We start from the raw sequence: 62,500 nt of genomic DNA, 5'->3' as shown, positions 1-62,500 counted from the left end.
TCTTAGTTATATTGATAACTGCAAGTCCTTGAACTTGACATGACTTTTGACCTTTTGTATCGAAAATGACTGGACCATGCTTTACAATAGGCAGGGTATAAATAACAAGCAGCAACCACGTGCTTCACATGCACACTAATTCATACAAACACAGTCTTCTACTATTGATTTGGGACCTGCCCAGTGCAACAGTATTCTTCTACTGGATACGGGTCTCTTATAACCACAGTGTTCTACTGCTAGTTTGTGAACCGCTCTACTGGAGCAGTTGGGGTTTAAGTGCCTTGCCTAAAGGCCACTTTGACTGAGAGGAGAATACTTTTGGTTCACTTTCCCAGCCCACCTGGTCTGGGGATTTGAACCAGGCACCCTCTGGTCACAAGTACACTTCTCAAGCCTCTAGATTAGTGGAATACCTGATCAGCCTGTAGGAGGAGCTGTTTGTTGATCTTGAATCTGATCTGAGTATGATCACCTGTATGTGGCATTGCACAACTCAAAAAAGACTGAACACTTTTTGTATTTATGCACTTATTTATTCCTATTTAATGTTGAATGCCAAAGGTTAACAAATCCTGTGTACAATCTTTATTTTAATTGGCTGGGTTGCACCAACAAGGATTAAATTAAACACAGTTTAGAGCTAATCTAAGATTAGTTAATCAGAGTTAAATGTTTTAACTGTAGCACAATTTCTTCTTAAACACTGATTAAAACATTTTAGATTAGTACTATGTTTGGTCACCCTATTTAATGATATAGGCTTTAGGAAGATGATCGAGGATAAGTGATAAAACATTGTTTAATTATTTATCAGTTGAGCACGATCACAATCAGACAGAAAGACTGAATACAAGCCGATACCATGTCAATGTCAAGAGAGAGGTTAAAATCTTACCTAACCACTTGAAGCCTAGCGTCCCTATACATCACTCGCTTGTAGATCGACTATTCAAATAGCCTCTGTATATAAGGGTTAAAGTGATTGAACTGAACTGAATTTTATAATGTTTTTTTTAACTTATTTTGCTGGGGATCTCTTGGAACCCCCTCAAGGGCCCCTGGGGGTCCCCGGACCCCACTTTGAGAACCACTGGCATAAATATCAGGGCTTATTGGTGGAACAGTAACATTTATCTGATGCTTGATCCTAACTTCAGTTCTTCTTTTTATCATTGTAACTGTTTCCTTGGTAAAACAATACTATTGAAGAAAAGTATTGATTGATCTTAGTAAAACTTAAGTGGGTTGAGTCTATCCCTTATTTTCCTGCAAGAAATTTGCCTCAAATGCTCTTTTTTACCTTACATAGGTAAACTGCCAACTTAATTTAGCTAAATCACCCCAATTCATAGTTTATAATGAACTGTGAGACTAACTTTGATGCAGCCTGTTTAAAATATATCCCATTTAAAGTGAATATATATGAAAGATATATGAATACATCTAGATTAAACTCCTGTTTAAATTAAATGGTTACATTTACGCCATCCTTAAAATTTTGAGCAACTGGTTTAGGACTAATCCTTGTTTTTGCAACCCACCCTTACAGGCACTATATTTACTCCTTAATTTTATACAACTTTTTTGGAAACGTCAGTATTGTATGTGTATTTTATGTGTTGTTTTCATTGTTAATTGGATCACTCAGTACATACACTGATAATAAATTCTTGATGAAGTCAATACTCTTATCTTAATCTGATTTTCTTATTTACTCTGACCTTCATGTCTTATTACACGACCCTCAACATGTGAGTCAAATTTGGGGTTGATTGGACCTTTTTTGCACACAAAAAAAACTACTGTCACTTTGGGAGCCGATTCAAAATATTAAAAAATTCAAAATTAAGCCTAAATATTTTTATTCTACCAATCTTTGTGATTTTTTTAACACAATTTGTATGAGGAGGAGCAAAAAGTCTGTTTTGAAAAATACAATAAAAAACATGATCCAAGGAATCCCGGGAAGAAATTTAGATTCTACGCGACCTACGGTTCAAGCGTTAAAGGCCGACAGCGCCACCATGAGGCTGACTGGTGTAATTATTTTTTCCAGCGTAGTGTGAACCTCTAGCTGGTGAAAAAAATACTTGAATAGGAGTTTTCACATTCTCACATTCAAGTCAAAGGAAAACATTAATTGAAGAGGGGTCCCTTCAAATGGGCAAACTTCAAGCACACTCGAGCCAGGACTTATTTAAAAAGCCTCTAGACGAAAGGGCTACATATTAAATCGTCAAATTAAAGGCTTTTTAACTAATTCCTTGCTAGAGTATGATTGAAGTAGTTAACCCATTTCACGGGCGGAACCCCTCTTCAATTGCAGCTGATTAAAAAGGATCAGGATGGTGAAGGGCAGTGGTTCTCAAACTTTTTCATGTCAAGGACCCTGACACTCATTAGCCCGCGGACCCCCATTCGAAAAGGGACCCCCATAAGAGAAGATTTTTACGGCTCTAGCAGTGATTTTCAACCATTTTAATTTCAAGGACCCCCAGCTTGACATGTGCATTAGGCTACGGACCCCCATTTTATAGCATTTCTATCTCTGGGACCCCAATTTATATAGTAAAATCAATGTTAATTTATGGACCCTAACGGGTCCATTTGGTTCCATTTGTACACTCTCAGAGTTACAGACCCATAAGGGTCAATTTGGTTCCTAACTATCATTTAGCTGGGGACCCCCTGGAACTCTCTCAAGGACCCCACTTTGAGAACCAATGAGCTATATGATATCATGTTTACTCTCAAGACAAAGCTCCAACAACGACAAATTGATTCCTTCTTTGGAATGGAGGCCAGTGCTGAGCTCCTCCAACATGGGTGAACTGTATGATGAGTACTGTGTGACTCTGCCACGCCAGCAGGGAATTGTGGAGAGAAAGAGCTCCTCTTCTGGAGAAGTCTTGCTTAAAGGCACAAAAACACGAAATCTGACTGCTGTTGCATCCTTCCTCTTCAGCATCCCCATCACCAATGCTCCAGTAGAGAGAGTTTTGTTTTCCCTCATTGTTGTGTGCCTAACTTACTCCTTATAGTTAGTGCAACCTGAATTGAATCATAGATATACAAAGAAAGCTTCGTGTCTTTTAGTTCGTTTATTAATGACCGCTCCTCAAACACCGGTCCCAATCATAACAACAGGTTACGTCATATAGTGTGTCCTATACATTTCAGTTACCTGTTTCCTGGTCATGTGACCTGGCTAACCAATACATGACATCTCCCTTTTCCTTGGAAATAAACTTGTACCTTGAACAACCTCTGTACTGACCCTTAGAACAAAATACTTTTTTTTTTTCAAACAATGCATAATAGCTTTTCAAACAATGCACAATACTTTTTTCAAACAATGCACAATACCCTTTTTTTCTTTTTTTTTTTCTTTTTACAGTGCAATTCAGCTCAGGTCAGCACAAAGTCACTGAGCCTTTCAGGTGGTTTTGTCACCCTTTGAGGTCTGGCCTTTGGCACCTCTGACATCTGAGTGTGTTGTGGTGTGTGAGTGACATTAGTCTGTGCATGTGTGTCCACGTCAAGTGCACTGTCCTCAGTCCACTGTGTCTCCTCCGGTGTGTCGTGTGCCCCCGTAGGCCTGTTGGTCACATATCTTTTCACATGTGTGGTGTTTCTCTGGTATCTTGCTCCTGTTGGTGATTCAACCACAACCTGATTTCCTGTCTTGCTCACAACTTTGTGTGGTGTTGCGTTGAATGGTGTGGTGAACTTGTCCACCTTGTCCTGCTGTATGAGCACGGTGTCTCCAATGTCCACCTTCGAGTAGCTCCCCGTCGTTCATCAGCATATAGCTTTGCTTTTCCCTTTTGCTCTGCATCTCTATCACGTACTTCCAGTGATGCTGTGTATGATCCACAGAGATCTGGCAACTTTCCCCTCATCTTCCTGTTAAAGAGTAGCTCAGCAGGGCTCTTTCCAGTAGTAGCATGTTCTATGCTCCGGTACACAGTCACATACTTTCTCAGTTCACGTTTCCAGTCCAGTCCTTCTGCTTGAGCAATCCTTATTCTTTTCATCAGTGATGAATTCTGACGCTCAACTTCTCCATTTGCTTGAGCCCATTTCGGTGTTGTCTTCACGTGTGTGATTCCATTTGTTTCACAGTACTCCTTGAATAATTCAGACTTGAACTGGGGTCCCTGGTCCGATCTGCAGGAAACCGGAAGCCCATGCCTGCTAAAAATAGACTCCAGACTGTCAATGACCTTCTCTGCAGTTGTGGAAGTTATAATGTCATACTCATAGTAGCGACTGTAGTAATCTACCACCACAAGTATGGAGTGATTAGTTGGCAGTGGTCCTAGCAGATCTATGGCAACATCTTGCCAGGGACCATCTGGCAGGCTTGTAGATCTCAACGGTTCTGGTGGGTCATGTCTGGCTACAATTTGACATCCATGACATGCCTTACAGTATTTCTCGGCTGCCTTCTCCATGCCAGGCCACCAAACCTTGGTTCTGAGATGCTGTTTGGTTCCCACTATTCCCAACTGTCCTTCATGGGCTATGAAGAGTCTTCATGTTCCTGTTTTAACTTCGTGAGCAAGTCTTCACCCATTGAACTGCAGTGGCGGAAGAAGTACTCACATTTTGTCTTCACCCATTGAACTGAAGCACTCTTTGTTCTTTGGGGGGAAATCACTAATGAATTAATATATTGATTAAAACATGCACGCGGTCATTACTCATAACTAATGTCCATTTTACCCCACTTTAATGAATGTATGTCCAGAGCTTTATGGCTCTGAGTCAGACCAACTGTCATTACATTTCCCTTTGCTATAGTTTGTTTGGTGCCATTTTACCAAATACATAGCTATTTTTGTGGTGTTTCAATTTAAAACCGATACTAACTGATTGTTTTATATAATTAAATCAACATGTAGCATTTAATTTTATTGCTTCTTGAACTAAACAAGCCAGTCACAATTAAGCGCAGCCGCAACCCCGAGCTATGGGATCTAGCCGCTCTCTCGGGCAGCGTTGCCATGTCTGCTTATTATAAGCGACTTTTTCTTGTCCAGGACCCCCCAACCCAAGTTGTAGGCCACAGATCTGAAAATATTTCGTGCCAGGGACTCCCATTCAAAATGTGTGTAGGCCTACGTAAAATGTTTAAAAAACATTTATTGTTCAAGATTTTTCATTGATAATAGCAGGGTTGTGAGTGAGCTTGTAGATCGGCTCAGTAAAGGGTTGTTCGACAATCGACATGATGGAATAACCTTCTATTTGGCCATAAAAGATTGTCCTACTTGCTACGTCCTTTCATCCTTTAAGTACAATCTAAAAATAAATGGTTACTTAACCAAACTTAGCATACAAATATATAGGCTATTGTATTGCCCTCTAAAATGCTGCTAATCTCCCAGTGCAATACTACACAAGCCAAGTGGAACTTGATTTAGTCTTAGCTTTAAATAGATATACGTTGGCACCTTTGTTCTTGTATTTACCTTTTATGCTCTGTCTCCTTGTGTAATGTATGTCGGCCTGTTTTTGTTTTTTAATGTTTTCTGTGAGGACTGCGGATGTAAATTAGCATCTTTGCCAAATCTAGAGTGTTATTAATTAATATGCGGTGTGCCGGTGTCCCGTCTAAATAAATAAAGTTCATGTGGCCATTGGCCAATAGTCGCTTCTTTTGGGCTTGTTTTCATAGACCTGGCAACGGTGCTCTCGGGGCTATGGGATGTAGCCTCCCAGCAGCCTGCCTGACCTCTGACCTGTCTCCTCTCTGGTTGTGGGAAGTGGCGCTAGAGAGTGTCCAGTTTGGCTCCAGCTGCAGCAGCATTAGCTGAACAACAACATGGCTACAGTCCTGCCCATCAGACCTCCTCCTCCCTGCGACACTAGTAACCCCGCAACCCCAGGAGCACAATCCGTAAAGGTAACACACTGTAAGCCACACTGTGTGTTTGTGATGAAGCCGTGTACATTCTGTACGGTGCTGTAAATGAGGCGTTAGCTAACAGCTAGCTCGTTGATGAATGGCTGTTAGGTGCAGCGTTAGTAGTGTTGCCAGGTCTGCTTGTTGTAAGCGACTTTGGGCTTTGTTTTTCTGGTAAGTTGCTTGTAAATATTGATAGTTGCGGGTTTGTGTTTTTTTGGGCTTGTTTCTAAAGTGTAGTTGCTTGTTTGGGCTTGTTTCCTAATGTTGCTTAAACCAGTGGTTCTCAAACATTTTCAAATAAAAAAGGGCCCCCCAAAATAATATGTATTTGTCCACGGATATGAATTCTTTTTTTTTAATAGCAGATCTACAAGCTCACAACGCGCCGCGTTGTGAACTCTGCTCATTTCAAATAGCCGATGTGTATCTGTATAGGTTTAAAGTGCTCATGTGGCTTCGTTTGGGCTTGTTTTCATAGACATGTTTGCTTGTTTCCCTCGCAAAAGCTGGCAACGCTGAGCGTTAGCATCATCTCCCTCTTTGTTCTCCTAATGCTGATGAGTGGATTGATTGATTAAAGTGAACAAACTGCCACCCGCTTCGTTAATAAACACTACTCCGTTTTGCATGTATGAACTTGTTTTGCAAGTGATACTATACGTGCTAAATAAGACTGTTCATCTTCTCCATGCCTATGGCTGCAGCTACTGTAGCTCATAGTGGTGGGAAAAGTACTTGCATGTTTTACTTGAGTAAAAGTATTAATACTGCATTGTAGAAATAAGTAAAAGTCTAGAATTAAAAATTGACTTGAGTAAAAGTACAAAAGTATTGGTATCAAATGTACTTTAAGTACCAAAAGTAGAAAGTATTCATTATGCAGAATGTCCCATTTCAAGTTTTCAAATGTATACAAATATTTTGAAAATAGCAGATCTACAAGCTCACAATGGCTTTGTGAGCTTGTAGATCGGCTATTTTCAAATGGCTTAAATGTATATAGGGCTGAAGTGGTTAGTGTGTTTTTTTGTAATGATAATCAAAATCTAGTAATTAAAGTTTCCTTCAAAACCGCCATCTATCTGCAATGTGTAACTGGTCCCTGTATAAAGTCTATGAATGTCCCCCCCCCCCCCCCCCCCTTCATCTTTAATGTCATGATGAATTGAATACACGGGAGGACCACAATGGAAACAAGCCCTTAGGGCTTTTTGTGTTATCCTTTAGCACCATTGTATAATCGTACCACTGTACTATTTGCAAACTGTTAATAAATAAAGTATTATTCAATCAATCAATTTTCATAGCTTCTTGTTGCTATGCTGTTTTGTCATAATGTTTTTTTTATGTCTTCTACAGGAAGATGTGATAGAGGAGGTGTCCAACGATGGAAGCCAGCTTCCTAAGAGGAGGAGGATGGGTTCTGGGGACAGCTCCAGGAGTTGTGACAACAGCTCCAGGAGTTGTGACAACAGCTCCAGGAGTTGTGACACGTCCATCCAGGATCCTAGGTGGGTCAGCTTAATTACTTATCACAGGTCATGGCAATACATTTGCTTTAAAAAATGAATAATTTAGAACTTAATGAATGGTTTGGACAGTTGCTCAGTTTTTTATGTTATGAAGAGAGGTGTGCTCCTTGTACTTTAACTTTTGTATACAGCAGTGATTCTCAGACTTTGAATTTCAAGGACCCCCAGCTTGGTATGCATTTGGCCACGCCCCCCAATAACTCTGAGAGTTAAAGTGCAGCACCATTACACTAGAGGCTAGGTTTACTGAAGATTTTGCTACGTAATGTTGTACAGCAAGATGTTGCAGACTTGATTGATTGAATACATTATTAGTCAAACAAATAAAAACAGCCCGACGGTACTGTAAAACATCTAGGCTAAAACGATAACACCAAAAAGTCTGGGGGTCTTGTTTCATTGTGGTCCTTTTGTATTCAATTAATCAACAGAGCATAGAATATTAACGCATTAATGTATGTCATTAACAAATACATATAGCTATATTTAGGGTACAGTTGAGAAAAAGCTAAAACGACGGCAGTGTATCCCCCTCATTTCAATGGGCATGAATTAATATCTAACTGGACTTGTAGTTTTCTGATAGATGCTTATTCTGTCCAGTTTTTCCTCCTGTTTTTTCCAGTCCACAAATAATTGCCTCTTTTCGCTCACTGGTTGTAGCCCTCATTAACCCATTTATGCCAGTTTAACATAATTTTCAATCCAATTAGTGGAAATAAAGTTTTTATAAAGGCGGCTGGTTTATTTTTGCAATCCTTGTTGCCTGTCTCTACTCTTTACCTTTTCCCAGTCATTTTCCAGCTGAGAATCTGACAGAGTACAAATGGCCTGCAGACGACACAGGAGAGTACTACATGCTGCAGGAACAGGTCAGCGAGTACCTTGGAGTCACCTCTTTCAAGAGGAAATATCCTGGTAAGGCTTGAGTTAAAATATATCCCTTAAAGTGCTGTTTCTCAACGTCTGGTCTGGGACGCACCAGGGGTCCAAGAGGACCTTTACGGGTCTGTAACTATTGAGAAAGTCCATCCATCCAATCCATCTTCAGCCGCTTATCTGGAGTCGGGTCGCGGGGGCAACAGTTTCTTTCCCGAGCAACATTAGCCACTTCCTCCTGGGGAATCCTGAGGCCTTCCAAGGCCAGTGTGGAGATATTGAGAAAGTACAAATAATTTTACGCATACAGGTCCATTTGGTTCCAATTTGTACTCTCTCACGATTTACACACCCATAAGGGTCCATTTGCACCCCCTGGTGGTCCCCGAACCTGATGTTGAGAACCAGTGCTTTAAAGTGCTAAAGAGGGAAAGATGCCACTTTTTCAATTCCTTACATATTCTGAAGTGCTTTAACTTAATATATTTATGGCTCCAATGAGGCAATCCAAACAATTAGTACCAAAAGAATGTGCCTAGGACCATTAGTTTAACCCATTTTGTTTTGGGCGGGAACCCCTTTTTATAACTATACCTTTCAGGACGGGAACCCCTTTTGGGGTTCCTATGTACAGTATATAGCAACATACATTTTTTGTAATTTTTGAATAAATATTTGAAGTTTTTCAGAAAACTTAGGTCAGGATTTAAGAAGGCGTTTTTAGAATCGGCCTCAGGTCTAAATGGGTTAAACTATTGTGTCCCATTTAGACTCCAGTCATTAGCTGTTTTTTTAATATTTTCTTTTGGGTTTTTTTCTTTACGTTTTTTTGACACACACATCACAAACATAGAAGACCAAACAAATAAAAATATCAGTCCCCAACAATCTCTATAAATTGACACAAACTTGATAATTATACACACACACACACACACACACACACACACACACACACACACACACACACACACACACACACACACACACAGTATACTGACACGCACACTATATACACACATACATGTTGTACACCTACATGCTTATACAGACTCCATTCATTAGTAATAATGTTCTATTTCACCCTTTGTAGACCTGGAGAGGAGAGATCTGTGCCACAAGGAAAAGCTGCATCTACGAGAACAAAATGTCATCACTGAGACGCAATGCACTTTGGGTAGGAAGCATCGTAACACTGTCATACCATTTTGATAATGTAGAATGAGGAATCGTGAGACTCTATTACTTAAAGTCAAGCCTATATCTAAAACCATAAAACTTACAGACAATTTGTATATGTGAGGAACTTGGTGAATAAAAATGGACACTTGACATTTTGTTTGTTACCTTGATGTAACAAATATGTGGGTGAATGTGCATTTCCAGGTCTGACAGCCCTGCGGAGTGACGAAGTGATCGATTTGATGATAAGGGAGTATCCCCCCAAACATTCTGAGTACTCTGTCATACTGCAGGAAAGAGAGAGACAGAGGATAGCCAAAGAGTATTCTGTAAGTATATATGCACCCAGACACTTGAATACACTGTAAGGCTATTACGATTCGTCATATACTATATTGATTATATAAATGCATTATTTGCGTTGTCATGCACTAATGTGTTGTTTTTGCCCTTTATTTTGTAAGAATCTTTCTATCTAGTACAAATTAATTCAATGAACATTTGTATCGAGCATGTTTGCTTTCTACTACATTGCCTCATACCATTTGTCTGATGTTTCCATAACCACTTACTTATGTATTGAAAACACTACAGCTACCGGTAGTTCCTGAAGTCTTTGTCTGTTCCTGTTCTTACCAGCAAATGCAGCAGCAGAAGCCTGAGAAAGTAGAGGCCAGTAAAGTTCCAGAGTACATTAAGAAGGCAGCCAAGAAGGCGGCAGAGTTCAACAGCAACTTCAACAGGGAGAGAATGGAGGAAAGGAGGGCTTACTTTGACCTCCAGACACATGTAGGTCCTACCACATTCTACAACCAAAAACAAAGGGTTGAGTTTGAGTGTTCAACTTTGAGAATAGTTAAGATTGGTGAAAATGTGTAGAACTTTAGCATCCTTAGCAATAGATAATGTTTATGCCTTATAAGCATTGCAATATTTTCATAATCTTCACAGCGATGGCAAGTTGATATGCTAAACTGGCAACAGCCAACTGAACAGCCATAGACCTTGTACAAAAATATATTTAGAGGTTTTGGTTCACCAGTTAATTAATAAAGCACCAGCTTTACTATTCGCTGAAGGAAACAAACCCCCAAGGTAGAGTGTTTGAGATTTCATGCGTTTTATTTTATTTTATAGGTCATCCAAGTGCCACAGGGCAGGTTCAAGGTGCTAGCTCCAGAGTTGACCAAGACGGGGCCCTACCCTGTGTCTCTCATACCAGGACAGTTCCAAGACTATTACAAGAGGTACATTGTCTTAAATAGTATTATTATATAATAGTCATATTATTATGCATTGTTTCATGTGGAAGGCTGCATATTTCAACCCCCCCCCCCCCCCAAACAAATCACTATGGCATGACAGTATTTCTAGGCCAGAAAGCACAATTATGTGCCCATGAAAATAACAGGCAAGATGTAAACCTTGAAATGCTATTTGTAGCAATACAGTAAACCTATTTTGGAGCATAGGTTCCCTGGCAGTGAGTATGAGGAGGATGAGTAGTTGATTCAGGTGTTGTGTATCACAGGTACTCTCCTAACGAGCTTCGTTACCTGCCGTTGAACACGGCTCTGTTTGAGCCTCCTCTGGACCCAGAGCTTCCTGCACTGGACTCGGAACCTGACTCAGATGATGCTGAGGATGGCAAGGACGACAAAAAGAACAAGAACTCATCTGTAAGACATTACTACTATTGCTATTACTAGTACTGTAGCAGTTATAATCTCCCATCCCCATGCTTTAGTACTACAGTAAAATTTGAGATTATTCTATAGATTACTTTTTCAATTAATTGTGTTAATGTTTTTTTAATCTATGAACAAATCAATGCAAAACAATTCTAGTAGATTTTTTTAAAGTGTCAGAACAAGGAGTCATTTACCTCAGTAAAACTTGACTCAATTCACTACATAGAAAGGTCTTGGTGTAACCACCTATGCATCTGTCCCCCCCCCTCCAAATCATATCCTCTCTCCAGGACAGTTCTTCAGGTAGCACGACAGATGTGGAAAGCCAGCAGGAGGCAGGTGGCGGACAGGGCCACAAGTCCAAAGCCAAGGACAGGTCAAACCCAGCGGGCAAGGATGGTACCCCACGCCATACAGCATCCAACAAATCAGCAGCCACCCCGGGGTACAAGGTAGAGGAAAAACCCACCTGAACTCTCCTGTCCTCCAACAGCAGCAGCACTTTTCTACCCCCTCCCCTCCACTCCTCTTTCTACTACTACTACTACTACTCCTCCTCCCTTACTCCATCCACCCACCCCCACCCCACTACCTTTCTTCACTCCGTTCCCCGGTTTCTACAGTTCAACAGCACTTTCACCTTGGAGAACCTGGTCTTTACACACACACACACACACACACACACACACACACACACACACACACACACACACACACACACACACACACACACACACACACACACACACACACACACACACACACACACACACACACAGGGTCTTCAGTCAGTGTTTTCATGGTTGCAACTTGGTTTTTTTTTTTTTGTTCTTCATATCAGACTGTGAGCAATAAGAACATTTTAAAGGAACAGTTCACTTTTTTCTTTCGTCTTCGCTGCACTTTTTTCCAGTTTTGCCTGAAGACGTTTTTGAAGTTCTAAATTTGTACTTTTTTTCCTTTTGAATGTCTTAATATACCTCTTGTCTGCTCCCACTTGTCTAAAAGATACTTCTAAGACAAGTAAGCGGACAGTTTCGGCTGCTAGTTTCATTATTATTATTTTCCTTCTTTTTTAGAGTAAAATATAACTTTTTATTCTGAAACCGATATTCTGCGCTACATGCATTTTATAGAGAAGAAGTAGTTCACCCAAAAATGAAAATTCTGTCTTCTGCTACTCACCCTCATTCCAGTGGAAAGACAGACTTGTCCACAAAACAGTCATGGATGTTGCTGCTAGCAAAACTATGTATCCTTTAGCTGTAAAAAGAGCAAGACAAAGGATTATTCTGCGTAGAAAAGACCTATATTTAGTGCAAATCTTTGTTACAAATGTGCAGAAGGTACTTTTGTTCTCTGCATACTGTCCCCAACAGCTCAAGGGAGTACGTGCTGCTTTAGAAGTGCACTAATTAATGGTGAAATATAGGTATTTTCCACTCAGTGCCATCATTTGGCTTTATTTATGCTGGAAGAGTTATACAGAGTAATCATAATGGTTATTATTTTTATTTTATTATCTACATACCGGTAGGCTGATATTGTTTTCCCCCCATGTTCGTTCCCGTGTGTGTGTCCATCCGACCGTCTATGTACAGCTGATCTCTGACACCGTTGGACCGATTGGCGTCAAACTTTGCATGCATACTACCAGTAGTCCTCTGTCATGAGCAGGAACATCAACCTATTGATTAAGATAATGGAATTTGTCCTAAAGGTGGCAGAAAGCCCTGTAGAAAATACCATGGGAGACTCAGGCAAAGGTACAATTTGCTCTGGCAGTGAATCAGTGGGTAGAATAGAATCTATTCTAGATCATTGCCCAGTTTGCATTGGCAGTGAGTCGGAGTGTTGTTGTTTTTTTGAACATTTTTTTATCATGGGGAGGTTGGCTGAACATGAGCACTCTTTTTCAGCAACACCCTGGTACACATTCACACAGACACGCACGCATAAACAGCGGGACCTGGGGACTACAACCACAGTCTTATACTGTTGGCCACTGAGCGCCTCCACTGGAACAGTTTGGGGTTCAGTGCTTTGCTCAAGGGCACCGGCACTTTAGCGGTGTTGGGGAGGGGTAAGTGATGGCCAATCACTTCCCTACCCAGATGTTTCCTGCCGGTCCGAGGGATCAAACTGGGAACCTTTCTGTCACAAATGTGCTCCTCTAACCTTTAGGCCACCGATGCCTGGCCTGGCTGCTGGGTGTACAGAGGGGCTCCTTGCCCAATTTGCATTGGCAGTGAATCAGTAGGTAGAGGGACTCTTCGCCCAATTTCCATTGGCAGTGAGTCAGTAGGTAGAGGGGCGTCTCACCTAATTTCGGTAGAAAGAGGGGCTTCTCACCCAATTTGTTTCTATGCTACTGCATCTTCCTCAGAGTCAGCTAAACTAAAACATGACTATTACCGACATGTTAACAAATAGCAGACATCTAACCATGTCAGCCATGTTGGCATCGCAAGGTCAATAACTGTCAGGCCATGTGGTCTTTGAAGACTATGCTAGCAGGTCCATTAATGTTACATACTCGTCAGTCGTCATTATCTCCTACAGGCTTGGAGGCAGAGATTGTTTTCGCCCCTGCCTGTCCATGTGTCTGTCAGTCCGTTTCTATTTTTTTGTTTCCCCCCCTGTTTTTGGCACTGGTTACTATTGGTTTCAGTTGTTTTGGAGAAAGTTGCTAGATGTTTTTGCTAGCAAAGTCCTTGAGTGTTTTGTGGGCAAATAAGCTATCCGTATTTCCACTGGCATGAGTGGGTGTAGATAATAATGATATAATTTACATTCTAGGGTGAACTATTCTTTTAAAAATAATAGTTGCTGTCAACACTAAAGTTTGAGAGTTTATAACACAAATTTGTTGCAAGTATGACATTTGCATAAGCTCTAATGTTTTACGTGTATATCCGTATGTGTTTTTTGTTTTTACGTCAGTGATGTACTTTGCTTTGTTCTAACTTATCAGACAGTTTGATATGGGCCCCACTGGTCCTTATCAGTTATCTAGAATAGATGAGGACACACTGACCCTATTCACACTGTGGCTCACATGAGCTCAGCTGCAACTAGCATATTCGTTTATCTATCTCTTAATAAGACATTGTTTAGCACAGCTCTATGAATGATTTTGTTAAGGGAGTGATAACAAAATCTGTCACACTTATGTGTAATCTTTGACAGATTTTAGGTAACAGTAGCTTTTTAAGTCCTTATATCTATATATATATATATATATATATATATATATATATATATATATATGCGTGTATATATATATATATATATAGCGTATATGTGTGTATATACACACACACACACACAATCATCCATGCTGATGGCAGTTATCTGTTATCTCCACTGCCACAAAATGCTACCGTGGTATTATCACCCGACTGTAACTTTCCTTTGCATAAATTGGACCCACAGAAGGTCAGTTCAGCTCAGCTCTGTGGTGTGAACAGGGTCCTTTTCCATTGTCTGTTTTTAAAAGTCTGCCAGTTCAGTTTTATTTTTTAGTTAGACTTTTTCTCTGAGTCAGTTATCTAGAGGATGGCTGAGACATGGAGACCTTGCCCACTATACTTTTAGATACCATACCGACACCAACCTGATGTCTTTATTGATAAGATCAGATTGGTTTAACTACAATAAGTTATTAATCAAAAGTCGCATAAATTGGCCAGTGGCAACTGGCAAAATAGCAGCCCATTTAGCAATGGTTACAGTAATGTACCCAGAGTATATCTACAGTGTCGTTCAAATATTCTCTATAAAATGTACTTTTGTTTGGACAGCTCATGTAGGACACATGGCCTTTTTGTCAGAAGCTGCACTATATTTGCAAACTGCCAAAGTTAAATGACCATACCCTTAGGTGCAGCATTATACGTTTTGATGGAATTTTAAGTCCTAAAACATGAAATGTATTTATTTGTGTGCAGATGCATGGTGTGACATTATTTAGATAATGACAGCTTCATAATATTGAATTTCTATGGTAAATACTTTATTATCATTATCACTGTTACCTTTGTCATTTATGTTGTAGGATATGCTCTTTGGTTCCCCACGTTTAACTTTCTTTTTTTATTGTTGAATGTGTTTATATCTTCTATTTCAAACATTTTGAATTTGACAGCCTTGGTTTTCATCAGGTGTCATGGGGGCTATGCGTAGTTCCATTTCTATACACACGGTCTGTTCAGTGCTAGTGAGGAACAGCTGATAATTGGCATCGCTAAGTCTCTCTTCATTGTCCTAATAAGGCTATCAATTTGTTAAATGTTATCAGTCTGTTGGCAAAAGAGACATCCAAAAGTGTAAGCTGATATATCTAATATGGTCAACGTCCAGAAAAACACAAAACCTTTAGATTTGGCTCTAGTGTAGGTAGATATGAACTGTGGTTGACTGTGAACTCTGCTGGTGTATTATTCCAATGTAGTCTGCCTCTTTGTACATATCTATGGGTTGCAGTTAAATTATACCTAATACCAGCTGGTATTATTCATGCATGTACTCTTTCTTGCATTTGCAGAATTCACATTCAATTGAAATTCAAAAATGTAATCAAAAGTAATTGACCCCTTACCTGAAACAAGCCCAATGAATAGCTCATTTTGGTTTTCACTCATGAGTGGTTGGGTATTCTTCTGTTTACATCATGACTAAATCAACTATTTGATACTGATTGTTCTGGACTTTGACAGTCTGGAAGATATTAATCCTGTGAATGGCTCATCACTGAGCTCAAGAAAGCAGGCATTTAATACATCCTAAATTCAAAATGGTGTACATGATTTAAAGAGCGGAAATGAAAGTGAGTGGTTCAAAGAGCTGTATCTGAGTGAATCCCTCCCCTGCTCCTTTCGTTCTCTTAGTTAAGCTCTCTGTGTTCTTTCTAGTCTTGCTTTATTCCTATGACTAAACCTGGTGCTTTATTAACTCATACCTTTGTGTCTTTGGCCATCTGTCTAATCTGCTTCCTCTTTGTCAGGGGACATTTTAATGAAGGATGCTTCACAGCTTGTCACAGAGCTTATCTAAATATCTGAATAAAACACAAATAATTAGGTCAAATAAATGTAGGGTGGCGGAAAATATTTTAATGTTGGACTATATTTCAAAAGTGTTTTATGACCACCAGACAGTACATATCCAGACAAGTGACAAATTAAAGGAAAAACAACAGTCTCTTATCAATGTGTCTGGCCACCATGAACCACCAGTACAGCTTCATTGCACCGTGGTATAGATTGTACAAGTCTCTGGAACTCTTCTGGAGGGATGGAACACCATTCTAACTAAAGTTATTCCCTCATTTGGTGTTATGGTGATTTGGTGTTATGGTGATCAGCCATACTGTAGCCTACAGACTGTAGGTGTTCAAATGGGTTGATTGCTATTCTGACTTCATCACTTTTTTACACATCACCCATACCTTTTTCACCTGTCTGAACTCTCAAATTGCATTCGTCTTATAGGAAAGTCCCAGTCCACCTCAATTTTGAGTCAAGATGGCAAGCGAAAAAGTGACTATGAAAGAGGGTTTGTTATAGGGGCACGGATGGTAGGAGTTCAGTCACAGACTGCTCAACTGGCTAGTATTTCAATAGGAATAGTGACCGTGGGGAAAGACATCAGTGGACTGGACTCTTGGAAGATTAGCCGATGGGCTAAGAGAGATCCAAATCAGTAAATGGGGTCAGATATTGTGGTCGAAAGTGCAAGTGCACATTTGATGAGAGTTTTGCTTGTGCATTTGTGTGATATATAAGGAAAAACGGAAGACTAACTCTTCCTCAGGTGACTGAGAATGTCATTGCAGATTTGATCAGACTGTGACAGCAAGAACAGTCTGTCGACAACTACATACTAGTGAAGGTTTTTACAGTAGTGTTGCAGGGCATAAACCTACATTTGTTACCTGCATTTATTCCGCTTTTTCTGCTAATGGGTAATTTGTCACTTGTCTGTCTCTTGCAAGGTTATTTAAAATCGTATAACATTTATTTCAGATTCATTATTTTCATAGCTTTTTATTAGCTGCAGTTTGCCCGTACAGCATGACTGCACAACAGGGGGGTTTACAATCCAAATAAAAACTGGAAATTTCAGTTTGTATACTAGCATTGACGGTAACCAAGGCAACCATTTATGTCAAAGTCAGTGATATAAATATTCTGTTGATCTGTGGCTACCAGTATAGTTTTAGTCACATTTAGTCTATAGAATGTCCCACAGTAGACGTGTGATGTCCTGATTTGATCTCCCTCCTCTCTGCTCTGTTTGGTTATTTCTTCTCTGGACCGTCTTGTGGTCTAACCTGATGGTTTGTTTTTTAGTAAGGAACTCTGAGATTGTCCATATTTATTAGACACCACAATTGAAGAGTTGCAATAAAAGTTTCAAACCCATAGAGTGGAGAGAAAAGTGGTGATTTTCTCTAGCAACCGTACTTACAGCTGCTTCTTTTAAGTCAAGTCAACGAACAGTTGGTGGTCAATTAGCCTTGATCAAGTCTGACATGAGCAATAATGGGAACTTTTGGGTGTGTTTGTAATTTGGTAATCTGACCGCCAGAGCCCAGTCTGACTTTCAACTGCACCTTCTCAAAGTGTTCAGAACACACTGACTGGGATCTCTGTCAAAGGAGTCTGTAGTATACATTCAGGTGTTGACAAGATTAATGAGAATTAAGCAAATTCACTGGCTACATTTTCTAGCAAGCTAGTCACCACTGCTCCACGACCGTTCACAGTTGTAATATCCATTAAACCCCCTGACATAAACATATTGACACTTACTTCTTCAGTTGGAGCTAGACTCTTTTCTAAGTGGAGCATCAGATTGCCTTTATGAACACACCCATTATGTGTATTAACTGTAAGAAGTGTCAGATCAGCTTTGTCTCAAACAAAGCACATTTTATTTACACGTAAATCAAGCCACAAATGTTGAGTGACAAAACTCCCTTGTTACTGTTTGTACAGTTGTTTCTTCCTTGTTATTTGTATCTGTGTTTGGGCACAATTCTAAACCACAACATAAGGGGTATGAAATATTGTATCTGGGAAGATTGGATAAATCAAGTGTTTATTTCTTTTATTTCCAAGTATTGAAAATGTACACAGTAAATCCTTGCTAACTCAGAAGACTGTGCAAATGGAACCATTTGGTTCCATTTGTGCACTCTTCAGAGTTATTTTGCCTATGACTACACAGGTCACCTTTATGATTTCATTTGGTTTTATAGCATTATTCTGCCCTTGCAGCCTAAGGTCATTCCCAATGCTATATGTGGCATTTGCCAGAAGGGTAAAGAGTCCAACAAGAAAGGAAAGCCAGAGACTCTCATTCACTGCTCCCAATGTCCCAACAGCGGTAAGTTCAAATGATTATTTTAAAGGATAATTCTATTTTTTATTAAATATTCATGGGGATCTTTGGCCCAACAGTTATCTGAGAACCAGTTAAATTGCAGGTTGTGGTTTAGTTTTTTGGTACTTGTTGTCACTTAAAATGGGTGTTGTGGATTATATTATTACTGTTATTATTATTATTATTATTACATCTATTATAAAATGAGTTGATTTGCCCCTAGGCCTTTTACTCCTTGAGTATAAGCGAGGGGTGACTGTCTGTGTTAAGTCAAACTAGTCAAAGTTAAAATTTATTTTCATTTGACTAATATCTAACATCTAGTGGAACCCAGCCAGTGGGTACTGCTACAGTAGCAGCCTTGTTGATCATGTTAATAGTGCTCGTTCTGCTTTCAAGGGCTTGCAATGCTACAAGACAGGTGCTTGTTGTCCTTGTTATTTAGACAGGATAGTGTGTGTGAGAGACAGGGAATTCAGCGGTGGCAGAGAGGGGAAAGGTGTGTTATACATGACTCCAGCTAGAATAGCGTGATTAGGTGGTAATCACACTGCAGGACTGCAGGATAAATGTCCAGCCTTGGTTTTCCATTATGTCTCAATTGCTTGGCAAATGAAAACACTGAACACACTAAATACTTAGTGTCAAGGTATTCCTTTAATTAACATGTAAAAAACATGTATTATATTTATATTCATCCCTTTAGGAGGGTAAATCAAGCATTTATTTATTTAAATATATATTTTTGGGGCTTTTCTGCCTTTAATGATAGTGCACAGTGAAGATGGACAGGAAGCAGGGAGAGAGATAATGACACGCAACAAAGGTTGTCAGGGTCGGGACTCGAACCTGCGACACGCTGTCAGGCATTAGAGCCTTTATGTGGTATGCACCTGGACCGCTAGGCCAGCGAGCGCCCGCATTTATATATGAATAGTTTACTAGACATTCAGAGGACTGAAGAGTTTCTCCTTGCTTTTTTTATGTGTGTCTGCGTATATGGATGTTTGTCTGTGTGAGAACCTGCCTCTATCTGTATCTCTTTGCCTTTATGCGTACGCCTTTCTCTGTGGGTGTGTGCATCATTGATTTGTCTACCTGTGCATGTGTGTGCCTCTGTGCATCCAACCTAGGGCATCCATCTTGCCTGGACATGACTGAGGAGCTGGTGTGTTTGATCCAGACCTACCGTTGGCAGTGTATGGAGTGTAAAACCTGCACCGTGTGCCAGCAGCCAACTCACGAGGAAGAAATGATGTTCTGTGACAAGTGTGATCGAGGATTCCACACATTCTGTGTCGGCGTGGATTCTATACCCATGGGTGAGTTGACTATGCAAAATTAGGGAGTGGACTGGTTGACCACTTCAGCCCTATTTTATACTTGGTCATGCGACGATGATGCACAACGAAAATAGCCTATCTACAAGCAATCTACAAGCTCGCGTTGTGAGCTTGTGAAATAGGAATGCCATTGAAAGTGGTGAGCTAGTAGATCAGCTCTTTTTTTGTTTTGTTTTTTGCCTATAATGACATGCCAGAAATAGGGATCCCAGGTTAGACACATACACAGACTTTTCTAGCCCCCCCCCCCCCGCCCCCCTCCTCCTACTACTACTCCCTTACTCCATCCACCCGCCTCCACCCCCACTCCACTACCTTTTTTCACTCCATTCCCCGGTTTCTACACTTCTACAGCACTTTTCAGCTTGGAGAACCTGGTCTTTACACAAGCACACACATACACAGCTGATTTTTGTGATCAACACAGTGGACAGGAAACACAATGGTTAGAGACAAATAGGGAGGCTTTTTTGCCTGTGATATTTTAATGGTTCATGTGCTCCATCTTTCACTCACACTGTCAAATGTTTTCCGTAGGTCTCTGGATGTGTGAGCTATGTGAGAAAAACTTCACCACACCCAAGAAGAAAGGAGCAAAGAAGTCCAAATCGGCTCAGAAATGATACACGACAACAGAGACCTGGTTCTCTCTAAAGGCTCATGTACACACATATACTGTACATATAGTATAAACGTATATGTATAAATTGGCCTTGAGGCCCAGCACACAAAATGTTGATCCGATGTAGACCCAGATTATAAAATAAATGCAGACTGAAGCTGTACACATACAGATTCCTAAGAAGATCAGGTTGAAATGTTTACCTCAAAATTTCTAATGGGATTTCTTGAGACATAAATTGTAATGTTACATATGTATCCAACCAACATTTTACTTTATTTGTCATACTTAGACCATTTTGGGAGCATACAGTAGCAAAAAACTTCAACCACCCAACAACATAGCTATATTCCATTAGAAATAAAATATATTTTTATACATGGAAAATACAAAAGTTTTTTTAATCACATTTCTGTATTAAATAAATTGTAAAACACAAAAGAACAGCTCCCACTCAGTTACAGTGTAGTGTCTGTGCATGTATGCTATTGGTCCAACAATACAGTTTCATGAATATTTGTGAAGGCATTTGTTTCAGATTATTTAATGGTGCATACTTTTGTTATCCGGTGTATCCTTTTGATACTGGGAGTAAGCTTCAGCAAATTTACGAGACCCGGCGTTTTAAAGTAGTCTGGGTTTTTGCTACAGGGTCACCCAGAGCAGGCAAGGGCTTATTCATTATTTATGACGGGCAGTTTCCTCCTAAACATAAGAAATAAGGAAAACACAAAATGTGATCAGGGTTATAGTTTACTTTGTAGTTTTATTTAAGTTTTATTTAACAAAGCAGGGCGGTTAAAACCTTATTTAAACAGATACCTCTTTTGTTTAAAGAAAGTGTGGATTACGAGCCAGTTAAATTGAGTCTGGCCCTAGCAGTGGCCAATTCTACCTGTCGTAAGGCTTGACTACTAGAAAGATTGTTTCACTTTACTTATCTTCTTGCTGTATGATTTCTAAATTTTCCGTGTTTTTGTCCTAATGAAATCTTTGCACTCACAGACAGTGCTGTAAGCCACTATGATTTAGAGCGTCTGTAGCTCTGCTGAATCATGTTTTGACATTTTCTTCAAAGTCTCCTTTTGTACTCTCCATTATCCTGCAATGATGTTTTGATCATGTATTGTATATATGAAATTGTCTCGAATGACAACCGAATAATTGTTAACCCCAATAAAAGCTTCTAGTAAAATGTGTTTTTCATCATTTATCTGTAGCAATTTGCATTGTAAAACATGTTCATCTCACTCAAATAAATGTGTTGATATTCCACTGCGCCTCAAGCCGAAATCAGGCTGATCCGCTGTGTCTCAGGAGCGGACACAACACAACTGAATTAAGAAGGCGCCGGAGCAACTCGGATGGTTGGAGCCTTTTTATTTTAATAGCAGGGTGCAAAGCACAGAAAAAAACGTTTCGATGTCAGATTACATCTTAGTCAGGTCATGACACAAAAAGGCTCCAATCATCCGAGTTGCCCCAGCGCTTTTTTATTCAATGTGTTGTACTTGTCTTAATCAGATCAAGACAAGTACAACTACAACACGTATATTTGAGTCTAGGAAAGGCCAGTGAAAACGGAGCATAGTAAATCTATATCCACCCGTGACCCCATTATCCAACAAAGAAACCCAATTGAACATCACTAAATGTTAATGTATGTTTTGTTTCTAGATTTGGAGCGGGGGGGGCACAACATTTTAGGGTGTACTAGGGCAGTGGTTGTCAACCTGTGGGTTGGGACCCCCAGGGCTGTCCCCAAATGATTTTGGGGGGTTCCCAGATGATAAGCTCAATGTGCAGCATTGTTTTCTCAACAGTAAACAAACCAACATACAGTATAAGTGTATACAGGGTATCTGCACATTTCTAAAGTGACAATTTAAGGACTTTTAAGACCTTTTTATACCACTTAATTGAAAAATTTAACATTGGCCAAATTGTCAAGGCAGAAATTATGAAAGTAGCCGATCTACATGCTCACAACGCGAGGCGATCTACATGCGTTGATCATGTAGATCTGCTATTTTCACAATAGAACCGAGTTAAACTAAATGTAATGCCTCAACTCTTACAAATCCTAGTGCTCATCGGGGTGCAGGGTCCCAAGTTCAAATATTTTGGGGGGTGCGGCCTGAAAAGGTTGAGAACCACTGTACTTGGGCCTATATTTCCCAAAGTAGACCTGAGATACATGATGCCTGCCTGTGGAGGGCGCACTCCTCTAGGTACAGCTCGATAACGCGGATGATGTTGACATTAGAGGAAGAAGACTTGGCTGCCATATTGAGGTGATACAGCGACTTTACACTTTAGTTTAACTGAATCTCTACATCAGCAACGATGCTTTCTACACAAAGCTTCGGACAGTTCGGAGATAACGGGAAAATGAAATATTATCACAACACAGGAGCGGTAGAACACCGGTTTTCTCCGTACACATTCAATGGAGGGTAAGAATGGCACGGTTTTAGTCAGGAACATCACTGTTTAGTTATGTTAGCCAGCCTGTTAGCTAGCGGCTAGCTTACCTAATGTTAGCTGATTCTAATCAAAGTCTACTCTACATTAATGTGAAGTATATTCATGTTGTGACTTGAGTGTTATCTATAAATAAACCCAACTTGTGTCTGCAATTGATAGCCAGGACTTTACTTAATGCGTGGAAACGATTATGTTTTCAGTTTCGGTTAGCCAACGAGGTAGCTAGCATGTGCAGCTGTGTTCATTGTTGTTCAATCAGTGGTTCTCAAACTTTAATTTCAAAGACCCCCATATCATATCTCTGAGTGTACAAATGGAACCAAATGGGTCGCTTCGGTTCCATTTGTACACAGTTGCAGACCTATGTAACTGTGGTTACAGATGGGTCATCAAGAACCACTTAAGTAAATGATCTGATCTGGTTCAGATCACTTCAGGGCTGCCTGTACTTGCATTCTAACGCTGCATGAAGTAAATGATCTGATGATGTGGGTTGTTCTTTTCAGGACTGTACTTGCTGTTGCTGGAGAAGACTTTGCCATTGTTGCCTCAGACACTCGTCTCAGTGAAGGCTATTCAATTCACAGTCGTGACTCTCCAAAATGCTATAAGTTGTAAGTGGGCACTGGGGGTTCCATAATTATTATCCATGAGTGGTGCAAGATTAATATATGACAATAGACCGAATCGCCATAACATCACCACAACTACAAATGTTAACCCGGATAGATGACACCTGCAGCATCGCATTGAAACAGTATTATTCATTATCTTTATTTCTGGAAGAACAGGACTCATGATATTGTTATTGACTTAGTCATCTATATTATTGTGTTCTAAATATCTAGCCGCAAGCAACTCTTGGATGCTATTTTTAATATCTGGAATCAAGAGTTACAATACCAACCCTTGACAGCCCATTCATCCAAACATTGCAGCTGTACGGAAAGCTTGGATTATCCTCTTTGTATCTGCGAGAAAGTAGCTCATAACATGTCTACGGTGGATTTTTATTAAAGAAAAGCTTGGCAGATACAAAGGATAATTCAAGCTTTCCTTACAGCTGCAATGTTGGCGAGTTTAAAGTTGTTTAATACAATCGGATCAGACTTTTCCGTTTGGATGTATAGGCTGTCAAGGGTTGGTATTGCAACTCTAGATAACAGATATTAAAAATGGGATCCAAAAGTTGCTTGTGGCTTCTAAATATCCACAGGTTGACAAACTAGACATAGCTAATGTTCTGAACACTTTCACGTATTGGGAAAATTTCCATAGATATTCTACCTGGAAATCCCTGTTAGTTTGTTAACATTCTGGTCTATAAAGAACAGGCTTTAACATGTCTATGCAGCTCAAAACCATTCCATGTGGAGATATACAATATTTTGCTAGATGTTTAACTGATATTTCAGAGTTAAAATCCTAAAACTTAAAAGAATCTCTCACATTTACACAATCTGTAAATTGTGAGCTTCTGCACCATATTATCTGATTACACTTGTTAACTGTTACATAAATGCAGTATTCTTTGGTCAGATTGGTTTTCCTTTTCCACTTATAGTATATACAGATTCACTCACCAGTAGCATTCTACATAACCTTGAGATATGTTACTACAGTAGTGGTACTACTGGGTGAGTGCAGTTATTGTTAGTTTTATTGTCCCTGCTCGTAAAACTAACTCTGGACTCATCACTGACTCCCAGATGTCACAGAGAACATTTATCCTGTCAACCTCTGCCTTTCCTCCTCCTACAGGACAGACACTACTGTCATTGGCTGCAGCGGTTTCCATGGCGACTGCCTGACTCTGACTAAGATCATCGATGCTAGGCTAAAGGTGAGCATAGTCTGTATTGGTCTCTCTTTCACAATGTTAGCCTGATCCTGAAACTCCCTGGTACCGTCAGGGATTATTCTAATTAACTCACCCCTGCATTACCAGCCTCTTTAGGCTATCGCTAATACAGAATGAGTAAAAACAAAAAATCTGTTATTGATGACCAAAACATTAAGTTTTTATGACTGCTGCTTGACTATATCAATTAATGTTGCAACAGTAGGGCTTATCAAATGTGTATAGATTGGGTTTCTGCCTCATCTCCCAGCTGTACAAGCCATGTAGATAGGCATGAGAAATCGTGAGCACCCCATTATGCTCACAAATTAATGAATTTCAGAATTATTGATTAGAATCCAGATGTTGTATTATGTACTACCAGCACCACACATGACTTTCTAATGGACCGAACAGAAGTTGTTAAACTTTTCCTGCCTGCCATTGTCAGATGTACAAGCACTCGAACAACAAGATGATGACCAGTGGGGCCATAGCAGCCATGCTGTCCACCATCCTGTATGGCAGGAGGTTCTTCCCTTACTATGTGTACAACATCATTGGAGGACTGGATGAGGAGGGTAAGTCCATTGGTAGTGCTAAACAGATATGCTGAATGGGTCTGTTAGTTGAAGGGGAGAATAGATCCAGTGAAGGAACATGGTTCCTTAACTCCCTTGTAGAAGAGGCCCTTTCTACGTCTGACATGGGTGGACTGAATGAGAAGGGTCTGTTGCTGAATATCAACAGTCAACACTGCTCATAAGACATTTGATTTAATGCTTTACCTTTGGGATATTTTTCGAGGGACTTAAAAACTCTTTGCCATCAGAGCTGGTTCTAAATTGTACTCTCCTCACTTCATGAAGTACTTCAGAATGGATAAGGTTACATTTTAGTTGCATCCTTTTACAATTTTTTGTGTTTCTTATTACTATCGCTCTTGGTTTGTTTTTTTGTCTGCGTAGATTTTTTGCATTGAATAGACACATTTGAGAATAAGACGTTTGGTAATAAACTATGCAGTGGGCTTATAATAAAGAAATGTGTTATTTTTCTTTATTATAATTAATGTGTTTGTCTGACAGGCAAGGGGGCTGTCTATAGCTTTGACCCAGTGGGCTCCTACCAGAGAGACACCTACAAGGCAGGAGGATCAGCCAGTGCTATGCTACAGCCGCTACTAGACAACCAGGTAAATATGCATTCGCACACATCCAATATTGTTCACAATGTTACTGAAACAGTCAAATATTCCCATGAAAATTAATAAAGATTACTTAGTGTATGACCCAGTGCCCTGCTGCAACACTTGCTACACAGTTGTAGTGGTGTATATTTTTTGTTATATTTTTTTATGGCTGTCTTGAGCTTTGGTTGAATCTGGCATTACATAACTGCCTGGGCATGATAATAACAAGTCAACAAATACTGTACTGTTGCTTCAGTGCTCCATGGTATTAAACACTCTTTCCATTTCTCCATCTCCCTGTGCCTCTGATCCGCCTCCAGATTGGTTTTAAGAATATGGAGGGTGTGCAGCATGTTCCTCTGACTCAGGAGAAGGCAAAACGGCTGGTCAAAGATGTGTTCATTTCAGCCGCAGAGAGAGACGTCTACACTGGAGATGCTCTTAGGCTCTGTATCGTCACCAAGGAAGGCATCAAGGAAGAAACTTACCCACTGAGGAAGGATTGAGGAGGGAAAGACTCATGTCCATTCTCTCCTTTCTCTTCTTTTTGCCCAGGTTTACTCTGATCCCCACCTATTCCTTCTCTCCCTGTCCTGGCATTGTGTAGGTTTTGGCTCTGTCTGGATTTTTCATTATTTTGTGGAAGAATAATTAATCTCCTGTTCTTTTTACATTCTTATTAAAGAATAAAACAGTTGCTGGAATATGTTTTTATATTATTTATTGCTCAAGGTGTGCACACATACTGTATACACTGACTACGTCACACCTACCACTTTTAAAGGCAATTCGGATAGTTTAAGGTAAGGCAAGTCAAATTACATTCATATTAATACTCTAAATGCGCTCAGTATCTGGGATGACAAGTTCCACCCATCTTATCCCCCTAGGAGGCTTATACTAAAAAGAAACTAAACAAAACAGCTTTGGCCCCTGGGGTGGGATGGCCAAAGTGAATGTTCAAATATTTGAATGCCCAGAAAGTAATTACTTTTATATTGTTACAATCTGAAATAATTTGGTCCATTCATGGACCTGGAGCAACCAGATTTGTGTTTTAAAGGCCTAACTTTCTTAAAGGTAGGGTAAGTGATATTTTTTGGTTAAAACAAAAAGTATTTTGTTAAAAGGTTAAAATACTATATTCTGATAGTAATCATTGCTATAGAGTGTTTGTTCAGTAACAGATGTCTCCCTGTCTCTCCAGCTCTTTAATAAACAGAAAATACATTTTTCGGTAGGTGTCAAAATCTCAGCCAATCAGGAGAAAGTACCCATTTTTAAGCTTAATTTGTGTAGTGTTCCAGTTAAAATGTTGTCTGCTCATTTCTTAGTGTCATCACTTCCAATTTCACTTGTTTAATCTATATCCTGATTGAGTTCTCTGTCCTGGTTGGATAAAATTGGAAATGAAACTACAAAAAAAAAAAGAAACTACAAAATACATTTTCAGTTTTATAAAGAGCTGGAGAGACATGGAGACTCTTTATATGGACAGGACACTCTATAGTAACGAGCACTATCAGAACATAGACCCATTTTGCAATTATTTGAATAATTGCAAATCACTTACCCTACCTTAACATATATTCTGGAGGAAAAAAAAATTAGCGCCCTAATTTTTTATGCAATTGTTAAGGGTATTAGTCTTAAAGTTGGTGCCCAATCCTGGCATGCATTTATAAAGGTTGAGTGCCCACCTCCTAGAATAATGTGCAATATGCACACGATTGGGTCCATGTAGGGGAATTGGAGTACTGTTGTATGGTATGTGAAGAATATGAACTACCTCTTCCATCCCCACAGCAAATGAAACTATGTTTTGACCTTCTGTCTGGGTGCCCTTTGGTGGTTGAAGGTGCATTTATTACATAACTACACATTTTTACAAGATGAATGCATTAAAGAGACTGCTTCACCTTTCTAAATTAAGTCACCGCCTAGGGCATGGTTGAGTGATTTCCTCTTGCATGTGACCTTTCCAGTATCTTTAGAATAAACTAAAGTTTATATACAATTTAAGTCTTTTCAGGGATTGAATTCCTTCAGTTTAATCAATTGTCTGACCTAAGACAGGTCTGACCTAATTTTCTATTTTGAAAAATGTCATTTAAAGTAATTCCACCATTCTGTTAAGGTTTAGACCTAATCTTATTAAGAGCTTCATAACAAATAGTGATCGACAACCTTTTTAAATTGTTTTTAATTGTTTCAAACTCAGCACAGTAATATGTTTACAGATTCTATATTTTAGAGATGCTTAATTATGAACAGGTTTTTTGTATCGTGTGAACCATAACCACACACCCCCACACTAGCTATACAAAGAACATACAGTGGTGACTACTGGTAGTGGCTCTGATATTTCCCGCTGAACATCAGAGGAAGAACAAGAAATAAACAACATGTAATTAGGTCATTTTTATTTCCTTTCCTTTTCTTAACTGTACTTAACTTTGAAAACTTTCCACAAATGAAAAAAGGTACACACAAACACATACAGGTGTTTCCTTAGGCATAGTACTGTAGGTTAGCCTTCTTTTTAGCTTGGACTTCCAGGATGCCCTCCATGTAATCCTCGTGGTTCAGCTCTGTAGCACCACGACGCAGAGCTATCATTCCAGCCTCAACACAGACAGCTTTGCACTGTGCTCCATTGAAGTCGTCAGTGCAGCGGGCCAGCTCCTCGTAGTTGACATCAGGGCTGACGTTCATCTTACGTGAGTGAATCTGCATGATGCGAGCCCTGGCCTCCTCATTCGGCATGGGGAATTCAATCTTCCTGTCTAGACGTCCAGAACGGAGCAGCGCCGGGTCCAGGATGTCCACTCTGTTGGTGGCAGCAATCACCTAGTAGAAACACATGGATTACTCTGTAGTAAGTGCAATTTAACACAGTGTCTCACATGCCAAGATGAACAAAGTCACCTACATGTACTATTCTCAGAAGATAAAATGTTGGTTAATGTGTACTATCAGAAGACAAAATGTTGGTTAATGTAAGTTTGGTTTGGAAAATCCTGTTGAATTCTTGTGATTTAGATTCATCTTATTATATCCTATTATATTAGAATATTTTGACATATCTGACCCGTTTTCATTGTTTCTTACCCTTTGTTGAAACTTCACATGATGGAGGCTTATACTAAGATTGTTTTATGAACCTGTGATGTGACAATAAAGTTTAATGTGAAATGTGAGAAACCGTGGGAGTCATTACCTTGACCTGCATGTTGGGCTGAAATCCATCCAGCTGGTTAAGAAGCTCCAACATGGTTCTCTGGACCTCTCTGTCACCCGCCTTCTCGCTGTCAAAGCGCTTGGTTCCGATGGCATCAAGTTCATCGATGAAGATGATAGATGGGGCCTTCTCTTTGGCCAGGGCAAAGGCATCTCTCACCAGCTTGGCACCGTCTCCAATGAACATCTGGACGAGTTGGGGACCTGCGAGCTTCAGAAAGGTGGCCTTGGTTTGAGCAGCACAGGCCCTGGCGAGCAGAGTTTTGCCTGTTCCCGGGGGGCCATACATCAACACTCCTTTAGGAGGCTGGATGCCCAAGTTCTCGAACTTCTCCTTGTGGTTCATGGGAAGCACAATGGCCTCCACCAGCTCCTGTATCTGTTTGTCCAGCCCGCCTATGTCGCTGTACTGCTCTGTGGGACGTTCGTCCACCTCCATGGCCTTGACTCTGGAGTCATACTCGGTGGGCAGAGTCTCCAAGATCAGGTAGGAGTCTTTGTTGACACCCACCAGGTCTCCAGGCTTCAGCTTCTCTGCGTCGACCAGGCCGATCACCGGTAGGAAGTAGGTCTGTCTGGTGGAGGTCTTGATCACGGCGCACTTGCCTTTCCTCTGCGAGTCCAGGTCGATGTTGGCCCCGTCTTCCTCCTGATCGTTGGGGTCCACGTCCAGCAGCTCGATGACGTTGGACACCAGGTAAGGCAGGGTTTTGTTCACTTTGATCTTCTCGGTGTTTTCTTTTATCTTGTCTTTCATGGCCTGAAGTTCGTGCGTGACTCTCAGAACCTCGCTCTTCATGATCTTTATCTCGCTGTCCAGGAGCCTGGTGCGCTGCACTATCTCCTCCGTGGACATTTTTAACACTTCTTCACCGATTCCATCCTCAACTTCGTCCCAAACGGACTTATCACTCAGCGACGCCATTTCTGTTTCTTGCTTTGTAATGCTGCGAACTCTGACCTAACGGAAACGAATGCTTCTTTTGCACACTCCCGCCGGATGTGGCACATAAAAATAAGGGCTGTGTGTGTACCCAAGGAATAGTCAGTGACGTCGCAACGTGTAGCGGAAATGTGCCTGACACTGATGGGGTCTACCATCCAGTGGTGGAAATTGTTTAAAACATTTTCCACCACATTTACTTAAGTAAATGTATCAATAGGCTAGGTAGAAATAATAATAATAATAATAAAACTTTATTTATATAGCACCTCTCAAAACTGGGTTACAAAGTGCTTTACAAAGAAAACTGCAAAAGAAAAAGAAAAAGTACACAGAAATACTCTGTTACAAGTAAAAGTCCCGGAATTCAAAATGTACTTGAGTAAAAGTACAAAAGCATTGGTATAAAAATGTACTTAAAGTAGAAAGTACTCATTATGCAGAATGTCCCATTTCACAAGTTTTCTAAAGTTGTCTAAAATGTATAAAATGCCATTATATGTATAATATTTTGAAAATGTCATGGCCGTATTTTGACATTTTCAAGTTTTCAAGCACAAACTACCCTGCAAACTACCCTGCAGACACTTCCGGAATGTTTGTGACGTGTCTGTCGTATCCTTGGTGATCTTCTCCGTCTAGAGCGCAGTGCAGGACAGCGCATAATGAGCATGATGCCATGGTGGTGTTTTGTTTTAAATGTGATTTTAAACCATTTACAGTGACACAGAGCTGGTGAGTGTTCGTCAAACGTTAGCAGCATGTCTGGACGGATGTATAAAGTCATGCACGACTTTTCAAACTGCATGTTTACCTTCTTGAGAGGATGATATTTAATGGCTAGTTACTATCTAGCGTCGCTTCATTTTTTTAGCGTGTAGCCAGCAATGTTGCCATGTCCACTTATTATAAGCGACTTTGGGCTTGTTTTTCTGTAAAGTCGCTCGTAAATATTGGTAGCTGCGGGTTTGTGCTTTTTTGGGCTTGTTTCTAAGGTGTAGTTGCTTATTTGGGCTTGTTTCACTTTTTTTTTTATTATTTATTTTGTGTCATGGACCCCCAAATTAATATCCATTTGTCCCTAACCCCCATCTGAAAACGTTTTGTGCCAGGGAGCCCCGGGCCGTACCGTAGATTTGTGTTGTTAGAATTTTTCAAAAAATGTTCAAAATGTCCACTTTTTATTTCAAGATTTTTTCGATCGGCTAATTTCAAATAGCCGATGTATACAGTAAATAGGTTTAAAGTGCTCTTATGGTCTAGTTTCTTCTTTTGGGCTTGTTTTCCTAGACCTGTTTGCTTATTTCTCTCACAGAATCTGGCAACACTGGTAGTCAGCTAGCATAGCACAAGCTTCAAAGTTAACTGGTAGCGTGATTGAGTTGTGTTATCTGATGGAGACTGTTCTACAGTATTATATATACAATTATATAGTCCATGTGTTAATACATACATCATATTATGGCTTATTAATACATTAACCATTGAAACAACCTTGTAGACACGAAGCTAACGCTGCTGGGGAAGCTGTCAAGTTGTTGGCGCCACTACAACAACATTAAATTCATGTACTGTGCAGAGCTGTAAATGACCGTTACTTGCATCAGTTAGTCTTATGATTTAGTCAATGCTATTAGTTCAGACGGTGGAATAAGGTGATACATTACAACATGTTAAATGCTCACGATAACAGGTTATCTGAACCCCAAACAGACGTAAATGTTATTGAGATTGCTTTAGCCTTGGATCAAGACGGCCATCGGTCAGTCTTGCCTCAACTCAAGGCTACGTATTATGTTTACCCACCCACTAGTCAAAAAGTTGACTTTTCATTTAGTTACAAATATGTTAATACGGAACAAATTAAAGCCTTCGCAAAGTTAAATGGCACATCATTAGAATTAGAATCGGTTTTTTTTGTCGATTGATTCACTAGTCACTAGTGCATGCCAATCACTCGATTTGAATGTTATAAATACTGGGGAAATATTCTTCAATATTCATGTTTCTCTTTATCACAAGTCTCATCTTACGACTCCATCTATCCAAGCAGGGCTTGACTAATAAAGAGGGAGGACGCATAATGTAAATTCCAGCACATATATGTTGTTGATTTTCCTCCATTGCAGACTGCTGTAATACTACTCTCGTACTGCTGTGTTAACGTTGTGGGAACGGCGTGACAGCCTCCCCCTTGTCGGTGGCAGCTAGCTGAGGAGACCAGAAGCCATGGACCAGAGCAACACACCTTTCCAGGGGCTGGCCTCCCCAACGGTAACTGACTTTGAAATTAATTCATTAAGACCTGAGGTTGATTCCCCAAATGCCCTCTAAACCAGTGGTTCAAACTCAAATCATATGAATTTGGCCACAAACCCCATCTGAAAAATAAAATGTTTTGTGCCTCCCCAAATCAGTGCTATCGAACACCGTTTACATCTGTGTATGGGTTTTTAACTAATGAAAAGTATTAAAAAAGCGCTTCTGACTAAACCTCCATTGGATCCTCAAACTGTCGGGTTTTTGTTGGATAAACCCTATCTCCACATTAATGGTAAAAATAACCCCTCATTCAAGTATCTGACAATGTATAAAGTCACCATACAGATTTTGATGAGGCATTGTGTCGTTGTAAAAACATGTTTTTTTTTCATTCCAGTAAAATTAAACCTTTTTAAGTCTAAACAAGTGGACTGGCAATTCTAACTCATTATTTGCCTTTACCGTTGTTTTCTTGTCTGATTTTCCCCAAAAATGGAGGAGGAGGGGGGGGGGGTGAACATGTTGTGTGTCATCTCATTGGCATTGCTGATTTGTAGGTTGCTACAGGAGCAGTACATGTCAGTGTTAATATGCCCAGTTTCTGTTTCTCCTCTCTGTATAGGCCAACATGATACGCCTTGAATAAAAGAGGATGTTAGCCACTTCCCAATTAACCAAATGAACCCTAGCGGCCCTATTCTGGGCAGGTCATAATAGGCGAACATCCAGTGGGGAGAAAAAAAAACTATCTACAAGCTCACAATGCATCGCATTACGATGTGATCTTGTAGATCGGCTATTTCTGGTGAAGTGATTTGGTGTAAAGTGCATTATTACCACTTATATCACCTATATCGTCTCTGTGGAAACCATTGGAAACCTGTGTCCATGTCCAAAATTGTTGCTTTTCAGGATTCAAATACTAAAATGGCAAAAGTAGCAGATCTACACGTTCAAAACGCGGCATGAAGCTTGAGGATCTGCTACTTTTGATACTTTTGTGTGACACTGTCTGGCTATTTTTGGCTAATGTTCCTCCCAAAATCAATATGGGGTTCAATTGCTAGTTAAGTGGTTAATGCAACATCTTTTCTTTGGCAAATTTGCAGGGCGCCATGACCCCAGGAATGCCTATCTTCAGTCCCATGATGCCATATGGCTCAGGCCTGACGCCTCAGCCGGTCACAAACACCAACAGTCTGTCTATTCTGGAGGAGCAACAGAGACAACAGCAGCAACAGCAGGCCCAACAGGCCAACACAGGTACAGTGAGATGACAACCTCAGTATCGGCAATTATGTCCCAATTTTTTACCTTAACATTTTTTCTCAAATTGAAGATCTGTAAGCCCACAATGCGTCGCATCCGATCGGCTGTTTTTGACAAACTTTGACAAAAGTTTAGTTCATGTACAATATGTATTTTATATTTACTTCTACTTGTTTGCTTGTTCATAGTATTCAAGTTAAGTGTTCTTTTCATAATTCATATATTTAAGTTTAATATATACTTGTTGTTTTTTCTATTTGTATGCTTGTACGTTAAATGTTCTCAAATAGAAACTAAATCAAATGTACGTTTTTGAAATTGATTTCAAAATGTCTCCAAAATATCAGTGTTTCACGTCAGATAGTTTGGTCGATAGGTCGCCATAACTACCACTAAGTTAAGTCCTGCTGTTAGTGGGTCTACAATGTAGATCAGCGCTACTCAACCCGCGGGCCGCATGCGGCCCGATCGCAGCGTCTTGGCGGCCCCCTCATGGTCAAAAAAGCACAGGATAAAAATATACATTTCCGTTCAAATATATGGGTTGCTAAAACATTTTTCAAAAACAAACAGACAGACATACATACAGGTGCGTCAATTGTTACAGGTATAATGCATAGTTTTCTATGCATTTCGGGTTTTTGGGGGGGTTTGACCCCCACATTTTTCCTGTACGCGCCGCCAGGCCATCATCATCTGCCTTTCAACGGCTTTTTAACGGGCAGATTGTTGGACGGGACAGCGCTGCATCAACTGAACAGAGATCCTTGGCGCTTCCCTTCCTACCTCTTGCCAGAGATGCTGCCCAGCCTGTGGAGAGCTGTGCGACCCGCTCTGTCGCTCAGAGGAGCGGGTCCTGGGCTGGCTAGAGCCGGCCATCATCACCCCTCCTCGCCACCCCCCTGTCTACCGGCGATGTTCGAGCAGAGATGCAGCCTGGCTTCCATACACACCATGAAGGAACCCATGGAGTCGCTCAACTCGCCGCAGGGAGCCAAGGAGTTTATTTATAGCCTTCACCCGAAGGAGCGCCACTGCCTGCTGCGGGAGCTACACAAGTTCGAGTCCATAGCCATAGCTCAAGGTACACTGGAAGTTGAATCACCAACCAAAGGACAGTTAAGATATGTTCTACTCCACAACGCAATCCCTTTTGTTGGATTCGGCTTCTTGGACAATGCCGTCATGATTGTTGCAGGCACACAGATTGAGCTATCCATTGGCGTGATCCTGTGAATCTCAACTATGGCAGCTGCTGCTCTAGGCAACCTGGTATCTGATCTGGCAGGACTTGGGCTAGCCGGTTACATGGAGGCCCTGGCTTGTCGACTGGGGATGCAGATTCCTGATCTCAGCCCTAAACAGGCGGATATGTGGCAGACCAGAGTCAGCGCTCACTCAGGTAAGGCCTTTGGTTTGGGAATCGGCTGTATTCTTGGCATGTTTCCCCTTTTTTTCTTCAAAGACGATGAGAAGAAAGAGGAGAAAAAAGAGGGAAAGGAGGAGACGCCAACACCCGCTACGACAACCATCAGCCAAAACTGAGGAGCTATGGCCACACCCTGAACCAATACTGTGTGAATATCATGCTCTCACAGTTTTATACCTGGGACTGGTGGGGCTTGCCTGGAAGAGTGGAGTCTAGTGGCATCGTACTGTAGTTGCAGTGCACGTTCTAACCATGTGACACTTCAACTCAACTCAACAAAAGGAATTCTGGACTTGTCTTGAAGAGAAAGGCGATTCATCAATCATTGAACTGCTGCGCTTTACTCCACAAGCCGACCGTTCCACCGTAACCTCGTGTTGCATTCCACTGACTGACCCACAGTCCTCACACACCCTGTTCTGGCATCTGCTCTGAGCCTGTTGATCTGGATGGATATAAACCTCACTCCCCCGCTAGGATTCTCTGGATTAATCATAGTGTCCCTGTTCTTGGGGAATCTTTGCTGAAAATAGCACATCTACAACACGTCTCAATGCTTCGCACTCTGAGCTTGTAGATTGTAGGTTATTTTCGGCAAAGAGATTTGATGTAGAGAGGGGGGAAAAGAGTGGACCAAGTACAGAGCCGACCCCAGTGAACTATGTATTTGTTTACTATGTATAGTGGGCTTAAGTGGTTAAATAAATTAAAAAGTTACTAGGAGAGTGATCTTGGTGGCGGGGAGGCTTTCTGAGATCACATAACAAGCTATGTTCCAAATGAAGGCTATTTGAAACCATTCATTATTTAAAGCCCTGATGTTAGACACTATTAGAGCCGATGCACAGGACATAGGCAGTGAGAAATACAAAATAGTTTTGCATGACATCTTAGGGCTGAAATTATTGCTAATGTCATTAAAATACGAAGGTGGTCTGAAAAAACAACTAATATCAGACGGCAATTCTATCATTACAGCACAGTACAGCTTGGCACGGCATGTTCTGTCCTGCCTCATCAGTTGTTGAAAACCATGTGTTTTGCCCAATTGCATTCTCCATAGTGTTTATCAGTCTTTCCCATGTCTCGGTGTGATTCACAACAAGTCTTGCACCTCAAACATCATCAAAACCTCTGATATCAACTTGACGGCAAGTAATTACTTACAATACAGTCTAACAAGCATGTCTACCTTTTGAAGATATCCAAGTCTTAAACAATCCTGCCAGCCTGCCTCATCTGAGCAATGCAACAACCAAGTAACTGTTAGTGAGAACATTTTCAACTCTGCTAGCAGCAATGAAGTTATTTTTATTTTGTTTTTATTTTGTTTTTATTTATTTTCTTTGTACATTTAAATCAGGATTTCACATGGGTGATTCGGGCGGCTAAGGGGGAGTTGGCTTGCAGCTATTCTGCATAGGAAACATGAGGTGAAGTTCTGCAGAATCTAAGCCATTGTATGCGCAGTCAGCTACCTTTGTTGTAACAACAAAGTGAGCCCGTCTAACAGTTTGAGCCAGAAAGTTTGGCAGAAAGAAAAGTGATGTATAAATAAATAAAAGAATAAAAACTAGTGGGTGTCTATAGCAGAGAGAAGCCAGCTCTCTCGTCAGCACCTCCAGTGACCATAGAGATAGAGATCTGACATGGTACCTTCCATCGATGGCACAGCAGCAGACCTCTAGTTCTATTTCCACCAGGGGGCCAAAGCAGTCTAGCCCTGGACTTAATTACTTCTCAGCTCAGTTTCAGTCAAAACAAAACAAAAAAGTTTGTTTTAAGCATTTTAAATCAGTGGGTAGGTCCTCTCTTGAGCAATAACATGGGCTTCTGATAGTATAAACAGTTTAAGGGTTGGCTGGTTTGGAAACTGATGTTTCTGTATTATAGCACAACTTTTCATTTGTATTATGCTGCTATACTGCCCTCCACTGGTTGACTATATTATGAATCAGAAGCAGTTGCTGGTTTGGTTTTAGTAAAAGTACTACTAGCGCACAACTTAAAACACTTTTCTGTCTTTAATTAATTACATTTTGTTTGTTTTTTAACTCTTTGTTATGCTTTATATGTTACAGTTATACATTGTTGCCTGTAATATCACTTAATTGTGTTTGATGCACTTTTTATATATAATTTGATATCTTAAACAGCCAATGATCACACTCTCATCAAACTGTTATGAAGCAGCAGAAATGTTACTGTGTGTAATAGCTATGATATACTGCTAGATTTGGGGCTGAAAGACTGACAAGAGTGGCTTATACTTAGTGCGTGGTCACATCTAATAATATACCCGTAATAGGTATTTTAAGGATTTTGTGTTAAACCCAGTTTTTCTGCAGCAAAGGAAAAATGTTACTTGTGGCAACAAACCTGTTATGAACTGGAATGGAAAGCATTAGTCACGTAGGCCTACTTTATAGAATTTTCTTTTGAAAACATTTGTTTATATTTTGCTTTCTTGCAATTGCAATTTTAGCTCAAAAGATGATATTCGACAGCACATACATGCCTACATTAGTTATCTTTTCAATGATTAATCAACAGGAAAGCCTTTGTAACACATTACTCTCTGCAGTATGCTCTGAAACCTCATATTTACATTTACAAAGCTGTTTTTGAGATTATACAAGATATACTTTTACTATTACATCTGATGTCACATTACAAAAATCTGATGTCACAGTAATCAGAACATGTTGAAGTTGATCTGATCGGTTTTTGTTGGATGTTTTTTTAATGGATAGAATTTGTATGAAATCAACGGAATGGGTAGAGAAGGTTAAAAAGGAGCATTGGTATTAAGTTTGCAGACATGCCTCATTCATTGTCAGGCACACGCTCATACACCACTTATTCAAGGTTGGTTGGTGGAGGGTGATTGGCTGAGCAATAGCGTGCATAAGATTGATGGCACCAATATATGTGGCTAAATGGTACAGTTTTACTGCCATATGACCTTGAAGAAAGACATTGGTAGCCTGTCACGTGATTGAAAGGGAAGCCCACACATTTAAATTCTCATTATTGACACTGTTCTATCCAGGTGTGGATCTTCATCAGGTCACACCTAACGAAGATTTGTTCTACAGTACATTTAACTCACTCCAGTTCCTTCTATTTGTGGTGTATGCAAAGGCCAATCACATGATGACCCACGGAAGCTTTAAAATGAAGAAAGAAATTGTCACTGTGTTATTGTGTGTTTTAAACCATAAACAGGAGCATGTACACTCTACCTTTTTTTTTGGGGGGGGGGGGGACTAAATTGTCACATGTTCATTTGACTTTACAAGCTCATGTGTTGGTGTCATTGAATTAAGCTAAGCCCATTTTGTCAACATGGTTTGATAAGCACATAATGAAGTCTGAGATTATTTTTTATTTGTTTGTCTGTGGACCTGGATGTTGTTTATTTAACCACTTTCAACCTGGCATTTCTATTTTGGGCTTAAGTGCTTAATACAGTGGGTGGTTTGCTTTGTAACGTTTGAATGCTTCACTGCAGCAGACTTGGTATCATGAGAGGCATTGATAGGATGCAATCCAATTATGTACACATTACTGTTCTATGGCTACATACGTGTGTGTGTGTGTGTGTGTGTGTGTGTGCGTGTGCGTGTGCGTGTGAGTGTGTGTGTGTACCATGCCATTATGTGACACATTGTAAAATGTGTGGAATGTTTTCTGGCAGCAGACGGGGGTGTCTTCTGATATAGCACACAGCTTCTCCTGACAAACTACCTACAACGCAAATTCAGAGTTTCTCCTTGCCGTCCTTGAATAGCCTGATTTATTCTCATGTCGTACAACGCTGTCACACGCCAAAAATAGCCTGTCAACAAGCTCGAAGCATCAATGGTTGAAATAGTCAACAAGAAAATATAGAAATTAACTAATATTTTCACTGCTGTCCTAGCAGGAAGAAAATAATAATCAATCAATGCATGTCCCCTCTATTCAGAATGTAAATGAAAACATCGATACCACAAAAGAGTCAGATATTTTTTTCCCCCCTCAGCCTAAACCTTTTGACTTTCCAGTCGTCTGAGTCATATTAATTTCTCTCTTGTGTAAAATGCTCCATACTGTATGTTGAATTGATTCAGTACATGTTCTCCCCTTCTCACTTTCTCCCTGGTCAACTCAGTACGTTATGAAAAGCTGTATGTATAAAAAGGAACAGATAATATTAACAGCATTGCTTACTGTAAAATAAATAAAATATTGTAAATGAAATTAAAAAAAAGGAAAAAAAAAAGAGATTGTTATTCAACCAACGCTCTCTAATTCTCCAACAATCGCTCAGCACAGGACAATGTCTTCAGAGCCATTACACTACCCATTGGGGGGAGAGTTCAGCATCTGCTGTGCAATCCAGGGTATTTGGCCTTACAACCCTGTATTGTGCAGGACTTTTGATCCACTAGTAGCCACTAGTGTAGGATGGTCATCCCTATTCTTGGTTCATAATAATTGAATGCACAATATATCTATTATTACAGTCACAGTTGCCTAGTATTATTATTGTTATTACTACAATTATTACAACTGTAAATATATTTTCCCCAGGACTTCCTGGGACATCAGGGCAGACCCCTCAGCTGTTTCACTCCCAGTCAGTAGGGGGCACCACTACTGCCCTGCCAGGGAACACCCCCCTATACGCCACACCTCTCACCCCCATGACCCCCATCACACCTTCCACGCCAGCTTCAGAGAGCTCTGGAATAGTGCCACAGCTACAGTAAGTTGCATATTTTAAGCCTGGTTCTTATATTTTGCCCCATTGTGCTCTGTAACCTGTTAGCATTTTGTAGCAGTGCAACAAAGCCAGTACTAAACTATTCCTCGAATGTACTTGGAATGGTGTACTATGCAGCTGAATTATCTAGCAAATAAAAACCGGGACTCCGTATCCATAGATACTCAATATTTAAATTATTCTGACCTGGATCAGTTGCAGAAAAGCTTGATTAATCTTTATCAATGCTTTAATATTTTTTGAAATTTGTGTGGCATACTGTAGCCAGGGCGCATGCCAGAACAAAGTGATCTAGTGTGAATGGGCTATTAGATTGACCTGGGAAGATGCAACAACTAAGATATCAATTATTATTGTGGCTTGTCTTGTTTTTTTGTGGTGAAGATATGCATTCATTTCACTAGATGGTCTGTGTTCTCTCTGTCTCTGGTTCTTTCGTTCACTGTCTCCCCTTCATCATGTCTCTCTACCAGGAACATAGTATCTACAGTGAATCTTGGTTGCAAGTTGGATCTGAAGACCATCGCCCTGAGAGCCAGGAATGCTGAGTACAACCCCAAGGTAGGGCTGCAGCAATACTTTTTCGTAAATTGATTGATCTGTTGAGTATGTTTTTGATTATTCAGTTGATCTATGCAAATAATGTAGACCTTAAAATGGGTGTAAAATAAGGTAATGAAGTTAAAATAGGGTAATGAAGTTCAAATAGACTATGGGCCACAGACCGTTTGTACACGTTGTTGTATTCTACTCTGGGGCACAACTAGAAACTTTCACTATACATTTGATTTAGGAAAGTAAATTCATAAAGTTTATTTCAATGAAACCACTCAAAATGTACTATAGGCCTAGACTGAAAGGGGGCTCTCGCCTGACCTTGAACATATGATCTTGAATGTACAGTATATGTTTTTGGATGTAAATTGATTTGTGTGTCAATCTAAATAAGATGAAATATGAATATCATGCTCTCCCCTTTTCCCCTCCAAGCGTTTTGCTGCTGTCATCATGAGAATACGAGAGCCTAGGACCACTGCTCTTATCTTCAGCTCTGGAAAGATGGTGTGCACAGGAGCCAAGAGGTCAGTACATCCGTCATTAGGTTGTGATGAATGTTGCAGTCTAAACAACTTTGAGTCATACACAGGCAACATGTGGGGGCAGTATGGCATTTAGTAGGAGTGACGTTTTATTTTGACATATCCTGTCTTTGTTCACTCCCTCCACCTAATTTCATGTTCTGTACTAACTCCAATCATCCTCTTGGGATCTCATCCCTCTTGCTTCCTTCTCTCTCTCCCTCACATGTGATCTCTAGTGAAGAGCAGTCCAGGTTAGCGGCGAGGAAGTACGCCCGTGTCGTTCAAAAGCTGGGTTTCCCTGCCAAGTTCCTGGACTTTAAGATCCAGAACATGGTGGGCAGTTGTGATGTGAAGTTCCCAATAAGACTAGAGGGACTGGTCCTTACACATCAACAGTTCAGCAGGTAACGTTACTTAATTTTACCTCTATTTTAAATGCCAAAACTCTGGCTTATCTCCGACTGGTTGGGATTGCATCGGTTTGGTAGCACAAAGAGTATATATCAAAATGTTATATCACACTGTTGCAGTTTGCAGACTATTTTCATCTCACTTAATTTCACAGTTTTTTCTAACACCTGTTGTTTAATTTTGGGATATGTGTATTCCACACTTTTGCAGACATGCAAAAGTGTCACTTTTCAGCTACAGTCACCTTTTTGAACCCAAATAGGGCAATTGTGTGACACCTGACCCAAAAGAAAACAACATGTTGTCACCTTTTTCACCTCGGGGCTGTTTGCATGCCTGCTTTTGACTGGGACCAAAACCATATGCAGGAGAGTTGATAAAGAAATAGACAGAGATTTCTTTTCTAGCTTTTTTCTTCTTTTTCCCCCCAGCAATTGCATTGTTTTCTGTTTACAGATATACAGACAATTTCTTAATATTTCTGTACATATGTTGTTTTCTGTTATTTTTTGAGTCAAATCTGCTGTTTTTCCTTCTCCGGGGTTATTAAAAAAAAGGAAAATGGGGGTTTCATGCCGTTTAAAATGTATACTGAGCAGGAACTACTGGAACATGGTTCCTCAATGTATGTGTCTGCAAAGTGGTTGATTGCCAACAACTATCCAGTTACTATGCGACCGTCCCTCCAGGTTATACTTGTTAATGGGAAAGATGTTGCTTGTAAACACAGCTCTTTACAAGTTGTCTTTACAGTCAACTCAGTGTCATTGTTATATATCGGCCCAAATCACCAACATTGTGGGCACACAGAACTGGCTGAAGTGTGTAGAAGCCCAGGGGTATTGATGGTGTATGCACCCACTCCGCTTATGCAGTACGAGTTATTTCGGCCTGTTATCACTCAGATGGCAACAGTGCACCCTTAATATTAATGTAAAGTTATAATGTTACCAACGTGGTCTGTCTTATCTGTCTGTTCCAGCTATGAACCAGAGTTGTTTCCAGGGCTGATCTACAGAATGATCAAGCCTAGAATTGTCCTGCTCATCTTTGTGTCTGGAAAGGTCGTGTTGACAGGTGAGTTTTCTCCTTGGCAAATTAAAACGGGTTAACTGTTTTATTAGCTAGCTACTAGCTAGTATCCTCAGCTTCTGTCTATATTCCAAAAAGTCAAACTTATTAATGGATATTGGGTTTGCTGCAGGACAGAAATAGCATTTATTTATATGAAGTTCCACGTAGTCAAATACGTTTCACCACAGATGGAAAAGAAAATGCACATTGCAAATGTCTACCCATTCACTGTTGCTCTGAAATGTGCAAAATGCCTCAGTGCCGTATACAGTATAATATACACAATTTCACTGAATCCCACACACGCTACATGTCACATCACAGAAGCTGATGCCTAAGCATGACATTGCTACAAATTGTATTTAATTCATGTAACTGCTGGTAATGACAGAACCACTGATATCCTGTGTGTTTCTATGTATATCTTGTCCAGGTGCCAAGGTGAGAGGAGAGATCTATGAGGCGTTTGAGAACATCTACCCCATCCTAAAAGGCTTCCGGAAAACTACGTAGACCCCTGCCCTCCTACCCTCTCTCCAACCATCTCCCCCCTCTTTTACTTGGACTGCCATTGGGGCTGTTGTACAGGGATGTGATCTTCCTCTTTTTTTTTTAACGGTCATGCACGTGCGCTCGCATGCGCACACACGTTTTGTATGTTTTTTGTTTTTGTTTGTTTGTCTCATCTCAAATAATTTCCTATTTTCAAGTTCTGCAGCAAATCCATGGTTGTACATAGATTTTAAATGAATGGATACAGAAATCTGTGTTGCAACAGCATTGAGCAGGATGAACAACACTGTATCATTCAACAGTACAGCACACTGACTGGAAGGACTGTTTTATGCTGTTTTTAAGTTTTTTTCCCACGGATTGTTTCTGGTTGCGCGTATCGTCTGGCTACATTCCTTTTTATGTAAGAAGACAATATTTTTTATCAAGCGGTTTGAGTTTTATCTGTTTGACTTAGTGTTCAGGTAAGCTGAAACAACATGCGTGTTCTTTATCAAGTAGTGTTTGCATTTGTATTTTCTTTAACCACTTAAAGGAGTAGTTCACCCAAAATTACTTACTTCATGAAGCCTTGAATTCATCGAGATTGTTTTGTTTTTGTTGCATTCCTAAACCAATAATTTGATGACCGATGGAGTCAGACTCCGGTAGGAGACTTGTGGAGACATTAGCATCTTTCCACCGGTCATCAAATTATTGGCTTAGGAATGCGATTCAAGGCTTCATGGGGTGTGTAATTGATAGAAAATAAGTATTTTTTTGGCTGAACTACTCTTTTTAAGCCCTATATACTGTACTTTGTCATACAACTAATGGAAAGAATAGCAGATTTACAAACTCACAATGGGTTGCATACCAATGCATTGTGAGCTTGTAAATCAGCTATTTTTGCTATTTTAGGAAATATTAAAGTTTTTGAAGATTTTCAACTATGACATTTCCAAAATAGGGACTCCGGGTGGAAAGTGGTTAAACTGAATGTGAAATGAATCAACTCCATCCCCAAAGGTGATAATACATGAGCGCATACCTCCAGGCAATAGGTTACATAGCCTGAGGAATAAGGTTAGACAAATGGAACAAACATTTTGTTGTGGACATCAGTAGCACTGTGAAGAAAATGTATTTTGGGCTCCTGCGGATAAACCTGGCCCATATGATCTAGATTGTCTCAGAATGTTTACCATGTATTATATTTGGTATCCAGACCATCTCCATGTATCAGCACTGAAAGATGGTTTGATGGCAGGACAAACCAGGTTTCATATTGCCACGTGTATTCAGATTAACTTTTAACTTCATTCTGTTCAAGGTTGTTTTCTCTTTTAGTCTGTTAAAATTGTATTTAAGATATTTGTTTTTATGATTTAACCCTTAGCATAGACAGATTAATACCCTGGAGCTTAGTCTTAGTTGTCCAGATCACATGCTCAACCAGACAGCCAGAAATGGTATGATTGGATATGGTTAAATATGTGATACCAGAGCTGTGATTGATGTATGGACCAGATGTGAATGTCAATCCATCCCTCTGTCCACAGGCAACTGTATTGACAGGGGGGGGGAGCCAAATATTTGGGAAGTAACGGAAAGCTAAGATTAACCACTTGAGGCCTATTTTATATTCAGTCACAGGATGGTGTTGCACGGCAAAATATTGCTGTTCTAGAAGTAATGTAACACCAGGTTTAAGCCTAATTGAAGCCAATTTATACTTCGTTTTACAACACTGTTGTAATGAAATATGTTTGGCTTCAGTCTGTGAAAGCACCATCAATAAGAGTTCCTGTTCTGGCTTCAAATTGTTTAATTTGTTGCCCTGTTCATAATTAAACATGTATATATTAGCAGTCAAAGATTTTGCTTTCTACATAATAAAGGGATATTTCGAATTTTCATTCTTTGGTATACACTCCTTGTCCTTGAACAATCAACTTAAGGCATCCAGTGTCCATTCACAATTGAAAGCAAGCAAGCAAAATTACCTTTAAATTCTCTTTGTGGAGTTCGCATGTTCTCCCTGTGTTCCCTTCGGTAGGTACCCTCACAAAAACATGCAGTAGTCCTGGTCACTATATAGACAATTGGCACTGGGTGAAAAAAATGGGGTTACAAAATCGTGGGATAAAAATTTAGGAAAAAAAATATATACCTTTAATTACATCTCAGTCACCAACTGTTAAGATGTGAGGATGTCTGGGACTGCTATGAATTAAATCTTCGTGTCCTGCCACCATTTTGGTCCATCGTATATGGGATTGTTATTACACAAAAAGAACTGAAATTAACAATCCTTCCTGTTGGTAATATACTGCCTTATACAGTACATAACACATACTGTAGACCTGCATACAACACATGAACAAATAAGTCAAATATGGAGTCAAAAGGAACCTAATATAGCATTACTTACTTGGCTTTCACCATATCTTGAGAGGATTTATGCTGTAGTTCTACAATTCTAACGCTTACCTCAATTGTTTGAGTTTAATACAAAATGGACGACCTGCTCTTTAATGAATGACGCACCACCTTATCAGTGACATGTCAGTACTTCATTTCTCAACATACAACTGTGTTGGTGGCTGGGAACAATAAGCAAATAATAGTTATGTTTAATTTGGTCTATTCCATTTTTCAGACTACAGGGGAACAAACAAAATGTGGAATCAGTCTTGTTTATTACAATATTACGTTATTCACAGACCAATCTGGGAACCCTTCGGTACATTTCTTTTAAATAATTTCCCTTTGCTGAATCTGTCTTGAGAGATTATTCACAGACAAAAAGGCTGATTGACAGTTGACTTTATTTAGACAATGGTGGGTCTATATGATGACAAGACAGTCACCAAGTACACATTTCCTCATTACTGCATGGGTTTTAGATGTGGTCAGTCAGTGGTTGTCTATAGAAAACCAAAGTGACATCACTGCCGCTAGAGGCCGCTATTCCCAGGGTTATTTTTACATTGAAAATACCATATGGTCTCTCAATAGCATCGTGGCATATAAGAATTGTGTTCCAAAAAATAAACAAAATGAGCCTGGGCTGATTTGTTTATTTTTGGAACACAATTCTTATATGACCTGATGCTTAGATGACCCTATGGTATTTTCAATAGAGAAAATACTTCTGTGACCCAGGGGATAACAGAGTGATCTCAGTACTTTGATACTCTATTCAGTCTGTTGGAAAATTGACTTCACTAGAAAGAGTTTTAATGGTTTATTAAGAGGATATGGAGATGGCAGCAACTAAAATGTACCATTTGATTTAAAAAATCACACCCAGTGTGAAGTGGGCGGTGTGGTCACAGTGGTCATCACAGTGATGGAAGTTCACCCTCGTGGGGTCCTCGGGTCCTTTTAACATTTTCAACATGAATTAAAAGGACGTAAAACATTTTTGTTCTCTATGAAACTTCTTCTATTTGCCTTATTTACTGTACTAAACATGTGATATGAAAATGAAAATTTTCATTTTCATGAAAATGAAAAATTTCACCCAGGGCCTTCGGGTCAAAGTGACCCGAAGGCCCTGCGTGTGACTAAAACACGAAGACCCTACGAGGGTTAAAGAAAAGTAATATTGTGGACCAACCATTGTACACCCCTAACTTAAAAAAACCCATAAATGTGTTTTTTTAAAAGTGCATAGTCCTATTTATAGGGCTATGCACATGTGTCATGTTTCACTAGCCAATCACAGTCCTGAATAGACTGTGATTGGCCAATCACGGTGCAGGGTTAGGGGGGTACACTGGTGGCCAATCACAGCGCAGGGTTGGGGGGGTGCAATGTCCAAACCTCACATATAGGGGCGGTTTCACCGCCCAAAAATGGGTACATACAAGACAAACGTAAGTTGGGCTGTGCTCAGGGTGTTTGCGTTGCCGTTTCAGAGGAGAAATTCAGTCCCTGTGACTCTCCTGTCAGTGGATCAACCACCCTTCCTACTTTGTACACTATCTCAGACAGTTTGTCATTCACATGTTTCGACCTGGGCTCAGGTCTGCTGTAAAGCATACCTGAGCCGTGAGCAAATCGTGAGCAAAGTAAGAATGGCAGCTGGTTTTCAGATCGCTGGAACATCAGAAAAGCTTGACTTGTGACTGCTCAGCAGAATTGGGTAATGCTCCTTTCAGAAGAATACTAGTCCCCATCATTACTGCTTCTTGTGTTGCCTCACTTTTTGAGGGGGGGGGGGGGACTAGTTCTTAGGATAAGGGATGGTACGTAGCATTGTATTTATACGTGTTGCTCTGAGCTGAAGTCCTGCTTCCAAATGAACTCTGGGGAGTAATGGTTGTCATCATTACAGCTAACAGAGCAAGTGTAGACAGCCAGCGTCCCCCAGTCAATACTGGCCCCTGTCGAGTCTACAGACAGACTGTTTAACAACTGGGGCATCACCTGGAGAGAGAAACACACAAGCCTGTTTTAAGAGCTAGTGCTTACCTGGAGATATGGAAACAGATACACACAGTCACACACAGCGATTAACTATGCTAGCAGGTCGTGAGTCCAACACATTAAACGTTAATAACTGAACACACTTGATGTCACAACACAACACCAGTCAAACTACAGAGATGAGAGGTGAGGAAGAACAATGTAGAATTACCTGGAACTCAAAGTTTCTCTTGGCACCACAGGTGCATGGTGGGATATCCTGATGGGCGGGGATGTGCTGGGAGGAGACCCACAGGGGAGATCCCCCTCGGCTGTAACGCAGCACCTTAAAAATAACAACACTGTTAGAGACAGATAATCACTAAGAATACAATATGTGAGTGGATTATTCTTCCCGTCTTAGGACACTGCCTTGCTATATACAGCTCTGAAGCCCGAATTGTACTTGGTTGAGCATTGTGTCTCGCACCAACAATAGTCGATCTAAAAGACACACTTAGTTATGATATTGGCATTACTGATGATTATTTATCAAATAATAAAACAACATCTTAGTGTGTAAATATTTTGCCAAAGCACCAATAGGCATCCCCACAAATATCAATCAAGGCATTTGGTCAAAATATTGTTATTTGATTTTGTCCATATCGGCCAGCCTTATGTATTAGCAATCAGTATACTCCGGTTATATAGTTTTCTGTTCTATTTTAGTCATGTTGTTTCCTACTTGATGTGGTTCTGCAGCGATCCTCTTTTTAAACCTCTGGACCATTTTGTTATCTTCCGTCTCATGCATGGCCATCTCCTCCAGGTCTGTCTCTGCAAGGGCTGCAAGCGAGGAAGGAAGAAAATAGCACATAATCACTGTTGGACTATTGTGTTTCATGGTGTGAAAAGTTAGGGGGGCGGGTCAGGACCTGTGCTATTATGAATTTATTTTGTTCAAATTGGTCGCTAAAAGAGCATGTGGCGCAAGTGTAGCATCTTTGAGCTTTTCTAGTTTCTCATGTTAAGGTTGGAAAGGAATAGAGAACAGTAGGATAGCCGAGCTGGAGAGGCGGCAGCTTACCGTCTGCTAAGGAAGGACAATCCACACTCTGTATGCACTCCTCCTCTCTTTCGTTCTCCTCCGTTTCGTCCTCATCCTGGGCCACTGACTTTTCTTCCTCTGGCTCAGTGACCAGCTCAGACTCAGGGAAGAGGAACAAAGACACTGTGACGCTGGGGGCCCCTACATATATACGTAGAGGGAAAAGAAGTACAACAGAAAAATGAGTCTACCTCTGTGGCTGACAGTGACGGAGGTTGGACTACTCTGCTTTGTGACGGGTTGGGGTCACCTCCTGGTTGGAGGTCTATCCACTTTTTGAACCGACAGTTATTGAATTTCAGTGCAGATTTATCTAAGTAACAGTAAATTAACCACGTGAATTCTAGCATAAAAAGCACAAAAATAGCACACAATGCGTCGCTCACAGCATGTTGTGTGCTGTTTACAGTGAAGGAAAATATGAGCGGAGAAAGTATAGAGCTGTGGTGGACCCTAGTCAACTAAGTAGGGTTTAAGTAGTTAAAAGTAGACTAAGCAACCCTAAATCTCACAGGTTTTGTGTTCAATACAAGATATTAATGTGGAAAGCATCCACCACTGACTATCAGCTGAGCCTGGCAGATGGAAGATAGAAAAGCTTTTCACTTTTCTCCACTATTGGCAAGTTTTATTTACTTACTGGCTCTGCTGGTTCTACAGCAGCTTGCAGCTCTGACTGGAAAGGGCTAACCCAATCACCTGCAAAGTCATTTGTCTATGGCTATGCCCGTTGTTGGCACCCACAAACAACCCAAGAAAATGCCTATTGAGCCTTGCCAGACCACAATGAGCAATTTGTGGTTGGCTTTATGAAGGTGATTTAAAAGTGAATGTCTCATAATGAATCCCAATGGGTAGATGGAAGCCAGGGCCTCCGACACCAAAAAGGGCCAACATGTGTCTGATGCGAACAGAACTCTAGGAATCGAGTACATTTAACTGGGGGTTTATGTCATCTTACTCTATTCATGCAGTCATGCACCATTTGGTGGCAGGGACAAAGCACACATTACTGACAGTCTCCCTGATATGTGATCGCCCACCATGGATGAATGAATAAATGACAGACACTCAACATATTCAACATTCTTTAACAGACACTGTTATAGTCGCAATTATTTTAGCAGAATCGCTCAAATCTGTTTTTATGTTGAAAAATGTTCATACACTTTCAAAAGGTAGTGGAAATAGCAGATCTAAAACACATACAGTATACAAATAGCAGGTACAGAACACGTCGCGATGGGACGCATTGTGAGTATAAAGGCTATTTCCAAAAAAAAATTAGACACATTTTAAAAGTAAATGATTACATATAGCCTATTTTGGCCATAGTACATTATTTATTTGGATTATTAGCAGTCATTGTCAGTCATTCCTTTTATATTTAAGTCATTTGTCATATGTGCTCTATGCAATTCCTGTTCACAAAGCCTAAAAGGCAAACAGAAAAAAAGTGTATATGTTCCAATGTTCAATGCCAAAAACACAATTCAATCATAAATCACAATTATTGACAATTAATCGTCAAGTAAAATGTCATGATCGTGATGACAACCCTACACACGTGTACACACACACACACACACACACACACACACACACACACACACACACACACACACACACACTTGATGGAAACCATACAAACCTTGGTTGCTGCATTCCTTCTTGTGTGTATCTTTCCAGTGCAGGGTCTGGTGGTGCTTGCTACAGTAGGTGACTGTGTGACAGCGAGAGCATGCTTTGCTCCCAGGACAACCACACACCCAACACAGCTTCAGCCCAGAGACAGGCAGCACACTGGGGTCAGGATCACTGGGTGTCTCATCCTCTGGTACAAAAAAAACAAAACATATAATCATAACAAAAAACTACGTAATTCAAAGCCAAGTATCTATCAAGTAATAATTATGATTAGTATGGTTACATAAATCTACAGACCTGATGGGGGTTCGTAGGGGTAGAATTCATTCCTCCTGTGCAGCTGGCTCCTAAACACTGATATGTTAGAACAAACAAAGGACTTTATCAGCATCATGTGTAGAAGATACAGTGTTTTTGATTAGCAGTAGAAATCAAAAGATGGGGGCAAGGGGGGGGTCAGGATACTGTGGGAATTAAAGAGGGGCCAAGAGGAAAGATTGTAAGAGGTGATGTATTTAGGAGAGGGACATTAGAGCAGTGGTTCTCAAACATTTTCATTTCAAGGAACCCCAGTGTGGGTGGTATGCATTAGGCCACAGACCTCATAACTCAGAGTGTACAAATGGAACCAAATGGACCCTTACGTGTCCATTTGGTTCCATTCGTACACTCTCTGAGTTGCAGATCTGTAAGGGTGGTTCATAACTATCAACAATTTAGCTAGGGATCCCAACTGGAACCCCCACAAGCACCCCTGGGGGTCCCCGGACCGCACCTTTGCAGCGTTTCCAAATACCAGTCCCTGCACCACACCGCCTGCTTGTGCCGTCGTTTCCATTATAAAAGGACCCGGTCCAAAGTGGGCTCAGTGGGGCCGAAAAGGGCGACAATTTTGGCCCCACTCCCAGAGCGGTCTGAGGCAGGCCAAACAGGGCCAAACCGGTGACGTGTGAATGCTGCTTGCTACTGATTGGCCGTGGTCATGATGTTCTGGTAGACTACAGTGAGGACTGTATTTGCTTTCCCCCAGGACTTAAGAACATGTATATAGTTTGCTGTGCTTTTTGATTTGATTTGTATATATATTTTTGCACTGGCTTTGTTGTGATTTGCTCTCAATTGGCTGTGATTTGCACTGGTTTTGCTGTGATTTGTTTACATTTGTTGTTAATTAACAGTTTTATATTTGGTTCCATTTTTACACTCTGGGTTTACAGAGTACAGACCTGTAAGGGTCCATTTGGTTCGTACCGATAGGTGGAGTACTGCCTGCACACAGGTGATTTGCATTGGTGTACAGGACTATTGGCCACCTGTCTGAATTACATTGTTAGGCAAGAAGCAACGATCTCCATTTATGTACTTGCATTACGAAGGAGTGTCAATGACCATGGTCTGCTACGCAAAGCTGTGGATTTTAGAAGGTTTACTATTGTGCTAGGGAAACGGGAGATATTTAGGGTGCTGGCCTGTGCGAGGCCATACGGTGCGGTGCAGTGCTGGACTGCTATCAAAACTCGTTTTTTTGAGAACCACTGCATTAGAGATTAGGGGAGCAGAGGAGATTAGGGGAGCAGAGGAGATTAGTGAGGATAGCAGACGGTAAAATTGAAAGGGGTGAATGGAGAGGGATCTTTGAGCTATGAAGAATGCCTCAAATATACCATCATTGGTGACCTTATCTAATACCTTTCATGCAGCTGCTATCATTGTGTTTGTAGCATTCGGGGCTTTTGCAGCAGAACAGGAAAAGAGTTCTGTGGAAACTTCTGTCCTGATTGGCGATCGGCGCATACACCTGAAGCAGAGGACAAAATAAACTGATCAGAGGACAGAGCAAACAGATAAGAGACAGAACATTTTGTGTACTGTACACATAAGAGGACATACTACATAACAACCCTCTAAGCAATTGTAGAAATATCAGACCTTAATTGTCGAATGTTTTAACATGTTCTAATCATGTATACATTACTTTACTTAAAAACAATGCCAATTTAACACCGAGGTGCCCACTCTTCCTTGGTGCCCACCTATCCTGTTACGGATCAGCTCGATGGCTGTAGTATGTGTGTGTGTGTGTGTGTGTGTGTGTGTGTGTGTGTGTGTGTGTGTGTGTGTGTGTGTGTGTGTGTGTGTGTGTGTGTGTGTGTATGAATGTACTACTATGAATGTATAATGTATGTAATATGACAGCCACTGACTAGGGCTAGGTCTACAACGCTTACCTGCAGGAGGAGAGCCAGTGGCAGGTGGCATGTGTCACACTCCAGACAGGGTGCAGATGGCGGGTCCCTCAAGCTGAGCCACGCCGGTTTACCTCCTACTTTACTGGGGAACTGCGGGCTACGAAGCTGCCACGGCTCCGCGTCTTCCAAGAAACCCAGGACAACTTCCTTTGTTTCAGTTGATGCCATGCTGACTATCTGTAAAGAAATGTGAACGATCGGCTGTCACCAGGCTGTCACGAAGAGGTCGCGGCCAATAACAAACTAACGTGTGTTGTTTTAAGAACCATAAACTACCATAAACACAACAACGTGTGTCGTCGGTACGGTTCTCAAACACGTCCGTGTAAATATTGAGCGGTTTGTGTATCGTTCCGCAGTCTAGGATCTATTCTGATCCGGTCTGGAGGGAAATAACGTTACGTCATCAGGTGGCCGGAACACTAGCCATGGTTCACATGACGCTTGTATACAAGCGTCATGGTGCCGAGTCCCCCTGGTCTAAAGTTGTGTTCGATTTTTTCACATTGCCATCTCTCACATAAACATAAACGTTCAGATTTCAAATGTAAAGTGCTTACCACCGAGCCACGGATGTTACAAGGCGATGCGGACCGCGATGAGTACTCGTATCTCCCGTATTGTTAAATAAAAAGCATTTTAATCCCATCGCCGGCCATTTTCTCCAAATTGTCTAGGATACTTTCAACCATGCGACACTAATGGTTGGGAGGTGTATTGCACTCTGATACATTACAAAACCAAAATTAAAAAAAAAAGAAAATGGCCGGCGATGGGATTAAAATGCTTTTTATTGAACAATACGGGAGATACGGGTACTCATCGCGGTCCGCATCGCCTTGTAACATCCGTGGCTCGGTGGTAAGCACTTTATATTTGAAATCTGAACGTTTATGTTTATGTGAGAGATGGCAATGTGAAAAAATCGAACACAACTTTAGACCAGGGGGACTCGGCACCATGACTGTCATGGTATGACAGTCATGTTTCAGGGCTAGCCGGAACACATGACCGGAACCTCTAGTGATTCCCCTAGTTTAAAATGTGTTTAGTTTCGTTTCTTTTGGTATAATAATCTTTTGGTATGTCCATCTTTTATTCTAAATAACTCGTGGCACGACTAGCGTGACTAAACTAATTGATTCGCATTATGTGGGGGGAACAAAAACAATGCGCCTACCGGAACCCACCACCGGAACACTATTGTTTTTCCCCCCCTTTTTCCTAAACCGGATCACACGGGCAGTGGTGGAAAAAGTACTCACATTCTTTACTTAAGTAAAAGTACCAATACTGCAATATAAAAATACTCTATTACAAGTAAAAGTCCAGAATAAAAAATTTACTTGAGTAAAAGTACAAAAGTATTGGCATCAAAATGTACTTAAAGTACCAAAAGTAAAAGTACTAAATATTTGAAAATAGCCGATCTACAAGCTCACAACTGTAGATCTGATATTTTCAAATAGCCTAGGTTTAAAATAGGCTTAAAGTGGTTAATGTATGTTTAATTATATCATAATTTATATCTGAAAAGTAACTAGTAACTAAAGTTTTCAAGTAAATGTAGTGGAGTAAAAGTACAATATTTGCCTCTGAGATGTAGTGGAGTAGAAGTAAAAGTATTGGAAATGGGAAATACTCAAGTAAAGTACAAATACCTCAAAATTGTACTTAAGTACAGTACTTAAGTAAATGTAGTCTTAGTTACTTTCCACCACTGCACACGGGCCAGTTAGAATAACGGTGGAAAGCGAGGTTAATCGTTCCGCAGTTCGTGTGGTAGTTGGCCTATTCCCTATTAGTCCACTAGATGGAGACATTGCAGTACACTTCTGTCCTGATTGCGAACGCAGCGGAAGGAGGCTCCGCGCAAGTGGAGCTTACTATGAAACCGTGCTCGGCTTGTGTGTGAGTCTCTCTGTGTGCACTCACGCTCTCATTGGCTGCATCCACTACCCATGTGACTCACGCTCTCATTGCCTGCCTGCCCCTGGGTCACATGACTCACATGCGTGCACTGCCTGTAAGCAGCCACCCGAGTGCGCCAGAGTGCAGGAATTTAGACAATGCTCTGACACACACACACACACACACACACACACACACACACACACACACACACACACACACACACACACACTGTCAATGTTCTCTCTCCATCACGGTGAAATAACACGGATTACAAGTCCGTAAATACACAATATTTTCGAGCTGCGTTCGCTTCCCGCGTCTTACTAATTACTTAGTGGTAATAATAATAATCATTACCGAATAAGCCATAAACCAATAATGTCACCAGTACGTGTTTGTTTTGAGGTGCATCAGTCTATTTGACATTGTTTTTCATTGCAGACTCAAAGACAGAAGGAACAGTGAAAAGGGTGCGTAGCATGAAGGTTAAAGTGGCATTTTTGGTGCTTCTCTCATAAACCGATTAGCGGTCAACTAGTCTGGTGGTGTTTCATGATGTCACTATGACGGGATGTGAGTGTGTGTGTGTGTGTGTGTGTGTGTGTGTGTGTGTGTGTGTGTGTGTGTGTGTGTGTGTGTGTGTGTGTGTGTGTGTGTGTGCGTGCGTGCGTGCGTGCGTGCGTGCGTGCGTGCGTGCGTGTGTGTGTGGGGGGGGGGGGCTCTCTGTTGGGCGACTCTATGAAAAGAAACTTTCCCAGACGGACACACAGGACAGTCTACTCTACAGTCTTTCATAGCTATCTGGATGCAGGACAGACAGACAGACTTACAAACTAGGTATAATAATAACATTGGCATCGCCTCGGTTTTCCGCTGTACAGTCAGCGGTGTATCATCAAACTGTGTTATGGTTTGGAATTATGGAAACAAAAGCTGGAAAAGTACGGATATCACTTTATTCACGTCAGAAGCCGATTAGCAGCGCATTGATCACGGAGAATGGCAGTTGAACAAACTTAAATCGCCTGCCATCGGACCTCCAACCTGCTGCTCCCATGCCAATGCCTCCGCGGGGCGGTGGAGGATACAAAGCACCCTCCGTGTCCCCGCAGCCCCCTGTCCCGCCGAGGAGGCTCCGAAGTCGGGAGAAGTGTTCCGGCAGGAGCCGGCGGTCTGGAGCCGGTGGAGGAGGAGGGGAGAGGCGGGTAAAGTGTGTGCTGGTCGGGGACGGAGCGGTGGGGAAAACCAGCCTGGTTGTCAGCTACACTACCAATGGTTATCCCACGGAATATGTCCCCACAGCCTTTGACAACTTCTCAGGTAAAAACAGACAACATAGACTAGCTGGAGGAGAACTCCTTCTAACGCTATGGACCAGAGCTACACTAGTCAGTATGTTGATTAAAATAATATATTGCTGTATATTTGCTGTATATATTATTTTCTCCGCCAGGCCAAAGGCGTGGCAGAGATTATGTTTTTGGGCACTGTGTGTGTGTGTGTGTGTGTGTGTGTGTCTGTGTGTGTGTGTGTGTGACCAGCTAATCTCCGGCACCGTTGGGCAGCGGAACTGTGCGAATTTTAAGTAAAAGTAGCCCTGAAACATGACTGTCATACCATGACAGTCATGGAGTTCCTGGTTTTCGATTTTTTGACATTGCCAACTCTCACATGTACTTAAACGTTCAGGTTTCAAATATAAAGTGCTTACCCAAGTGCCACGGATGTTACAAGGCGATCCGTACCGTGATAAGTACCTGTATCTCCTGTATTGTTCAATAAAAAGCATTTTAATCCCATCGCCGGCCATTATTTTAATTTTTTTTGGTAATGTATCAGAGTGCAATACACCTCCCAACCATTAGTGTCGCATAGTTGAAAGCAACGGAAAAAAATTGGAGAAAATGGTTGGGGATTAAAATGCTTTTTATTAAACAATACGGGAGATACGGGTACTTATCGCGGGTCGGATCAACTTGTAACATCCGTGGCTCGTGGGTAAGCACTTTATATTTGAAATCTGAACGTTTATGTACATGTGAGAGTTGTCAATGTAGGCTAACTCATTTAATGTAAATTAAAAAACCAGGAACTCTCGGTTCCATGACGATGATGTGAACCATGGCTAGAGGCCAAGGAAAAACCTTTGCCCTCATTTTTTACATCTGCCTTTTATAGCGCCACTAGGAGGCCGATTTATGTAAAACACATTTTTTGATATTACTCCTTCAGATTGTATCCAAATTTCATGCAAATCGGTACACATAATCCCTATAGTCATGTGATCAAGACGAATTTGTTTGAATTTTTATATTCCATCCTGATTGGCTAAGATTGACATCTAAAGTTTGCAGGAGTGGCCTGTTTTGAACAAAATGCCTGAAATCGTGAACGCAGCGTCCGATTGCGGTTAAACTTTTCAAGCACATTTGCACTACATTGAGGAACAAATGCCACCCTTTTGACATTGCCCTATTATAGAGCCACCAGGAGGCCGCTTTTTGCAAAACTATTTTTTTTATATTACTCCTAGCCTACAGATTTTGTCCAAACATCACGCAAATCTGTACACATTATCTCTATAGTCATGTGATCAAGACAGATCTGTCCGATTCTTCATATTCCATCAACATTGCTGGCCCACAATAACCTACCTGCCCTGGCGGAGACCTGTGCTCCGATGAGCACTTTTTCTAGTTTTCATCTGTGTCTTATAACGTTTTGACTGAGGTATTAAAGAAAATGTATATCTTTGAAAATGATAGACTATGTCCAGGATTAGAGCGCAGGTGCGTGCGCTTAATTAATGATGGGTTCAGTTGTTATTGACCCCCCCCCCCCCCCTCTCCCTCCCTGCCTCCAGCGGTGGTATCAGTAGATGGGCAACCGGTCAAACTTCAGCTTTGTGACACCGCTGGACAGGTCAGTAACACACACACACACACACACACACACACACACACACACACACACACACACACACACACACACACACACACACACACACTGCTTGCCTTCACATTATTACCTGTTTAACTGATTTGTTCTTTCTTTATGTGAAGTCTATAGATGGAATGTGGAGCGTGTATTCTATCATAATAGAGGCTTACTTAATATTTATATTAGGATATGGAAAAAGAGAGGTTGTTGCTGTGACAATATAGCAATGAAACACAGAGATAACAAGGGTATAAATAGTCATAAGTATCTATCTGCAAATGTTGTTACGGACAATACAAAGAAAATATTAATTTGTATCTACAAAATGCAATGAAAACCTTCTACTCCTTGTATTCAGAACTCATTCAAAGATTTTGTGAAGAATAGTGTCTCTAGCTAGTGAAAATAAATAATCCATTTTGATGCCTGAGATACCCCAGCACACACGCACAGACACACACACAGACACACACACACACAGACACACACGCGCGCACGCACGCACGCACGCACACACACACACACACACACACACACACACACACACACACACACACACACACACACACACACACACACACACACACACACACACACACACACACACACACACACACACACACACACACACACACACACACACACACACACACACGCACAGCCTCTGCCCAAGCTAACTAGTTACACCTGATTTATACTTGTACTTATACTTGTTATACCAAATCTACAGGTTCACAACACGTTGCGAGCTATTTTTGGTGTACAACACCGGTGCTTAACTAAGTATAAATCAGGCTTTATAGTTCCGAATGAAGATTGTCATGATCATGGTCTCCTCAGGAAGTGCCATGCACATGCTGACTGATGGAAAAGATGGGCGGATGTCAGGGAGAGGAAATGTGCAAAGAGATTAGATGAGAGAGAAAGAGTGGAAAAATAGGACATTACAGAGGAAGGGTGAGTGACTGTGAGGGAAGCTGAAGAACACATAATGAAACGCCTTTTTTCAGGCCGATACATGTACTGTACACATAAGAGGACATACATAACAAAAACAATCATTCCACAAAAATACAAACATCACAGGGGACAGCTTTGTGCACAATATGGAGAGGGAAAAGCTGAAGCAAGCCCTGAAACCTAATTCAGTGCCAGAATCTAAGCTCGTTATTTTTAGTTTCATTCTTACTGAGGTTGCTTGCCTCAGGGATCAACACATGTTTAATGATCTTATCTTAATTTATATTTCTTCTTAAAGCAAATGTCTCTCCCTGACAGTAACTGATTTTCAAAATGATTTTCAACCATAACATCACGTTGGTAGCTTGAAAATCTGTTATTCTCTCCCTCACTTTAATCAGTTATTCTCTCCCTCACTTTCTTTTATTTTTCTGCTCTCTGCCCCCAATCTTCTTCACACATTCAATTTTCTTTTACCCCTCTCTACCTCTTAGCTATTTGATTGCTAGTTGCCACTGTGCTTCTCCAATCCAGATTCACAGGCTTCAAATGTAGTGTTAATGGTCATACAAGTTCCTTGCATTCAACCCTCTCACTCATGCCCTTTCTCCCATCCCATCAACAGGATGAGTTTGATAAGCTGCGGCCTCTTTGCTACACCAACACCGATGTCTTCCTGCTGTGCTTCAGCGTGGTTAGCCCTGCTTCCTTCCAGAATGTTCCTGAAAAGTGGGTTCCAGAGATCCGCAGACATGCTCCCCTCGCCCCACTGGTCCTGGTGGGGACTCAGTGTGACCTCAGAGAAGATGTTAAGGTGTCTTTGCATTTTCTGTTCCTAAGAATTGTTGAGGAGGCCGAGGGTGATGAGCTATCCATGATCATGTTAGATTTTGGGGAATGAACGTGCCATGTTAAGCTTCACAGACAATTTGGAGCCAATCCTTTCTTATTTTTGTGTTCAATCATTTGGAAAACTAAATTGTGTTAACAACAGATATCAGAGAGGACATCACTAGTGCAATCTGCCCACAATGTTGTTGTACTGCAGTTGATCTATTGTAATACAACAAATGCACCATTATCTTAAAGAAACCTCACATATCCAGAGGCTTTAATTACTTTTTATTGACATAGCCTGGCCTCTGTATCACAAAATGATGTATTAGACTGGGGGTCAATGTTCTTTGATCATTCTTAACAAAAAGACAAAATTGGTCAAGCAAGGCTTTTTTGACACCTGTAATAGCACAATGCCATCTTATCTGAAATGATCTTTGGCGGTATTATCTCCTATGTTTAGGTTCTTATTGAGCTGGCTAAGTACCGAGAACAGCCTGTGGACCTGGGGGATGCCAAGGACTGTGCGGTGGAGATCGGAGCAGTGGCTTACATGGAATGCTCCTCTCTGACCCAGAAGAACCTGAAAGAAGTATTTGACGCTGCCATACTGGCGAGCCTACAGAACTACACCTCACACAGTGCCTCAGGAGGGAAACAGAAACAACAGAGACAGCAGAGGAAGACACCTGATAAGATGAAGAATCTGTCCAAGTCATGGTGGAAGAGGTACTGCTGTGTGGCCTAGAATGGACCTGTGATACATTTGGCACTTGGTTGGTATACTTGGGATTAAGACTTGTTTGGTTCCACCAGAAGCTGTTGTGGGGAAGTCATTCAACTACTGCTCAATCCAGAACCTCAGACCCAGGACCGTCCTGGATCTGAGCTGAGATTTGTTCCTGTTTCTGAATTGATTCTCCCTGGATATTATCTGCTACTGAGCATAGTCTGCTTCAGTGTAGTAGACTCTGGATACTGAACTATACCTCCTTTACGCCGTATGGCAAAGAATGGATGTGTGATTCTTATGGCTACAAACATAAATGTGGTCCTTTTTTATAAATAATAAGTCCACTACTGGGAGAAGTACTGCTGTGTGATCCAGAATGGAACCTCTAAACTTGGGTAGGTATAGACTGGTTCTTGTAGAACCTGTTAAATGCATGGTGGGAATAGTATCCCTAGAGTGGCTGATATTCTATACATGGCATGTATTTCATACACAGCCATAGAACACTCTATTTTCGTGGAGGGATTAATCTTGGCCGCATTCTAATTTGTAGCACTCCCTGTGTGCTCTACTCACCCAGTAATTACACAATAATCACATGAATGTTGTCCATGTGAATCTTGTGGAAACGTGGAGATATTTTTATGAATACACATTTTCTGCCAGAACTTGCAAATTGATATGATACCAGATGACCAGAGCTGACTCCAAGTCGCAGAAATTTATTATTGGGTGAGTACACACGATGCGCTACAAATTAGAATGTAGCTGAGATGGAGCCTGTATGAAAATGCATGGAGTGTTCTATGACTGTGTGGAATACATGCAATGTATGGAATATCAGCATTCTAGGGCAACGGTGGAAGAGATGCTGTTATCTCTAAGAATGGTTCTAAGACAGTATCTGGTCTGGATCTGCACAAAAGGCTTTGTGGTCTGGAATGACCTGGCCCTGACTGTTTAGACTGTTTTCCTGGTAGGCATGTGGGATGGAGTAACCTGATGAGACCTGTAGGGAACTTTGACTGTCTGTGTGGGATCTAAACTGCTGCCGTGGCCTAAATAAGTCTCTGGACTGTTTTATCCAAACTAGTTTTTAACCTGGTTCTAATTTTAGCCTGGTACCAAATGGAGATTTACATATACTGTACGATGTACTGTTGCCAGAACTAGAGTAGTTCTAAGACCAAGCCTGGTCTGCATGTACGTTATAACACTTCTTTTTAAATTCTCCAAACCAGATTTGATCATTTCATAGCTAAATATCTGAGACAGTCAGCAAATAAATCCCTTGGCTGTTACTCAAACTGGGTTTAATCTAGCTCTAATAGAACCTGTCCAAGCAGCGAAAGACTTACATTAACATGGCCCGAAATGAACCCAGGCCAACTACAACTTTTTTGTTTAATCCTGTTTTTAATCAGGGATGAGATTCAGCCTCAGCATCTTTCTCCACTTTAGAAAGGTTTGCATGATTGGAAGCCTGTGGCTGAGATACACCAGTACAAAATGGCTTTTGGTTGTGCAAAAGTTGTTGAACAATAGTCGGCAGTATTAGCTCCAGGCAAGAATGTGACAGCATCCATTTTACAGAACCACCAGTATTGTTCTTAACAACATCCCTTCACAAATTATGCTATTGAATACATCCAAAGTATCTGTCATTGTGAAGGTCATTCCTGTAGGGGTTAAATCAGGGTTATAGTGATAGCTGAGGTAGAAATTCCGCCATCCTGCATCTATCCTGCAAAAAAAAAAAAAGACTTCCTTCTAGGGGTGGAGCAGCAATGTTGCAGCGGAACAACAAGCAGGCAAAAGCTGGACTTCTATGGCGGCTAATATGTCTGTGGAAATGTTTATTATTAGATCTGTAAATCATTTCATCATGGTTATGAATTCATTAATAGAATGCCTGGATATTGTTTATAATTTGTGAAATTCTTATTCCATGATCTGCTTGATGGCTTGTGATCTGCCATCACAATAATTATGTGGAAGAAACACATAATTTATGATACTAGTTTGCTGCAAACCAGTATCAAAAAGGTTTTCAACATTTTAACTCGTTGAGCCATGATTCAATAAATGCCCTGATAATCAAATTGCCTTAAATGTGTGCTATAAGTGTCCACACAAATAATTTTTTAACATCTTCACCAAGTGAAGAAGAATTTATAAGATACTTACTTTGAATACAATAACCTCATGCATATCCAAAACTGTGATTAATGAATTAGGTACATACCATTCATCACAATAACCAGAGAACCTTCTTCCGCTATTGATAAATATTACAATATGTGTATATTTATGGATAATCACATACGGTAGCTATATTACATGATGTACAATGATGTGTATCACATGAATGGAAACAGAATGTCAAACCAGAACTGCTTTTCAGCAGTATTTCAGAGATCAGACTTTATAAATACTTTGTAGTGTTAACAAAGCTGTACACTATATTTGAAAATGATACGATTGCAATGATAGATGATAAATATGGATACATTGTCCAGTCCTATTGTGCCTTTTGCTAGAGCCAGACAAATACACTACATAATGTTAGAGTGTCTGGGGGAACTAAACGGCATTGCATTTTACAGTGTATATCATTCAAGGTCAGTGGTTGTCAGGGTACTCAGA

At 40.7% G+C, this 62,500-nt stretch overlaps 7 protein-coding genes and 1 pseudogene across 12 annotated transcripts in view; 6 read left to right on the top strand and 2 right to left on the bottom strand.

Moving 5' to 3' along the window:
• zdhhc1 (zDHHC palmitoyltransferase 1) overlaps positions 1–1,686 on the top strand; it is a 20,801-nt gene extending 19,115 nt beyond the window's left edge. For all 5 annotated transcript variants that reach the window (XM_080437028.1, XM_080437027.1, XM_080437026.1 and 2 more), the window contains exon 12: positions 1–1,686. This exon is cut by the window's left edge. The gene's annotated coding sequence lies outside the window, so the exon portion shown is untranslated.
• Positions 1,687–5,777: 4,091 nt separating this feature from the next.
• On the top strand, positions 5,778–21,735 carry phf10 (PHD finger protein 10). Its single transcript, XM_080439486.1, has 12 exons — positions 5,778–5,914; positions 7,277–7,428; positions 8,243–8,367; positions 9,422–9,505; positions 9,715–9,839; positions 10,150–10,299; positions 10,648–10,757; positions 11,042–11,189; positions 11,492–11,653; positions 18,485–18,593; positions 19,724–19,912; positions 20,471–21,735. The coding sequence occupies exons 1-12, from the start codon at positions 5,834–5,836 to the stop codon at positions 20,554–20,556; spliced, it is 1,521 nt and encodes a 506-aa protein (XP_080295612.1). The 5' UTR covers positions 5,778–5,833; the 3' UTR covers positions 20,557–21,735.
• Positions 21,736–22,816: 1,081 nt separating this feature from the next.
• Positions 22,817–26,778, top strand: LOC308084125 (proteasome subunit beta type-1). Its single transcript, XM_080426644.1, has 6 exons — positions 22,817–23,011; positions 23,549–23,656; positions 24,804–24,885; positions 25,334–25,463; positions 25,971–26,077; positions 26,395–26,778. The coding sequence occupies exons 1-6, from the start codon at positions 22,902–22,904 to the stop codon at positions 26,578–26,580; spliced, it is 723 nt and encodes a 240-aa protein (XP_080282770.1). The 5' UTR covers positions 22,817–22,901; the 3' UTR covers positions 26,581–26,778.
• A 1,702-nt stretch (positions 26,779–28,480) lies between these two features.
• LOC308084990 (26S proteasome regulatory subunit 6A-B) lies at positions 28,481–30,283 on the bottom strand. Its single transcript, XM_080428001.1, has 2 exons — positions 29,295–30,283; positions 28,481–28,924 (listed from the first exon to the last, which is right to left on the bottom strand). Exons 1-2 carry the CDS (start codon positions 30,237–30,239, stop codon positions 28,586–28,588), a joined length of 1,284 nt encoding a protein of 427 aa, XP_080284127.1. The 5' UTR covers positions 30,240–30,283; the 3' UTR covers positions 28,481–28,585.
• A 613-nt stretch (positions 30,284–30,896) lies between these two features.
• Positions 30,897–44,966, top strand: tbp (TATA box binding protein). The gene is made up of 9 exons (XM_080429341.1): positions 30,897–30,992; positions 32,387–32,531; positions 33,629–33,782; positions 39,796–39,970; positions 40,462–40,549; positions 40,979–41,070; positions 41,307–41,474; positions 42,464–42,558; positions 42,989–44,966. Exons 2-9 carry the CDS (start codon positions 32,487–32,489, stop codon positions 43,066–43,068), a joined length of 897 nt encoding a protein of 298 aa, XP_080285467.1. The 5' UTR covers positions 30,897–30,992; positions 32,387–32,486; the 3' UTR covers positions 43,069–44,966.
• LOC308086033 (transmembrane protein 65-like) lies at positions 34,520–35,597 on the top strand (annotated as a pseudogene). Its single transcript has one exon. The product of its transcript is annotated as a transmembrane protein 65-like (transcript).
• Positions 44,967–45,439: 473 nt separating the features above from the next.
• pdcd2 (programmed cell death 2) lies at positions 45,440–52,766 on the bottom strand. Its single transcript, XM_080426220.1, has 8 exons — positions 52,450–52,766; positions 51,911–52,019; positions 50,519–50,575; positions 50,226–50,408; positions 48,554–48,715; positions 48,212–48,312; positions 47,696–47,809; positions 45,440–47,484 (listed from the first exon to the last, which is right to left on the bottom strand). Exons 1-8 carry the CDS (start codon positions 52,636–52,638, stop codon positions 47,320–47,322), a joined length of 1,080 nt encoding a protein of 359 aa, XP_080282346.1. The 5' UTR covers positions 52,639–52,766; the 3' UTR covers positions 45,440–47,319.
• A 2,392-nt stretch (positions 52,767–55,158) lies between these two features.
• The window catches only part of rhoua (ras homolog family member Ua), an 8,280-nt gene continuing 938 nt past the window's right edge, over positions 55,159–62,500 (top strand). Inside the window, exons 1-4 of the mRNA XM_080424590.1 lie at positions 55,159–55,704; positions 57,248–57,306; positions 58,910–59,098; positions 59,585–62,500. The exon at positions 59,585–62,500 is cut by the window's right edge and continues 938 nt beyond it. Coding sequence (XP_080280716.1) covers positions 55,440–55,704; positions 57,248–57,306; positions 58,910–59,098; positions 59,585–59,869 — 798 coding nt within the window. The 5' untranslated portion in view covers positions 55,159–55,439 and the 3' untranslated portion in view covers positions 59,870–62,500. The remainder of the gene's footprint in view (positions 55,705–57,247; positions 57,307–58,909; positions 59,099–59,584) is intronic.

The sequence above is a fragment of the Gymnoscopelus braueri genome (assembly GCF_963280865.1).
Source record: "Gymnoscopelus braueri genome assembly, chromosome: 1".
NCBI lineage: Eukaryota > Metazoa > Chordata > Actinopteri > Myctophiformes > Myctophidae > Gymnoscopelus > Gymnoscopelus braueri.
The sequence above is the reverse complement of the archived record's forward strand: the minus strand, read 5'-3'. Positions and strand labels throughout refer to the sequence as shown.

Bases quoted from the DNA above. Each gene is read 5' to 3' on its own strand.
- phf10 (XM_080439486.1), top strand. From the start codon at position 5,834: ATGGCTACAGTCCTGCCCATCAGACCTCCTCCTCCCTGCGACACTAGT. The intron at 7,429-8,242 runs GTGGGTCAGCTT...ACCTTTTCCCAG, and splicing joins ACGTCCATCCAGGATCCTAG to TCATTTTCCAGCTGAGAATC. The intron at 19,913-20,470 runs GTGAGTTGACTA...TGTTTTCCGTAG, and splicing joins CGTGGATTCTATACCCATGG to GTCTCTGGATGTGTGAGCTA.
- LOC308084125 (XM_080426644.1), top strand. From the start codon at position 22,902: ATGCTTTCTACACAAAGCTTCGGACAGTTCGGAGATAACGGGAAAATG. The intron at 23,012-23,548 runs GTAAGAATGGCA...TGTTCTTTTCAG, and splicing joins CCGTACACATTCAATGGAGG to GACTGTACTTGCTGTTGCTG. The intron at 24,886-25,333 runs GTGAGCATAGTC...TGCCATTGTCAG, and splicing joins TCATCGATGCTAGGCTAAAG to ATGTACAAGCACTCGAACAA.
- LOC308084990 (XM_080428001.1), bottom strand. From the start codon at position 30,239: ATGGCGTCGCTGAGTGATAAGTCCGTTTGGGACGAAGTTGAGGATGGA. The intron at 28,925-29,294 runs GTAATGACTCCC...TGTTTCTACTAG, and splicing joins AGCCCAACATGCAGGTCAAG to GTGATTGCTGCCACCAACAG.
- tbp (XM_080429341.1), top strand. From the start codon at position 32,487: ATGGACCAGAGCAACACACCTTTCCAGGGGCTGGCCTCCCCAACG. The intron at 33,783-39,795 runs GTACAGTGAGAT...TATTTTCCCCAG, and splicing joins GGCCCAACAGGCCAACACAG to GACTTCCTGGGACATCAGGG. The intron at 39,971-40,461 runs GTAAGTTGCATA...TCTCTCTACCAG, and splicing joins GGAATAGTGCCACAGCTACA to GAACATAGTATCTACAGTGA.
- pdcd2 (XM_080426220.1), bottom strand. From the start codon at position 52,638: ATGGCATCAACTGAAACAAAGGAAGTTGTCCTGGGTTTCTTGGAAGAC. The intron at 52,020-52,449 runs GTAAGCGTTGTA...CCTCTGCTTCAG, and splicing joins CACTGGCTCTCCTCCTGCAG to GTGTATGCGCCGATCGCCAA. The intron at 47,485-47,695 runs GTAATTCTACAT...TTCTCTCTCCAG, and splicing joins AGAGAAACTTTGAGTTCCAG to GTGATGCCCCAGTTGTTAAA.